The sequence below is a fragment of the Sturnira hondurensis genome, unplaced genomic scaffold (genome assembly GCF_014824575.4).
Source record: "Sturnira hondurensis isolate 20B ecotype Veracruz unplaced genomic scaffold, ASM1482457v3 Scaffold0011880, whole genome shotgun sequence".
Lineage (NCBI taxonomy): Eukaryota > Metazoa > Chordata > Mammalia > Chiroptera > Phyllostomidae > Sturnira > Sturnira hondurensis.
Genome location: NW_028084511.1, coordinates 1,903,895 through 1,961,019, shown reverse-complemented (window position 1 = coordinate 1,961,019; position 57,125 = coordinate 1,903,895). Strand labels below are relative to the sequence as shown.

Genomic DNA, 57,125 nt, shown 5'->3' with positions numbered 1-57,125 from the left:
GAGCAGTGGGTTCTTGTGGGGTCCCCTCAGAGTAGCACCAGACCAATGGCAGGTCCCAGAGAAGCGATGCTAAGGCTCCCGTGAGTATTGAGATTGAAGGCTTTTGGGTTCCATTTGGGCCTTCAGCAAAGCCACTTCACCGGGGGGACCCACGGGACATGAGGACCAGCCAGCCTGTGCCTTGGGCTGATGATTCTCACTTGTAACCTGTCCCAGTGAAATGCCCAGGACAAGGGCCTCCCCTGGCTTCTGCTGGAGGAATCCCTCTCCATGCCGTTTAATGAATCCTTACTGATTATGTCCTCTAAGCAGGACTCTAAAGGGGGTGCTGCTCAACCTTGGGGAGCTTAACCGATGCTGATGTTGTGCCAGCTCCCAGAGATTCTGGGTTCAGTGACCGGGACTGGGATCTTTAAAGATTTTATTTATCTATTTATTTTTAGAGAAAGGGGAAGGGAGGGAGAAAGAGAGAGAGAAGCATTGATGTGCAAGAGATACATAGATCAGTTGCCTCTCACACGCCCCCCAAGGAGGACCCATCCCACAACCCAGGCATGTGTCCGGACTGGGCAACCTTTTGGTTCGCAGGCTGGCACTCGATGCACTGTGACACACCAGCCGGGGTGAGATTGGGATCTTTGAAAGCTCTCCGGGTAACTGTAATGTGCAACCCAGGCTGACCCCTGCTGCACTGAAGTTCGGATAGGAGGACTGTGGCCTCCAGGAGCGAAGGAGGAGCTGACGCAGAGGTGCCTCCAGAAGAGCCAAGGAAGCAACGGAGCAGCGGCTTCCTAAGGCCCAGTCGTGTGCCCGGAGGGCTGTGTCTCGTGGGCAGGGTCGCTGACCTGAAGCTGATTCGGTCTTTGCACGCCCAGTGACGGGAGGGCCCGCCTTGCGTGTTGAGGACGCGGTTTTGTGAAATATACAGTAAAAGACATGGTTGCTTTTCTGCCAGTCATGCTATCTGGGCTCTTTCCTCTGACTTGCCTCGTAAGGCCAGAGAGGGGTGTGGCCGAAACAAAGCCAGTCAGGTCCTGTCCTGGGGGTGTCTGCTGACTCACACTCTTCCAAAGCAGCAAGGACACCTTCCCTTGGTGAGGTCTGCTGTTTCTCCTGTTTTGAAATCCCCCGTGGCAAGGCGCTGACTCACTCCCCCCAGCTCACGGGGAAGAGGGCCCACAAACCCTGAGGGCACCTCCCCTTCTAAAGTTCAAGGACAGGGGTGGAAACTTCCGACTCAACAGCCAGGGCCTGCAATTCTAACTCCAACTCTCCCGAGGTTGGGCGGTGGGGAGAAGCGGGTGTTGTGCAACAGCCATGTGGCACTGGGGCTCGAGTTCTCTGTAGGAAAGGAGATGTGTTCTCGCCCTAGTGCAGGCCTTTCAGGGGACGGCCAGAATGTTTCTGGCGCTTGTGCAGATGCGAATGCCCTGCCGGTGACTCCAACCCTAACCAGCTTTTGTGCCGCCATTCAGGACACATCCATCACCAGACCCTGTTCTAGGCTTCTGCAAGGCAGGTCCAGGCACTGCCTCCTTTTATTTTTTTAAGACTTTGCTTATTTAGAGAAGTTTTAGGTATACTGAGAGGTTTTCTTAGGCTCCACCGAGAAAGAAATGCCAATCAGCCATAAAGTAGGCAATAAAGAGCTTTATTGGGGTTTGCACTGCCGTGTGAGGTTCTCCCAGTCTGCAGGATGAGGCCGGGAGAAGTCGCGCCCGAGCAGGGAATGTAGTGGGGTTTTATTTTCGTTGGCTCCCCGTGGGAGCTGGGGATTGGTGCCCTCTGAACAAAGAAGCAGTACAGCATTGGTGGTCTCTTCCTCGGACTCAGGTTACTGTGAGGATGTCCGTCTTGACAAAGTCCAGCCGGAGCTTCCTCCTATCCCTGCCCACCCTAACATGTACAGCAAAATTGAGAGGGACGTGCAGAGATCTCCCAAACGCCCGCTGCCCCCCCCCCCCGACACACGCACAGCCTTCCCCACTACCAATGTCACCCGTCAGAACAGTACAGTTTCACCAATGATGAACCTGTGCCGACACATCATAATCCCTCCCAGCTCCCAATTTCCCTTCCGGGTCCACTCCTGGAGGTGCACATTCTACAGGGTGGGAGGGAAGGGTGGGGCCAAAGTCAGTTTACAGTTGTGAGTATGGAAAATAATGTAATAATTAATAGATAATAGTGCAAGAGGAAACTGTGTTCCACATACTCCCAACTGTAAACCGACTTTGGCCCCACCCCGAATGGGTTTGGTCAAGTATGTCGTGGTGTGTATCCACCACTGCGGTGTCATGCAGGATCGTTCCACTGTCCTAAAAACCCTCTGTGCTCATCCTGCTCCTCTCTCCAGCCCCTGCCTCCGGCACCCACTGGTCTTTTTAAAGTCTCCTCGGTTTTGCCTTTTTCAGAATGTCATATAGTTAGAATCATACCATATATAATCTCTCCAGATTGGCTTCTTTCCTTTATAATATTCATTCAAGATTCCTCCAGGTCTTTTTTTTTTTTAAGATTTTACTTATTTATTTTTAGAGAGAGAGGAAGGGAGAGAGAAAGAGAGGGAGAGAAGTGTCAGTGGGTGGTTGACTATCATGTGGCCCCAACTGGGGACCTAGCCCACAACCCAGGCCTGTGCCCTCACTGGGAATTGAACCAGCGACCCTTTGGCTCACAGTCCCCATTCAATCCACTGAGCTACACCAGCCAAGGTGAGATTCCTCCAAGTCTTTTAATGGCTTGGGAGATCATTTCTTTTTAGCACTGAATAATATTCCATTAGTCTGGCTGGACCACAGTTTATGCATCCACTCACTTACTAAAGAACACTTTGGCTGTTGCCAAGTTTTAGCAGTTATGAATAGGCTGCTATAAACAACCGCGTGCAGGGTTTCATATGGACACAGGCGTAAGTTTTCAGTTCCTTTGAGTAAATACCAAGGAGTGCAATTGAGGGATTGTCCAGTAAGAGTATCTGAGTTTTGTAAGAAACCCACCACACTGTTTTCCAAGGCAGCGTCACCATTTTGCGTTACCACCAGCAATGAGTGAGAGTCCCTGTCGCTCCACACCCTTGTCAGCATTTGGTGTGGAGCCTGCAGGTCAACCACCACGTCATACTGTCCCTTGTAAGGTACATCACACTCCCGTCCAGATCACGTGCAACTATCGGAAATGATACAATACAGCCCTGGCTGCTGTGGCTCAGTGGATCGAGTGCTGGCCTCAAAGAGGCCCAAAGTTTGCCGGTTCCATTCCCAATCAGGGCACGTGCCTCGGTTGCAGGTTCGGTCCCTGAGAGTCAGATGATCGATGTTTCTCTCCCTCTCTTTCCTCCTCCCTTCCCCTCTCTCTAAAAATAAATAAATAAAAATCTTTAAAAAAGAAGAAGAGTCGGGGTGGGGGGCCAGGAGTTTACAATCAGAATGGACAGCACACGCAAAGGATGGTCCAAGGGGTGCGGTTTGGCTAAAACGTTAAAGGGAGATGAGAATTAGTGGGGGCCAGACCCCACGGCCTGTGTGCCTCGGAGAGTGTGGGTTTTACCTGAAACAGGTGAGAGGGCAATAAGCCTGAGAAGGCATGTGGCCCTGCCACTCCTTGGAGGTTACTCAGCCTCTTCGCTCCTATTTCACCTGTAAAACCAACAGAATACCCCTTAGATTCGTTGAGAGAATTCAGGTAAGACAAAGAGGTACCATTGCCTGGGACACTGATGACAGTCACTCAGCCCCAACCTTACTCCAGTTACTGTCGTCACTGAAGGCTTTCACCCCAGGGGGAGGTGACAGTGCCCGGGGCACGGAGGGAAGGATTTGCAGCTCCAGGGACCGCTGGGCAGATCCTTTCCGGCCTGGCTGTTCAGCGAGTTCCAGGAAAGGCAGGGGCTAAGGGATGGGAACCTCCCAGCTGCTCAGCCTCCCAGGGAGTGTGAAAGAACCGAACCCACACTTTTCCAGAGGCCAGACTCCCAGCATTCTGAGCTCTGCCCCCTTCACCACCCCGTGCCTCGCGGGGCCCCAGCAGCAGGAAGCCAGCAGCAGGAAGCTGGCTGCAGGTCAGCAGGGCCTAGGAACTCGGATCCTCCCCTTAACTCTGCATTGCTCAAGGCGGGATCTTCCTCTGATTCACCTTTGTTTCTGCGTACCCCCCCATCCCCCACCCACTACCATACCTGACTGCTGGGAAGTCTCATGATCTTGAGCAGCTCTCAGCCCTGCAGGGGGTCAGGATTCCTTTCCCAAGACCTGTTGGGTTGGAAGTTCCCAGAATGACACTTGCCCCTCAGCACCCAGGATTACTGTGTTTCTGAGAAGAAGCCCAGAGGCCAGGGCTCTCAGGGACAGCCAGTTCCCAGGGAGCACAGGCTGTTCCCGTCACTTCTGTGGGACAGTCTGTCAGTGGTCCCTCACCCACCTGCCTGGGCCAACAGATGAAACGCTGTAACAAAATAGAAAAAGAAGTCCATCTGTGGGACATACAAATCGGAAGACAAACTGCCCCTTTATCGAAAAATCCCCATTCTTCCACCCTGACCTGGGGGCACAAGGCTGTAACCAGTGAAACCAAGGGTCCTTACCACCTTGATTAACTTTAGTTTTAATCCTACCTCTAGAAAGTCGTCTGTGTGTGTGTGTGTGTGCGCGCGTGCGTGAGTGCGTGTTTGTGTGCATCCCTCAGAGATCTAGCCCCCCCCACCCCCCACCCCCGCCCCATGATCAGCAACTTTCGAGACAGCAGAAGACAATAGCCGGGACTGACTACTAATCACACGGTCCAGACCTCTGGCTGGCTAAACAGAACATCTTGACCTGAGTTACGTTTTCGTCCCTCAGACTTAAGGTGGAACAACCCCCTGGCTATCTTCCCATGAAACCAGACAGAGGGACACTAGAACAGACCATGGGACTGCACTCAAGACACGAAGAAATGACCTTGACCAGTGGGACTTGGTTGGTTGAGCAACATCCCCCAGAGCAAAAGGTCGCCGATTCAATTCCCCGTCAGGGCACAGGCCTGGGTTGCAGGTTCGGTCCCCAGCCAGGGCACGTATAAGAGACAACCGATGGGCCTTTCTCTCACACATCGATGTTTCTCTCCCTCTCTTTCTCCCTCCCTTCCCCACTCTCTAAAAATAAAATAAGTACAATCTTTGAAGGAAAAAAAAGACCTGAAGAAACAAGTCACTACACTAACCTCACCTCCAACCAATGAGCTCACAGCATGACCCCGAATCCCTAACCCACGACATGTCGTGATTTTGCCCTATGTAACCTGTAACCTACACGCCATCAGAAGTCCCAGCCTCCGAGCTGTAGCTCCCGTTCCCGTTCCCATTCCCTCGGGCGGCGCCGTTCACAGTAAAACAGTCAATATTTCTCCAGGGCAATGCTCGGTGTTCAGTGTCTGGCTCTGCCAGCACTGGGTGGACGAACTCCTTCTTCTGCGACAACAGTCCCACCCTGGTTTTCCTTCAGAGCGTGGCCTCTGGTGGACAGTTTCACTCAGCTACCCACCCTGCACCCTTGGGGAGAACCAGAGAAATGGAGCTGGGTCTCCAAGAGTTATCTGCAGCAGAGGGCTGTAAATTCAGCCCTGTGGGCCTGCCCGTAACTGGGGCCAGCCCTCCCTCACCCCCAACAGCTCCCCTTCATTAGAAGAAAACCTGATGCTTACTGGCACTCTCTCCAAGCCAGGGTCTTAGATCCTGATACCACCTCCCACTCCTGCCCCTAAACGAGGCACCAGTGCACCATGGCTAGACCACAGGCTCTTGAGTCAGATAGACATGGGTTCAAGTCTCAGCTCTGCCACTTACTATGTGGCCTGGGGCAAGTTTCATGACCCGAATGCCAAGTGAGCCTTTTGAGGGGAAAAATGAAATAATGGATGTATTGCAGTTAGCACAGAGTGGGGTGCGTGGGAAGCAAATGTCAGTCATTATTATTGTCATTAACTTTTTAGGGTTTTATTTGAAAAATAATCACTTCAGTAAAACTGACCCTTTTCGGTGAACAGTCCTTTGAATTAGCACATGTATAGATTCACGTAACTGTCACCATAATCAGAACACACAGAGTTCCATTATCTCTGAGACTCCCTCATGCTCTCCCATGCCCTTCCCCGCGCATTACCCCTGGCAACCACTAATGCTGCCCTTCCCCTCAGTTTTGTCCTCAGGAACGTCACAGAAATGGAAGCTTAGTTATAACCTTTTAAGACTGGCTTCTTTTACCCAGCGTAATGCCTTTGAGATTCACCCAAGTCATTGTGGGTGTTGATAGTTCCTTCCTTGTCATTGCCCTGGAGTCCACAAGGAGAAACTCCCAAGATGCAATTATCTTCTGGAGTGCAGGCCCCTTGTAGGACAAGCTTCCCTGCTAGGTGAGTGTTCTAGGATCCCATCTGTATCTGTGTACCAGCTGGCGTTGTTGTGAGAGGCTGTGTTCAGCTCCAGTGAATTTTTTTAAGATTCTTTCAAAACATTTGCCCATTTCACGATGGGTGATTTTTGAGCGCACCTGCCCACACCACACTGAGAGTTCCATAGTTTTGGACCAAAAACAGCATGATCCCCGTGCCCTACCCTCCCTATTTACCCAATCTTACCTCAAATGAAACTTTTTTTTTGTTTGCCTGGACGAAAAATGTCCTCAAAGGGAAACATTTTGCTCATGTGGAAGAGGTGAATCCCCCAAAACGGCAGAAGCACTAAAAGGCATCAAAATCAACAGGTTCAAAAACTGTTTTGAGTAGTGGAAAAAATGCCTCAATAGGTGTATTGCATCAGTTGGAGAGTACTTTGGAGGTGACTGAAGTTTGAACATGGAAGAATAAATGCACAACTTTTCATACATAAATTCCAGGGTTCGTTGGGCCCCCCTCACACGGTGAAAGCCGCGTGCTCATCATCCCAACCTCCTGTCCGAGTCAGAGAAGCACAAACCGGCTCTACACGGTCGTGGCCGGGAAGTCACTTTCCCTGGGGAGGCTGGTGGCCCCCACCTTTCACCAGGTGCTGTCACCTCCCCCATAAGCCTTCTGGAACAAAAGGCTCTGCATCCAGCTGTGTGGTTTGCGGGAGAAAAAGCTTACGTCTCCAGGGTGGGAGCAAAGGGAAGACCCCAAAGGACTGGCGGATGGCGTCTGGGGAGCATCCAGCTGAGCCCAGAACCGCTGCACTCCGTGACCTACACCTGCAGCCCGCTGGCCAGGCAGAGTCGGGCAGCCAGGTCTCCCTTTGTCCCCACACGCCAGTCACAGGGCAGAAAGGGCTGGAGCCCGGGGTGGGAAGAATTACTTCGGAAAGTGAGGGGTGACTGAGCAGGAGAGGGGCCTGAATACCATCCTTCTGGCACTTTTCTTTCTCCAGACTGATTTGGAGGCCCGGTCCAGCTGCTGCCTCGACTCTTGTTCAAAGATTATTATCGGTGGGCACGTCCTTTCTCAGCTCTGTTAGAGAACAGGTACCACACTGCTTCCGAGTTGCCTGGGAATGGCTTTTTGCCTCAGTCCCTCTGAGACCTCCCAGACCCTCAGGGGCCACATCATACGGTGGCCGTGACAGGAGGCCCAGTTCTGTTGTCCGCTGAGGGGCTTCTGAGCTTTGGCTCGGGGGAAATACACTTGTTCTGGGTCGGAGGGCGGAGCTAGCTGTGGGGAGGGGCCACGGCCAGCTGGCCTGGGTGTCCTGGCTGGTGCTGAAGTCAAGCTTTCACTTCCTCTGGAAATCCCACACACTTGGCTCTGAGCCTTCTGCAATGTGTGTGTCCCAATTTTCCTGGGGGTTTCGATTCACCAGTTTTCTGAGCCATGGGTCAAGGGTAGTAAGATCACACACAAAGAGCTTTCCGACCCAGGAGAGCAGATGTTACAATCCCGACAAGGTTAGCAGCCACAATCACAAAGCACTGAGACCACGTGAGTGGGCTGGAAAATGTACTCTCGTCGGGACTTGGAAGCAGAAGGATTCGAATGGAGTCATGGGTTCTAATCCCAGCTCTGCCTATAACCCAGAGACCTGGGGCAGGCCCTGGGCTGTGGCCTCCTGAGCTTCAGGCGCCCCAAATTCTGTTGTGTCTACTCTGAGTCATTTCACAGATGCCCAGCTCTGTCCAAGGCCCTGCTACCGACACAGAGGGAAAGATGGGGGTGGTCCCTGCCTGCCGAGGGTATGTGGGGACAAGGCCCAACCACAGAATGGAATAGGGAGATAAGGGGGCCGTGACTGGAGTCAGTAGCACCATCAGAATCAAAGGGTGTGTATGCAGGTGTTTAAGGGGGACTTTCAGAGGACTGGGAAGGGGGCCTCGAAGGCAGAGGGGGCGGCAGAGGCAAAGGCCCCGGGGGAGGGGTGTGGTTTATTTGGGGGCAGGAGAAGACAAAAGGCCAGCCCAGGGAAGATGTGGGGGAAGAATATCCAGTCTGAGGGGACAGCAAATCCAGGAGTCCCAAGGCGCATTGGATCGCCAGACCAGGAGACCCAGGGAGCTCTCTGGGGAGTCTCTGAGGGTCCATTCCCCTTCCATCTGGTTCCCCGCAGAGGCGATCATGGAGGCAGGGAGTCTCACACAACTGCGTGTCACTGTGGCCAAGCAGAGCACTTGGCTGGGGCACCGCCAGGTTTTCGACAGGCGCCCAAAGCTTTCAGGAGACAGCCCCGCGTTCCCTTTTTAGCACCTCCCGGGGCCAGATGCCCTGGTCACTCTGCACAGACTGCTGACCCCCCGCGTGTCCAGGAGGGCGATGAGGAAACTTCCTGTCCGGGTGCAAAAGCTTCAACTTGCTTCTCTTTGGACACAGATCTGTTGACAAGTTACACACCCAAACAGTTGTTCTGGCAACGTAGGCCCAAACCACCTCCTGCAGCTGAGGGCCGAGGGCCTTGATCTCTTCTCCCAGGACTTGTGGAGCCAGACAAGGTACTCATTAACCTGCCAGCAGCTCCCAGCCAAAGCTGTCCCCTGGCGCCCTTACCCAATGGCTCGCTCAGCTGAAGCTGCTTCCTTCTTCCACTGGGCTCTGAGCTGCCGGGTCCCTGGCTGGGCTCACAACAGTTTATTTCAATGTATTGGAAAATGCTGGGGCCTCAGTGGTAGGACAGACAAGCTTAGGGGCTTCGCACCCCAGCGCCAACCGCTCTTTCCTCCAGTGGACACAGGACTCGGAGAGGTGATCCCCGAGGCTTGGTTTTCTCAATGAAAATAGTCATAATAAGCACCTGGGTGTTGGTGAAGGTCAGAACAGTGTGAACGTACTTTATGTCCCTGAACTGTATGCTTTAAAATGGTTAAGACTGTAAGTTTTATGTTATGTATTTTATGCATGTGTTTATGCATTGTACCACAACTAAAATCATAGAAGGGAGACCTCTACATACTAAGACAATGGGATCCTCAAGATACATCGCTAATGGAAATACACAAGGTGGACAAAATGTGCACGAAGTACTGTTTATCTAAGAAAGAAAGGTAAGAATATAGATTTTTTAGTAATTAAAATATAAACAATCAGGGTTTGAACAAAAAGAAGGAATGGGGTAGAGGAAAAGCTGACACTAGATCCCTTTAAACATATCCTGTGTTATAGGTTTGACTCTGACTGGTGCATATTTTGCATAGTTAATAAAACTAAATTAAATTTTTAAAAGCAATTCCTAAACACTGAAAGCAAAACAAAGTAAGTGGTCCTGAATAATGAGTTGGCAGCATAAACACACAGAAAGAAACTGTCCCAAGTAGCTTTAAAACACACTCATCTTTCCTGGCCAGTGTGACTCGGTTGGAGCATCGTCCCGCACTGAAAGGCCGTGCGTGCGTTCTTGGCCCATGCCTCGGTCGGGGTGCGTGAGAAACAGCCCATCGACATTTCTCTCTCCCACTGATGTTTCTCTCTCTCCCTTCCCTTCTCTCTGAAATCAATAAACATGTCCTTGGGTGAAGATAAAAAAATAAAAATGAAAAAAAAAACCACATTAATTTGACTATATCTTTCTAGTGAGGTTTACTTTAAAAAAGAAAACTACAAAAGCAAAACTTTAAGCTGTTCTCAATCATGACTGTTTGGTGGTAGTATTGGGATTGTTACTCTAAGACTGTTGTGTACCCCATGGAGAAAAAAATGTAACTAAATAACTAGGTAGGTGTGCTTGAGAACTGAGCTTGGGGGCAAGGGAGAATGGCCAGTCAGCTATTAGAGCTGTAAGATTAAGCAAAAACCCTAGAATTCTGAATTGGAATTGAAAGGTTCACTAGGAACTCGTATTTCTTCCTTTAAACAGGTCCCAGCTCTGTTCCCTGCAAAGCCCCAGCATGGCTGAACCGCACAGAGGCCGTAAGTGCTTCTAGAACCCAGCTGGTGGCCTCGAAATACCACTTTCCCCAGAGCTCCTTGGAGAAACAGCTAATTGCAAAACAGAGGGAGCAAAAGTACAAAGTGAGCTTGAAACAGCCCATCATTCCAGAAAGCAAAAATTGTACCACAGACGTCAAGGGTAAGGGAGACAGGCTGCCACTGGGCCCACAGGGAGATAAGCTGAAGTCCAAAATCAGATGATAATTGCAGCTCATGGAAACATGTCGTATACATGTAAATCCATGAGTTCGTGATGATTTTAAAAAACCTCATTGGTCACCTTTGGTGGATATTAGAGAACTAACATATTAGGAATACTAGTAAATTAAGAGGAAAGAGCAGGCATTTATTCTGTCTTTTCTTTAAGAACAATACCTCAGGGTAACCAAGCAGCTGATAAGGGAAAGTTTCTCTATAGAAATGGTCCGAGTAATGGCCAAACAGGGAGTGACCGACTTGAATGTTACCATTTTATGAATCCTAATGAATGAACAGATCAACAGCTGCTGACCAGCAGAAGGACAGACAGACATTATGTGCTTCCTGATGAAAGAACATAATGCCACTGGTAATTTTGCCAGAAGATATGCTCCCCCCCCGAAAACACAATCAAGCCTCTAGGTTTACTTCCAACTTACAGGAAATTTGGGGCAGAGGAACATAGTAAACGTCACCACAAAGATGCAGTCAGCAAGGCCCCACCGTGGAGGGGTGGGGAGAAAACGGAGGGAAAATCCGTTCAAAGAGTCTAAAGAGACACTGGCCTTCACACATCTTGTCTAGATCCTGATTCAAACAAACAAATTAGGGTTGTTGTTTTTTTAAAGGCATATGTGGAACAGTAAGGAATTGTGAATATTGACTAAAACGTTGATGTTATTGAGAAATTATTATCTTCTGGGGTACGTTTCAAAAGGGGAAGCATTCCCTCCTAGAAAAATGCACTGAAATGTTAAGAGATGAAGTGATATAATGTCTGGAATCTGCTCTGAAATAATCCAGGGGCAGACAGGGAAGTGAATGGGGTTAGGAAGAAATGAGGGTGACCGGCTGATAATTGCTTCAGCTGGGCAATGTGTACGTGGAAATTCACTAAACCATTCTCTCTATTTTGGTGAGTATTGCAAATTCTCAATGATAAAAGGGATTTTTTAAAAATTAGTGATTTTTTTAACTGAGGAGATGTAAGGCTTACACACCATAAACTACAAAACATTGCTGCAAAAAACTAAAGACAGCACAAATAAATGGAAAGGTATTTGTGTTCACAGACTGGAAGACTTAAACTGTTAAAGTGTTCATACTACCCAAAATAATCTAAAGATTCGATGTAATCCCTCTTCAAATCCCAATGGCATTTTTTCCATTTTTGCAGAAATGGAAAAAAATCCAAAAATTCATATGGCATCTCAAAGGACCTCCTAATAGCCAAAACAATCTCTAGAGAGAAGAGCAAAGCAGAAGGTATCACATGTCCTGACTATGAAGTATATAACAAAGCTATAGTAATCAAAACAGTGTGATACTGGCATAAAACACACATATACAAAAATTAACTCAAAGTGGATTAAAGACATAAACATAAGACCTAAAACATGGGGAAGAAACTTCATCACATGAGCAGCAATTTCCTTGACCAAAAGCACAGTTAACAAAAGCAAAAACAGACAAATGGGACTACATCAAACTTAAAAGCTCTGCCCAGCGAAGGAAATAATCAACAGAATGAAAAGGCAAACTATGAAATGGGGGAAGATATTGGCAAACTATATCAAATAAGGGGTGACTACCCAGAATATATAAAGAACAACAACAAACCCCCCCCCAAGTAACCCAATTTAAAAGGGACTTGAACAGACATTTCTCTAAAGAAGCTAAGTAAATGATCAACAAGCCCCCCAAACCTGGCTGCTGGGCCCCTCACAGGTCCTCGAGTGGACCCCCACACAGCACGCTGAACTCCGAAGGGCACAAGGCCTGGGTGCCTCAGCTCCAAGGTCCTGCTACCAAGCAAACTGTGTTTTTTGGTTACGTCGGGCTGGGCCTCGCCTGGATTGGGGGCTGCAGGAACTCTTCTGCACCCACGTGGATATTTCAGCCTCCGGGCAATGAGAATCTCAAGGACCTTCGTCCACCAGGGCCCATGGCTGATGGTCAAGTACCATCAGCGGTGCTGATTTCCAGAATTGCAGTGGGTGCATCGGGGCCCCAGATCTGGAAAGTTAAATAATCCCACCACTAGACTCGGGGTTCGAATCACACCCGTGTCTCTTACTGGCTGTGCAACCCTGGGCGAGGCCGTCGCTGAACCTCTCTGACCTTCATTTCCTCCTCTGAGCAGGAGAGACTGCTCACAGCAAGGCTCCCTGCCCTACCTCCTCCTCAGAGTCGTGGCCGTTTCAGCCACAGTGAGGTGTCGACCTGCTCTGCGTAAAGTCTCTGGCATGCTCTGTTCACGGGATGATAACAGCTCGGAGAATGCTCTAGTCCCATCTCCAGGAGCCACGGGGCATGTTTTCTAGCAGAGAGAATCAATCTTTCTACACTTCCTCCCTTGCCCCCGTGACTTCCCACGCAGTCCCTTGGCCACAGGATCAGGCAAAGGGAACCCGTCCTTTGAGCAGAGAGCCTGTGACAGCAGCATCACTGTCCCCATGGCCCAGCCAGTCACAGTGTTCTCAGGTCCCTGCTGGGAAACCATCCTCAGACCCCCAGAAGGACTCATTCTCAGTATCTTCCACGTGGGAGAGACAGCTAGTCTTGCCTAAGATGGAAAAAGCAAACCTGTGAGGCAGGGGGTGGGAGAGGCCCATCTCTCAGTACAGGGATGGTAACAGCCGGGCCTCACATGAAATCTGACACACGGTTCTTGGCAGCCCACAGTCCGTGACCCCGGCGCTTTGCTGGGTCCTGAGCTGGGGAAGGGAGAGGCACTGCCAAGAGGAGGAGGGCACAGGCACCACCCCCCTGCAGTGTGGGCAGCAGGTGCCTAACAGGTCACTGCAGCTCGCTGTGGCTTGGCAGCGCTGGAGGGCACGGGAATGGAAATTCTCTGTTCTGCAGGGGGAGCAAGGGAAGCCTCAGGAGGATATGTGAGCTGGGTGTTGAAAGCCTGGTTGCTTTTCAGGCAGAAGAGTCAGGGGAGGGCAGTAGGGCAGAGGGACCAGCTGTGCCTAGTCCCAAGCTGTGTGTGAGGGGACCCGCTGCTGGGCCACAGGGAATGGTTGGAAAGAGAGTCCTGGATGAGTGTAGCCGGCAGAGGGGCAGGGCCTGGGGCCACACAGAAGTTATACTTCCATCCCTAAGGCCTAAAGAGTGTGAGGCGGAGCGACGAGCTTACCTGTGCATTTCACAAGGCTGGGGAGCGCGCAGGCCAGAGACAAGTTACAGCGGGGTGAGGTGCAGGTAGCAGAGCAGGCGGTGGGTAAGGAGGTTGACCGGGACCTCTCCTGGGCTAACAGTGAGGTCTTTGGGGTCCTGGCCCTCTCATGGGACACCCAGGACTCCACTCGGCTGACTGCTGGGCCCCATCGCTGGCCTAGCCAGAAAAACGGACTTGCCCAGACTGCACTCCAGGGACCTTCACTGTGAAGAGTCACTTGGCTGCTCACTGCGGCTGCTTCATTCTGCTGCCCCCAAGGTGGGCCTGCCCCAAGCTGCCCCTTGCTTCTCCCAGCACCACGTCAGGGCTGCTGGCCTCTGGGATTGCTGAGGCCCTTCTTTGTCTAGTCCCCCACCACCCCACCACCCCACCTCCCGACCCACACAGGGAAGCTGGGGTCTCTACCCTCAAACTCTGCGCAGCCCAGTGCTCAAACTCCTCCCTCAAGTTTCCTTTCACCAGCAGACGAGGGGCTGCCCTCACTGACACAGCCTCCTGAGGCTCGCCCTCTTTCTGAGGCTGCTGGCCGTTGCTCCCCACCTGCCGCCCTTGCTGAGCAGGGCCTCTCCTGATGGCGCCAGGGTGGGCATGGCTGAGCCAGGACTGTGTGATATGCCTAAGCCACATGTCTGGGTACTAGGTCACGAGATGCAACCTGAATTATGGTAACAAGGACACCCAAAGTTGAGGGGGGAACACCCATGGTAACATGGGGGAGGACTGGTTCCACATACTGTAAATAAATACAGGAATCAAAGTTCAGCAAGGCCAGGTGGCCTCTTTGAAGTGCCTAGAATGTGGGCAGATACCCAGGAGGTCATTTGGAAGGACCCAGCAGGAGAAGCAAAGGCAAGACCCTTGATCTCCAGGGGCCTACAGAGGTAGACACCAGATATCCCACCGAGCACGGAGGGCAGGAGGATCCCAGAGGACGGCTGGAGGGCTGCGAGCTGTAGAACTGGAAGGGCCCCCAGGCTGCTCTAGGGTCTGGGACCCAGCACAAAATGGAGCTCAAAGTCCCGGGGGAAGGCAGACAAGCAGACAACAGTCAGGGGGCGTGACCTGGCAGAGGTGTGGGGTGCGGGGCTGTCCCTCGGGAACACCCACAGAGGCAGGTGGCGAGGCCCCCCATTCTCTACTACTGTCTGACACCCCAGGTCAAGGCTCTTGACCTTAGCCTGCTGGGAAAGGGGGATCCTGAGCACCTACACTCTGAGCCTACAATGCCCATGGGTTTGCAAAAAATGGCTTAAGGACAAGTTCTCTGAATTGTGGTTGCATCATTCAGAGATGTACCTAAATCTCATTCAGTATTGTTTTCTTTTCCTCAATTTTGAAATCCTAAACTCCTATTTCTGGCACACAACTTCAGAGGAAATCCCAGACATTTAAAACATCAGCTACTTGGTGAAAACATTACTCAATCCATTCTCTCCCCACCCCTCTCTATGCGTTCAGTCCTACGGTTTTTCATCACTGTAACCAGCTTTACACGAACTATTCTGGGCTCTGCTTTTTCATGTAACATCATTTCACACACACGTTCCAGCAACAAATTTCTTTGATGACCATGTCATATTCCATTATGCACCCAGTCCTACATTTCCGCGTGGGTTTCTGCCTTGGACAAGCCCTGGCCTTCTGTGGGGCTCCCACCTCCCTCTCTGTAAAACACGGTGATTTGGAAACACTGAAGTCCTTTCTGGGCCTCGATGTTCTGAATGGCTCTGATTTCACCAGCGGTGGAACCCTAACGTGTAATCCACAGCCACAGTACCCAGAAGGGAGAAACCCAACATCTGCTGAAAACTCCCTCTAAGGCCAGAAGGCACTGAGGGACAGATGGGTAGGAAAATGACACCCACTCCTTCCAACAAAAACACAGTGTGGGGCCGGGCCTGGTGACCTAGGCCCCTTTGTTCCAGGTCCAGCCTGGGCAGCCAGCCACAAGAGGAAATGGGGGGGGGGGTGCTTTCCCTGGCCCTACAGTTAAGTCACAGTCCGCCTAGCCTTCTGCCCCTCCTTGACAAGGCACTTTCGGCGCCCACGCCCAGCCCCTCCAGACCTGTAGAGTGCTGAGTCACAGTGGGACAGCAGTTTCCAGCCCCCAGGCCCCACCGAGCCAGCCAGCGTCTTCCAGACACACGCACAGGCTCTTCTTTTGTCTGTGGCTCCTCCCACCAGAGCTGCTGTCCCAGGAGGCCCGCCAAGCTCCCCGCCTCCTCAAAGTCACGAGGAGCTGGGGCCAGAGGGGAAGTGGGCAGAATTCTGGTAAACAAAGGTCCAAAGACTAGGCCCCTGCTTCAGAAGACTCCAGAAGCACAGGGTTGCTGGTTCTGACACACTGGCTTCCCAGAAGGTGTGGAATGGCCTAAGCAAACACAGAGACAGACACACACACATCAGCATGAGATTTTCCTTTCACTCTTCCCAGATGACTCCCCCAGTGACCTTCTACAGCCCAAGCTGTCCCTCAGTTTTGCCGTGAGGTTCTCAGCAGCCGCTGTGTTTAACCAACTGCCTTTCTGCCACAGACCCACTTCATTTCTGTGGGTCCAACTTCAGGGGGGCTCCGTCTACCTGGACGTCCAGAAACTTGGCAACTCCAGTCCAAAACCTAGCTGGCCCTCCCCAAAGGCCTTCCCCAGAGACCGCATTCCCTCCTGTGCTCCCCATCTCAGTGAATGCCAGCTGCAGCCCAGGCAAGAAAGCTGGGGGCTCTCTTGCCCACCTCCCACCCCTCACCTCCACCGCCCACAATATCCCGTCTGTTCTGACTTCTCCGCCTCTCTCAGATCTGCTCCATGGGAGGTAGGGCTGTTGCCTCCCCACCAGTACCCAGCCCTCCAGCCTGACCTTAATCCAGCCTCCACATTCAATCATGCAAGCATCTGTTCATTCAACAAATACTGGGCACTGAGCAACAAGCACCTTGCAAAGTGCCAGGAGCCCAGGATGAAGACAGAAACAACGCCTGCCCTCCGGCAGCTTACAGTGCTTGCAGTAGCCGGGGCGGCACGGAAAGGCATGACCCACGTGTGTGAACACGTGCTACGGTTATCACCTTTACTATGTGTAGGGCCTACAAACACCGTCAACTCAACTGGCCACTTGAATTTTAACTTTGCACATGGCATCTCTTGCCTTGCAGCTTTTCATTTTTAGATGGCCGAAACTGCCAACTGTGCATTTATGGCTTTTGCCGGCCTCAGAATACTCCCTACCCCCAAATTCTAAGATCATCTTCTGTATATTCTTCCAGTAACTTTACAGGCTTTTTTTAAGGCTTGAATCTGTAATCCATCTGAAATATGTTTTGAAATCCAGTGAGTCATTCTCTCCCACATGACTGTCGATCATTTTGGCATAATTTGTGGAACCCACTCTTTCTTCCCTAATTTGAAATGCCACTTTCGCGTCAACCAAGTCCCACTTGATGTAGGTGGGGCTGTTTCCCTGCACGGCTGTGCTCTCGCCCCTTGCCAGAACCAGCTGCTCACAGCACTTTAGTTGTCTTGTCTTGTTTTTCTCATAATATCAAGGAAGCAAATCTACCCTCAAAGGCTTCTCATTTATTTTACACACTTACTCTTCCCAATGAACTCTGGAGTCATTTTGTCAAGTTTCAAAAAAACCACTTCATTTGATAGAAACCGCCCTGAATGTATAGGTGTATTTTAGGAGAATCGACATCTTTGCAGAACTGGGGTTGGCTGTCCAGAAACACGGTGCCTCCTCACTGATGCAAGCTTTCTTACCTGTCCGGCAGTAAACATTCAGGGTTCTCCTCACATCTCTTGTTAACTTTATTCCTAGGTACTCTCAGCTTTTGGTGCCAATATAAATGAAAGATTTCCTCTCATTACATTTTCTAACTGTAAATGTAGAAAATGTTTATACAGAAACATTGTTTATACAGAAAAGCCCTGCCCTTGACAGTTTAGGTGTACTCACATCCTAGCAGTTTTGGGGTTGATTCAAAGGTATCTGAGAGCAAAACCAAGCCCGCAGTATCTCCCTGGCAAGAAATTCCGTAGTGTCCCCATATTCTCTGGAATAAAATGTAACCCCTTTTTATGGCACACGACCCTCCCAGCATTCTCCAACGTGACTCTGCTGTCCCAGACCACACACTCTTCACGTACCCTGGGCAGACCAGGCATGTCCACCCCTTTGCGTCCACTGTTCGCTGCCTGGAATTCCCTCCTGCATCTCCCTTCTCCATTTCTCCTTTCCTGGACTTTTTCTTCAAACTTAGCCCAAGGGTCACTTTCTTAGGGAAGCCTTTCCTGATCAACTATCCCAGACTGGGTAAGGCAACCATCTGTCCTCCCAGTATCTTTCTGCTGACTCTAATGCAGCTCTCTCCCCAGTAGATTTTTTCTGAAAGTAATACACGTGCATCTTGAAATGAATCAAGCACCGTAAATCCATCAGCAACTTGGTTTAATATTTGAATAAAATCCTCCCCCTTCTTTTTTTTTTGTTTAGGTTTGTAAGTCCAGCTTCCAGTTTCAGATTTGTGAGCATCGTGGAAGGAACCTTGGACATGTCTCCCACCTATGTACAGAAGAACCTGGCTAAGAATAATGAACCTCAAAGCCAGTAGACTGGGGAGATCCAGCCTAGCTCCAGTTCTGTCACTCACAAATTCACAACCAGCTTGGGACACAGCTGTAAGCCACATGCACTGGACCCACATTGGACCTGCCCTTCGGGGTCCCGGGTGCCTGTCGCACCTGAAAAAAGAGGTCATTTCAAAATGGCCACCCAGCATCGGCTCTCAGATCCAAGTCGCTTCTCTTTTTTTCTAACCTCCGATCTCTGTTTTAAACATCACCAGTGGTTTCCTCAGAAACCCAGGCGGCTCACTCACCCCCTTGGCTCCCTCGGGGAAGGCTGCCTTCCCGGTCTTTGTTGCATAAACTGCAGGGCCCCGGAGCCATATTTGTTTTCTGCAAAAGTTGGCGGGCGGATCCCAGATGGCTGTAGGCCCCACGCCTCGGTCTTTTCCAGCCCATCCTGACTCATTCGGCCTCCCAGGGCCCATGTTTCCACTTTCCCAGTCTGCAATATCGGGGTGTGGTAACTGCTGCTCTGCCGCTCTGACGAACGGGTCCTAGGCCCACAAAATTAGAATACCGTTAGGGACCTCAGGGACAGTTTCCCGTAGGTTCCAGGACCCTGGACGCCACTGGGGTCTGGCATCAGAGCTGGATCAGCAACCCCTCCCCACCAAGCACTTAGCATAGAGAGCCACCACCCCACCCGCCGCGGTGATCCCGCGCACACGGGCTCAGGCCTCCCCACCCCCATCGCCCCAACGGGGCGGAGCCCGAGCTCCCCCAAGAAGGGAGGGGGGGTGTAGACGCGGCGGGCGGGAGCTGTGATTGGTCAGGGCAGGTGTGACGCCTACTTCTACTATAAAAGTCGGGTGGCTAGCCCCTGCGCCAGAGTCTTCGCGGAGAGTTGCCGTGGTTTCCTGCTTCAACAGTGCTTGAACGGAACCCGGCGCTCGACCCCCCCATCTCAGCCAGCTGCCCAGATCCATCCTTCTGCCACCTCCTCACAGCTCCCACAGACCCCCAAGGTCCCCGCCACCGCCACCGCTCCAGTACCGCGAAGCCGCCTGTCCTCAGCCGCCATCATGACCACGTCCGTCTCGCAGGTGCGCCAGAACTACCACCAGGATTCGGAGGCCGCCATCAACCGCCAGATCAACCTGGAGCTCTACGCTTCCTACGTCTACCTGTCCATGGTGAGGCCTGGGGAGGTCTCCCCGGGTGGCAGGGCGGGGAGGGGGCGGGTGCAGCCTCTCGGGGATCCGGCGAGGGTTGTGGCTAGCGGTCGGGGTCTTCTGCCCTCCTTCCCCGTGCAACCCGTGTGCACCCGTTTGGGAAAATGCTTCCCAATGCTTGAGAAGGCTGTTCCAAGTATCTCGAGACTTGTCTTGCGCAGAAATTCCGGGCACTTTGCCCTTTCCGACCGTCTCCTGGGAGGGAGGGCTTCCTCATAGGCAAGGGCCGGCTCTGTGCACCATTTTATGGTTAAGGAGAGCGTGTTTCTGGAAATCCTGGGCCTGCATCGCTTAGGAACTGTACAATTCTGCAGTTAGGAAGGTGGATTTCTGCACTTCCACTCCAGCCAAGTCTGATCACGTGCCCCTGAGGACCCCGGTTTTCTCAGCTAAGGGGTGGAAAGGTCCAGCTCCCATCCCCCTGGTTATGGTGGAGCCTGCTGGGTAATGGTGTCAAATAGCAACCTTGGGGGCTGGTGCAAAGTGTCTTTATCTCCCGTGGGCCGCTCACTGCCGAGCAGCTGTCTCCACCCCTCAGCTCTGCTTATCTCTCAGCCTCACTGTAGAAATCTCCCCTTCTGTGGACTCGAAGTTGTCTTAGTCACGCACCCTAGTGCCTGGGTAATTAATTCTCGATCCTTTTTGTGTCTGAGAATGTTGTGTCAGTTTTGGGGTAAAATCCGCCAATTACTGGGAAAGGGATTTTTCCCTATAATTGGTGGGATCAGTTTTCCAAAATCCTTCCGTTATTTTAGGATTGTGCAAATTTTCCGAGAATAGACGTGTTCCAGATGGTTTTGAAAACAGGTCTGGGTTTCTGTGACTGCCATTCATTTCAGGAACTGAACACAGCACATGGGTAAAACTGGAATCAAGTTTTTGCTTTCTACTGGTCGTCTTTATCTACATTAGCTCTGCTCGCAGTTGTGGCCTTGCCTAGTGGGTTCATTTTAGAACTCCTTCCCTCTGCTCGCAAGCTGACCAGTACACCTTTGATGGGTTTATCAGGAAAGTGGGGGAGAAGGCACGAACAGTGCAGGATAAACACTCCAGCACCCTCATCAGTGAGACTGGACATTGGCTTTAAGAACTTTGCAGTATATAGGTCCTGACGGTGTTTCGTACTGGAGGCAGTTCCTGTGGTATATTCTGAAGGTTCCTTTAGTGTAAGCTGCAATTTTAAGTATCGGGTTTTGTTTTTGTATCAGAGAATAGGAACCAGTCCAGGAACACAACCCGCCCCTAATATGTTCCTGTTCCACTTAGTCTTACTACTTTGACCGTGATGATGTGGCTTTGAAGAACTTTGCCAAGTATTTTCTTCACCAATCTCATGAGGAGAGGGAACATGCTGAGAAACTGATGAAGCTGCAGAACCAACGAGGCGGCCGGATCTTCCTCCAGGATATCAAGGTGAGCAGAAGATCCTAGGGTTGGCACGCTACGTGATTTATCAAGCAGTCCTCAGGTGTCAGGTATCACTCGGTGACTAGCAGTTTTCTTTTTTAAATGATGAGACTTTGGCTTGTGTGCTTCTTATGCCCATCATCTAAGCCAAAATAGGCAAATGGTAAAGGGCAAGGGTGTTAAATTTATCAAGGGTGGAAACTTACCAAGGAAAACTTAAATGTCCCTTTTGTTGAGAGGTTACATAGTAGGTGCCTACTGAATTGCCACGGTTTATTTACTTGGTAGAAACTGTAGGTGCATTGACCTGACTTCCTCCTCTTCAGAAACCAGAACGCGATGACTGGGAGAATGGGCTGAATGCAATGGAGTGTGCATTGCACTTGGAAAAAAGTGTGAATCAGTCCCTACTGGACTTGCACAAACTGGCCACTGAGAAAAATGATCCTCATGTAAGTATTTGCAACCAGGGAGTAAACAGAGGAACTCATTTTTCCTTAGTTGGCTGGGCAAGTTTACCAATAACTTTCTTCCCCGTTCTGTTTTTTTTCTAGCTGTGTGACTTCATCGAGACTCACTACCTGGATGAGCAGGTGAAATCCATCAAAGAGCTGGGAGACCACGTGACCAACTTGCGCAAGTTGGGGGCCCCTGGATCTGGCATGGCTGAGTATCTCTTTGACAAGCACACTCTGGGAGACAGTGCAGACAGCTAAGCCTCAGGCTGCCTTCCCACCGCCACGGGAGTGACTTCCTTGGTCACCAAAGCAGTATGTGCATGTTGGAGTCACCTTTACCTTTTCTATAACTTCTACCAATCATCCACTTATGTCTTTCATTTGTACCGTTCCTTCAAATAAAGTAATTTGGTACCCAGCTGTTGTCTTCAAATTCTTGGGGGAGGGACTGGCAGGCCAACTAAAATAAAACGCATAAGAGAATTTGTATTTGTGCAAATCCTTAGTTTATTAATAATCCTTTAAACTAAACTTCTAAGTTTGGAAAAGATACCAAGGCTTTGGTGTGTGGAGTGCAGGCAGGACTGAAAGACTCCTGGTTCTGAATTCCATGTGTCCAGTGGTTCGTTCCAGCTTCCATTTTTTTTTTTTTATGACAAAAGTCCTGAAACTCATGCCTGTTGGTACCCACCGAGCTAACTTTAATCCGGGCTGTCACGGGAACGTACGTCTCAGTGTGGACGGCTCTGTGGCCACGACTGGATCAGTGACCTGCTGGTGTACATGCAGGAAGGACCAGGTCGGCGAAGCGTTCCCCCCTGGGAAATGGCCTAGGAATGGGCTTCCTCCCTGTGGAAAATTCGAGAAAATGCACATGAGTGTGGAGGATAACTTCATTCCAATACCGAATTAGCTTCAGTAGGAGAGCAAAACTTGAGACACTGAAGAGTGAAAAGCAGCAACTAGTGTCTGGAGACTGCAGAGCCACAGACTGGTTTCTGTCTAGGTCTAGAAGCAGGAGAGGTGGCAGCCCTCGGGGTTGAAAACCCCCAGGGTTTTCAGTCCCAGCTGTGTGTTCTGACCACAAGCAGCTGCTGGAGAATCTAGAAACGGGAAGTTAAACATCCCTCCCTCACCATGGTGGGGTGGGGTGGGGTAGATGTACAGTTGGCTGAATAGCAGATGGAATAAAGGAAAACAAGCTGGTGGTTCGTGACAGCTTGGATTGACCCCAAGGAAGCTGGAGGAGCAGGTTTAAGACCTGCTGTGGTCCCCGAAGCTGAAGATACCCCAAAGGACCTGCACGCCCTCACCATTCCCATCTGCCAGTTCCCCAAGGTGCGGCACCCTCTGCAGGAGTCTCAGGGCCACTGAGTGGTCTTGGAAGAGCGTGTATACACACTTCGGGCTAAGCCTGGGAATGAGCAGAATTTGGGGGCTACCTAAAATTCTAGAGCCCCTAGTTCCACCCCGTGATTTTGTGTCGGCCGCACTGAGCTAGATCCAGTGATGACCTCCCCATCGGAGCCTGACCCCGGAGCCCTGCCTCTGGCATCATTCCTGCAGCTTTATCTTCCTTTGCCCAGGTCCCAGGGACTCCCTGGCAATGTCAGGCTCTTGGGTGAAATGAGCAAAAGCCCCCAACACTTCCTTAGGGCCTGTGCCTATGTGGCCAAGTGTATGTCCCAAGCCACTGCTGGGCATAGGCCCAGCATCCTCAGGCAGTGACAGAAACATGGAAAACACGGAAATCATGGAAGGAGGGTAGGCTCAGCAGGGAAAGCCGGGGAGCGTGGGGAGGTGTCCAAGGAGAGGGTGCACTGATCCCAGGGTGGGAGAGGACACACCTATCTTCCAAGGCCCAATAGGGATCATGATGATCTTTGAGCGTGGTGTGTATGCTGCTAGTTGACTGTGTGTGTGGTTCCCTGAGGGGACTTCCAGGGGTTTCTGATGCATCAGTCAGGTTAAACTCGACGGTTTTCCTCTTGTGACACAATTCCAGGTGCTCCATTGAGGCCCCAGCAAACGCCCGGAGCGAGTCAAAGCTCTTCCTGGTCCCGGGAGTCACGGGCTGTAGGCTCTGGCCTTTGACAGTGCTGTCCGCACCGGAGACCCTGCAAAGACCTGAGGGTGCTGGCTGTCCCGGTGGGAATACCATAGGGATGGGGCTGAGAGGTGTCTGTGGGGCACTGTGGTAGCCTGACCTCCCGTACAGGGCAGCGGACGCAAAGGGTTCCTCCCCCTTCAGCCTCCAGGCCTTGCCATCATCCTGGTCCCTGGAGTTCTTTCTGACCCCTCTGAGGTTCTCGGGCTGGCCCTCAGGCAGAAGGACTTCTTTCTTGGGCAACAGTAGTTTGGTCTTTGAGCTTGTCCTGGGGGGCTGGTGGTCATGGGACTGCAGCCCCAGGAAGCGGCCAATGATGCCATTGTGAGCAACTTCCTCCTCCTCCTCCTCCTCCTCCTGATGTGGCTGGAACTTCATCTCTTCCTTATGCAGACTGGAAAGAAGCAGGAGACTGCAGGTTGAGTAGAGGGAACAAAGACTGAGCCAGACCTTATTTCTCCTTCCCTCCTTTCTCTCTTCCTCTGGCCCAAGGTCAATGACACACTGGTCTTCACAATGCCCCAGCTTGCCCCTCTCCTGATCCATCCTGTACCTTCTGATTAATTCCTCCTGGCCTAGCTCACCAAACTGTTGTTCTGTGGCTCCCTCTTGCCTACGTTAACATTCAGACTCCCTAGCAGAGAAGGGCTTCCTCTTCATCATCTTCCCTTTCACCCCCTTACTCGAGGCAATCTGAGTTACTAGTGCCCAGGTAGCAGTGGTTGGATGAAGCCCAGGAGGGACCTGGGCAAGCCAGGAATTTGTGGTTCCAACTAGGGAGCAGCACCCTTAAGGACAGAAGTCTGACTCCCTGGGAGCCCAGGGCTTTAATCTGCAAGACAAAGCCTACCTACCCTGGAGTGTGGCCTGCCTTGCCCTTGTCCAAATTCTTCCCACACTTCAAAGCCCAGCTGCAGGCCCAGCTAAAGGCTACCTCCAAGGTGGCCAATGGTGCCTTCTCTTCTATGTCCTGTTCTTTTCCCAGGCCTCCAGGGCCTGTAGTGCATGTCCACAGTTTGAGCTCCATCACAAAATCATGGGTTCCTCGGAGGCACGGCCTGTTCGATAGTATTTTCTGTTACTTCCCCTCCATCTCCCCAACCTTCAGCTGTTGAAGTACAGACCACGTAGAACTCGAAGGCAACCTCCAGAAATGTTTCTGACCTAAGCAAACCTTCATTTGATCATTTTCCCAAACCTTGTTCATGTAAACTAGGGAACTCTAGCTAATTCTAATTGGAGCTCAATAGGATATACGGTTCTTAAAGGAACAAGGAGATAACAGAGCTTAATGCTTTGGAAGAAAACCTTGATGGTACGGACCCCAACACGCACCCAAGTGCTTCCCACTCTCACTCCAGGGCGGCCCTTCAGCCCACTGTGGCCCAGCAGCTCAAAGGGGATTCTGAGCAAATCAGGGAGATGGGACCCATGTGGGGGAAAGTTTGGCTGCTGTGGGTGGCCCGGGGCCTCTACTCGGTAGCACAAAGTCTACCCAGAAGGTACGTGTGACGACCCAGCCTCCTGCTGAACATGCCTGCCACTCCGCCTCCTTTGCAGGGCGACCCCCTCCCACAACCACCACTCCCACCCAAACACCGTGGCTTATCAGAAAACAGTTCTGGACTGAAGTCAGAAACCAGGCCCTGACATCCCAACTGATCTCGAGTAAGTCCCTTCTCTCTCTGGGCCTCAGTTTCCATCTCTGGAGACAGGGACTTAGACGAAAGGTACCCAAGAGCCCTGAAGCAGTACAAGGTAAGAGTGAAAGACATGCAGGCGAACCAGACATGCCTGGCCCACGTGTGCTAGTGGCTATGTGGCGGTGGGCTGGGCAACTGGAATTAATCATCTGAATACTGGAGATAACAAACCAAGGTGACTGGGAAGGGAAAAAAACAGTTAATATATATAAAAAGTTTAGTAGAGTGCCCTGTGCTTAGTAAGCACACAGTATACACTAAGTAGGTTATTCTAAGTTCCTGGCCCTTGAATTTGGGGTTTTCTCTCCACCCACGTGGTTCCCTGGCACTGCCCACCTGATATTGAAGGTGGAGCCAAAAAAGGAGGGTTGGCGAGACTGGGCAGAAGCGGCGGTGTAGGGAGGGTGTGGTTCTGGATCATTCCAGTACATGTCTTGCTCCATTGGGGGCAGGTCCTGGTGCATCTCATCCACGGCCAACAGGGATACCTGGGTGCCCGAAACAGAGGCAGAAGTCCAACAGAAAGATCAGCCCAAACAGGACCATGAATGTGCCAGGCGACTTGGAGAGGCCCACTTCTGTGTTTCTGGACCTCAGTTTCCCTACTTGCAAAGTGGAGAGACTTACACCTACCTGAAGCCTCAAAAGTTGGGGTGAGAATCCCGTGAGTGAATGGTTGATGGGGGAGGGAGAGAGGAGGCAACTTGCGGTCAGACCTCTACAGAACTGCAGGGCCCCCCTCCCTGGGTCCAGTTTGGGCATCACCCTCCCTAGGTCCTGTCTGGGGAGGGTCCATGGGACTGGCTTCCTCCCACCCCCGTACCTGCAAGCTCCTGTCGACAATCCAGTTGGTCTCAAAGTCATCATCATCCTCCCCAAACGGGTTGATGAGCTGCTCTGCCACCTTGGGGGTAGGTGAGGCTCTGGAAATCCTCGGGGAGAACCCTTGCAACCTTGCTTCTCATCCTTAAACCTCCGCTCCTGGCATTTCCACCCCCTAAGCCTCTCCCAGACGCCCCTCCTGCCTGACCATTGTCTCCAAAGCCACTATGTGAGGCTTCAGCCAGTGCACATGTGAGCACCCAAACACACCGCCTTTCCCTTCGGGACACCGGGCCTCTCTGGCTCCTCTGAGCCAGCCCCCCTCCACCCCCCGAATGCCCAGAGCTATACTCAGCCTAGTCACCACCTTTATCTCCCCTCACTGAATCTTGCCTGCAGTGGCATGATTCTATTCATTAGTTCAGTTATTCATTCATTCATTCTGTGACTCATTCATGTGTCCAAACATTCATTTATTCATTATTTCATAATGAATAAATTACAAATGCAACAGACTTAATGCTGGGGTTGTGCTGCGTTAAAGGGTAGAACAGGCAGGCAGATTCCTGGACACCATCCTCTGAAGTCTCCTGACCAAGCAAGCCCTGCTGTGGGGGCGAGTGCCGTGCACTAAGGTTCAGGGGACATCCTGGGAGCCACCGGGGCACCAAAGGAGAATTTCAAGCAGCAAAATGGTGTGGTCTGGTTTGATCTGTAGATAACTGGGGGAAAGGGAGAGGGAATAGCTCTGTGTGTGTGTGTGTGTGTGTGTGTGTGATAGAGAGAAACATGGAGAGGAGCAAGATGGGAGGGAGGAGACAGAGATACCCCCACCACCAAAAAATAAGTGAAGAGAGGGAGAGTGGGTGGGAGACGGATGGAAAGATAAAGAGGTGGAGAGAACACTGTTATTCAGAATTCCCGTCATAAAGAGCATTGGATGTGATGGGAAGGAATCCTTGGAGAAGCCACTTGCGGTGGGGGACAGGGACGGCCATGCCCCGACCAGGCACAGCTTGAGTAAAGAGAGGCATTACTCATCTGCCTTCTAAAGGGTGGAGGCTGGGGCGAGTTAGCTTCAGGGCTTTTGTTTTACTAAGTAGAAGGAACACATTTGGGACCGCGTGACTGGGGACAGTGAGAAGCCGCCTCACCAGCAGGGCCTGCCCCTCATTCTGTGCAAATAAGCGGGCATCACACTCTTGAGGAGGTCTGCCATCGAATGGGTGGACAGCTGAGCTTCCCTGGTGTCTCTCATGCCTGCTACGGTCCAGACCCTGGGTGAACCGTTGCCCTCAGACGCGGGCCTCACGCAGGTCTCGCTCCCTTCCGGGGCTCAGTTTCTTTGTAAAAAGGTGGGGAGACTAGAGCACCACGGTCAGGACCCTGTGCGCACCTTCCACACTGGGGACCCTCCTCCCCTGGCTGGCCATGACCCCTCTGGCCACACCCACAGCCCAGCCCTGTCTCGGGAGGCTCACCTTCAGCCAGCCAGCATAGAAGAAGAACTGCAGGAACGTGAAGACGGGGACCACGAGGTCCAGCTCATGGCCCGGGTAGGCCTTAGCTGGGTTCAGAAACTGCCGCCCAATCAGGCAAGCCAGGAAGAAGCTGTACACCGCCACGGTCACCACCTGGGCAGGAAAGGAGGTGGTGGGAATGGGCTGGGTGGGGACCTGGGGTCCGGAAGCTCCGGAGGCTGGGGGACAAAACCTTGCTCTCTGACTCACACCCTCTTGTGATTCTGGGCCTCTGTAAGCTCCTCCTTAAAGTGAGAAAATCCCCCGGCCTCCACCAGGCAGGAGCCTGGACTCTTCAAACTGGGCCCTAGAGAGAACCTGCACAGTGCAGACCCAACTCCCAGGGCAAGCCTCTTTCTCAGCCTCTAAGTGAGTCCTTCCATCACAGGCTGCTTCCTGGGACCTCCCAGCCTCAGTTCCCCAAAGGGGCAGCTTCTCCAGCCTTGTCCTCACCTGTGTGTACACCAGCGGGACACTGATCCAGTCGTAGGCATACAGTTGTCCACACTGCGTACGCAAGGTGTTCATCTCCTGGGGGGCAGGAGGGAGGGTTGGGGTTCTGACCAGCACCTGCCTTCCCAGGCTCCTCCCCAGGGACCGGGGTCTGGTGCTCACGGTCCAGCCCTAGATGTGTGGTCACAGGCAGCTCACTTAACCTCTCTGAGCCTCAGCCTCTTCGTCCACCAAAAAGGAACTAGACTCTCAGAGGCTCATTTTCAGGAGGGGGTGGGAGGGGACTGTAGGAGGGGCCACACTGGGTTGTGGAATCCTATTGGAAAAGGTCCTACAATCTCAAGGAAGGTTCTAGGAAGACCCTCAGGAGCTCCACCCTCCTCTTCCTGGGAAGCCGTGTTCCACCTGGGGCACAGCCCTCCGTGCTCCGCAGCAGCCCCACCTGCGTGCTGGGCTCACCGTCAGCAGGCTCTGGAGCAGGACAGGGTCCCGGATTCGACCTCCGATCCAAGCTCTCACCGACAGGTTGGCAAACCATACCCAGGGCACCCAGAACGTGTTGTGTGGCAAGCTCAATTTTTCTAAGTGCTTGTGTTCCGCAGGGGTCATGAAGCCTGCCGGGTAGAGAGAAGAAGCAGTGGGTGGGGAGACCCGCAGGAGGGGGCCCGGGATTCAGGCCCTGCGGAGCCCACAGGGACTTTGGGAGCTCCTTTACCATCCCCCCTTCTTTCAAACAATAATTACTGAGTGCCTACTATGTGCTGTTCTGCGCTAAGAACCTGAGGGGGGGTCTATCTTATTAACCAGGACCCGGTCAGGAAAGGCCAGAGACCGAGGTCACAGATGCACAGGCCCGGAAACACAGAGTACAGGAGAACAGGATGGGGAATGGCGGAGAGAGGTAGCCTCTAGTTCCTCGTCGCTTCCCAAGGCGCCCAACCCCGCTCCGAGACCCCTGCTCTCCCCTTACCTCCCAAGGGTCCTTAGCCCTACCTCAAATCCCTACCCTCCTAGGGTAGCTTCTTGGCCTGGCCTGGCCCTGCCCCGCCTTCAACTCCTACCTCCTAACTCCACCGGGCCAATCCAGGCTCCCAGGTCTCGACCCCTTGTCTCCCACCCAATCCCCAGCCCAGGGGCGCCCGGCTCCTCCCATCTGCAGCTCCGGTCCCACCAACCTGCTTTCACCAGGTGCTGGGGGCTGGGGAAGCGCTTGTAGACGGCCGCGCTGACGCTGCGCAGGATGAGCACGCTGCCCAGGTTGGCGTAGCGCATGAGCGTGCGCCGCAGCAGGCGGCCTTGCTCGTCCTTGCCCTCCACAAAGCCCGACACCAGGTTCATGAGACGGTCGGGCCACGGTAGGTTCTCATACTGGTTCCACCAGCGGGTCACGACCAGCGTCACGTAGAAACCTGGGCAGAAAGGGCACGGGGCGAGGGGCGAGGGGCCAAGGCCCAGGCTGCGGCCAGAGCCTAGCGAGGGCGACGCCTCGGTTTCTTCTTTCTAACGGGAACAGGTCCAGCCTCATTCCTCTGGGAAGGCGCGCCCAGGGAGGCGGCGAGGGCCATCAGAGGCGCCCCGCGTGGAGGCAGAGGGTCTCGAATTACCTCTCCTGTACCCCGCCCCCATCCATCCCAGAAAGCAGGCAGAGGACCCCCTCCCCCTCCATGCCATTCCGCCTGCGCAGAGGCTCCGGGACCGTGATGTCCGCGCTGCCCTCAGGAACCGAGGTCTTGAGTGCTCACAGCAGGAACCCTTCCTAGAGTCCAATGTCCGCCCCTCCGGCTGCAGTCCCCCGTTTCCCTGGACCCCCGAGAGGCACTGACGTGACCACGCACCCTACGCCCGACCACACCCAACCACACCCCCATCCCCGCCAGCTCCTAGCGGTCCTAGCAGCCATGGGGACCCGGACACCCCGAAGAGGGAGCTCACCCAGCACAAAGGAAATGGGGATGAGCTGGATGTAGCTGTTGCAATACAGAGTCAGCTTCTCAAACATCACCTGCTGTTCCTCCGTGAGGGCCATCCTGGGGAAGCGGTGGGGGAGGCGAGAGATGGCCGAGACCGCCTGGGGTCCAGCCTGGCGTGGGGCAGAAGTGTGGCCCCCCCCACAGCCTCCCCGTCCCTTTTACTACCCCCTCCAGCTCGGACTGCTTGAGCCCGGTGCTGCTCCTTCCCTGGTGGCCCTGAACCGCCCAGGACTTGTGTGGCTGAAGGGGGTCCCCGGGGAGGTTTTCCTGAGGTGGAGGAAGGAAGGAGTCCCTTTTAGGTGCCCTGTCCACCACGGGCCCTGCCGGTCCTGCCATTTTCTGGGGCTGCTTTTAAAGGACCCAAAGGGCAGTTGCTGCTGTTCTTTTTAAATAGGTTGAAACAAAGGGTGTTTGGTCTTTAAAAGAAGTACGTTGTGAGGATTGAATAGACAGAGCATGGAGGGTTTGGGGGGCAGCGAAGCCGTTTTTCCCAACCCTGTGATGGTGGATGCAAGTCACACGTGTGTCCAAACCCACAGAATGTGCGAGGCCAAGGCAGAACCCTTGTGTAAACTGTCAGGTGGACTTTGGGTGATAATGACACGTGTGTCCATGTGGGCTCATCTCATGTAACATGTACTGCTCACTGCGCTGCAGGTCGTCCAGAGTGGGGAGGGTCTGTGTGTGTATGGGGGGGGGGCACCAGAGATGTGGGAACTCTGTGCCTTTTGCTCAATTCCGTTGTGAACCTAAAACAGCTCTAAAAAAACTCTAATAAGAAAAAAAACTACATTAGTGCCCTAGTAACAATCCAAGAAAACCAATGTGTTTTGTGATTAGTACTATCACTATGAACTCAAGACTTTTTAAGTATTTGATATTTTCCATCTATTCAGTCATTAATGCCTTTTCTATTTAAAATGCTATCATATATATATCATATTCTGAGATGATATCTGTCCTATATTTAGTGTTTAAATAAACTTTGTTATTGAAAAAAATTGCCCTCCGGACCCACGAGCCTGGGCGGAATTCAGGAACGCAGGCTGGCTGCGTGGGACCAGGTGAGGCCTGGGTTCCAGGACCCGCCCCGGGTTGGAGGTATGGGTGTCCGAGGCGCGCCCTCCCAGTCCGCCGCCCTTTCTCTCCACCCCGGCACTCAGCCCCCCAGGCTGGGCCACAGGCTGAGCTAAGCCTTGTCCATCTCTGGTGCGTGGGCCCCCTGGGTGGCGTGGAGGTCTCCTCATGTCCCGAGCTCCGGCCGCAGCCCTCCCAGGACCCAGCCCCTCTGCCTGCCTGTACCTGTAAATACAGCGGATGGCGTAGTAGCTGAGCAGGAAGATGAGGAACTCCCCGTAGAGCAGCTTGTAGATGCTGCCTCGCCAGCACAGCAGCAGGCGGGAGAAGGAGCCCAAGCGGGCGTTAGCCACTTGGCTTGAGTAGGTGACGGTCATGGTCAGGCACTGACTGGGCTGCTGCAGAGGGCCTGGGTCCTGGTGGACAGAGAGGGACACTGATGGGGGAGGCAGGAGAGAGCGGGAACCTTGGTCAGAGTCTGTCTGGGGCTCATGTGTCCCCTTAGCTAGGATTCTGCCCTGCTCTGGACCTCAGCCCCTCCTCAGGACATGGAGATGGGGGTGAGGTGGTCTGTACGGCCCTGCCAGGTCTGACTGCCTGGGGGAAGTAGGAAGTGAACCCAGAGGCCACCCACAGCCTTGGCAGGGAAGACGTAGGTAGGTCTGTGCCCTTGCATTGCATGACAGGGACAATGACAACAGTGCACACACTGGGGCCAGTCCTCTGCCCCCTCCCCAAGCTCCCTCAAGCCACCCTGGGGAAAGAATTGGTAAGAAGCTTGCTCAGTCTTGTCTGCCATCCTGTTCCCAGAGCTCAGAACAGAGCCAGGCTGGTAGAGATGTTTCCTGAGGGGTGGCCCCAGGGCCTTTGCACCTACTGATCTTCCTACCTGGGAGATGCTCTTCCTTATCTGACTGTATGGCTCATCCCCACTTCAGGTGACCTCTTCAGAAAGAATGTCCCCAACCACCCCTACCCGGAAATAGCATCTCAGTGCTGCCCACACTTTCTGTCTTCTCACCTTGCCCAATTTTTCTACACAGCCCTTAGTCACATTATACTTGAAATTATATTTTGCAGACTCTCTGCTTGTTCACTGCCTATTCCTTCCTTAAAGTGGCAGCTCCTACTGCGCTCTCAAAGGAGGTGCCCAGTAAAAACCTACAGGAGCCATGATTGATGCCCACCCTCCCCCACTTGCTCTGACGCAGCCCTACTGGCTCGCTCTCTCTGTCTAGCGCACACAGAGCTCTTCCCCACCCAGAGCCTTTGCACAGACACACAGACGCCCACAGACCTGCACCTGTGTTGCCTGTGTGTATGCATCACATACACGTGTGCTGGGACAGTCATCCACCCCAGCGGCCCTCAGCGCCCCAGCCCAGCCCGCCTGGGCAACCTCTACTCACAGGCAGAGCTCCAGGCTGGTCGGGTGCTCCTTCCAACGGGTCTGACCACTGGACTGGTGGGACTCTCTGGGGTTCAGTGTCCCTGCTACACTCAGGGGCCGGCACTGCCCCTGTGGGTACTAAGCGGTCACTTGACTCCCTAAACCATCCCCTCCACAAAGGGCCCTGTGTTTCCTCCTCCTAATCTGCCCATGAGCAGCAGCAGCCCAGTCACCGGGACCCTCTAATTCCTTCCTGGCAGGGCGTGGGGCTGACGCTCCCAGCAACACCCCTCCACCAGGGACCCTGCCAATCCTGCCATTCTCTTGGGGCCCTGAAGTCCAGGGATTGAGGGATTCGAATCTCACCTTGAGGTCACCCAGGGAAGGCTGTGGGGGGGAGGGCCAGAGCCGTCCCCAGGGAGCGAGCCTCTGCCCAGGCCCTGTGGGGCTCTGGTGGCTCAGGGGGCCACACTTGGAAGTCCTGGCTCCGCCTCCAGGGGGTGGGCCTCTGCTCCTCACTAGACCTTAGTGTCCCCATCTCTAAAGATGGTATTTCTTTAGAAGGCCATCACCTCAGTAAGACTGACAGAATTCTGCGTACACCAGTGAGGAGCTCTGATTGGCTGCTGGTGACATCAGCTCTTCGGGCTGTGACTGGCCCTCGGGACATAGTGGGTTGGTTGTGAGCTAGGGAAGGAGAAGGCGGGCAGGGGGCTGAGGGCCTGGCCTGGTGCAGGACGACACAGCAGCTCTGGAGATCGTGCTGCTGGCTCCCAGCCAGCCCATGAGAAATGCGAGTGAGTACCCAGGTCCCCCAGGGCGGCTGGTGAATGTCTCAGCAGCTGGCTCCGCACATTTTAACGCATCGATCTGTGCTCCAGGGCCCTCCTGCCTGGAAGTGGCGCATCCGGGACACATGCCTCTTGAATTAAGGGAAAGTTTGAAACAGAGGTGGCACTTGGTCTTCAGTGGCCATAAGAAGGGCTGGGGACAGTTATTAAATGTGTGGCTTTCTCAGCATCCTTCTCCGGAGTGTGACTCTGTGACGAAGAGGATGCTGCATTTCTAAGGAGCACTGTGGGGTCACGTTGCCAGCGGTCTTCTGACCGCATGTCCAGAAGCCCCGAATTACGATTTGATCTCAAACTGTTACAGAGCAGACCCCGGGTTGCAGGGGGATGATACACTATTATGGAATGGACCCGCGCTTGTGCCCCAGGGGTCCCCCACCCGCTACTAGGTTCACCTTTCCCACTGCCAGGGAAAGATATCTCTCAGTGCCAGAGATTAATGAAAAGGGATTACTGATTTAAAGAACTATACAAACTTAAGAGTAATGACTTAATGTCTTCATTGAGAGCCCAAAGTCCTTTAGATTACCCACACATGCACAGTCCTTCCTTCCCCCTCTGCCCAGTCCGGCGTACCGTATCTCAGAAAAGAAATAGAAGTCCATGGTTCTTTTCTGCCCAAGTGGAGTGGTCCCAAAAAGCCCCTGCGTGGTCCCAAAAAGATGCTGCAAGGCCGCCGGGCCTGGGTTTAAATCCCAGCACCAATCTCCCTCTGCCGCACCTTTTCCGACTCCGCCCACAATTGGCCACAGCTGCCAGCATTCCCGAGTGTTTCCAGCTTTACTGGGCTGCCATAGTAAATCCGGGCGGCTGTGGCCCTGTGGTGTGGTGCCAATCACCTCCCAGCTCTTCTCAATGGCCCTGCTCCATGTGTCCCATCCCCTAGCTCAGACTTGTGGGGGTAAGGACATCCTATATATTTTTTTCCCTAATATTTCCTGGACACCAAGTTCTGGACCCCATTACAAATCCTCTGCCTTGGCTGCACCCTGTTACAGAACCTGAAAATAAATTCCCCACCCCCTTCCTCTCTCTCTCTGATCTACTCCTAAGGGTAACAATGCTGAGACTGCAGGTGATTTTAGTGTGTGCCATTTTTGCCTCTGTACTTTAATGCCTAGAAAAATTATAATTATTTCACAATGATCTTGGTTTTTTTTCTTTCTATTCATGACAGACACATGAGGCGGTCTCTCAGAGAGCAGGGACAGCCTTGGAGGAGCATCTGTTGCACCCCTGCCTCCCGCCGCAGTTGGTGGCAACTGGGTTCTTCCATGCGACCCCAAGGAAAGCATCCAAGGACCCATGTACGAAAGATTGTGGGGTGGCAAGATGGTTTATTCTTGCGGAGATGGAAGCTGCCCCTGGGTTGCCAACGTCCCCTCTGCCTCCGTTCCGCCATGGAAACCGTCCAACCGTGTGCTCGGCAAGGCCAAGATAAAAGCCAGCGCCCAGAGTTTCTGCTTCACATGGAAGCCCAGTGCAGCATCCGGCTAGCTGGGGGTGTGTCTCCGGCTGTAGTCCATGTCAGGCTGCCCCCTGGAGCCTGCCCGTGAAGTTGTGCGGCCGTGGGCCATGCGGCCACTAGGGCCACACGGAGAGAACTGGCATGTGCAGTGAGCCAGTCCCGGTCAAGAGCCAGAGAGAGAGCTCAGTCCTTTTGGAGTCTACGCCATCTGCTGCGGGGCCAGTAGCTGATAGGCTCACACGGTCTTGTGCACCTGAGAGAGAGAGAGCACGTGCTCAAACAAGGTGGGGGTATCACCGGGTGGGGGCGAGGGTAGAGAGAGCGCACCTGCTGCTCTGTTCCCCGGAGGTTACAACCAAGAGCTTGGGTTTCAGATGGACCAGGTGCTTTCTCAGAAGAATCCGTCAACTTCCCAAACTTTGGGGGGCTTTCATAGGTCCTAGTTAGACTGACAGGCCCCCTGTGCCCCCACAACTGTTGCTGCCAGAGGGAGGGAGGGAGGGAAGAGTGTTAATGCCCTCGGTGGAGCAGTGCTGTGACCCTCGTGTGGATCTGTAGCTCCCTGGGTGGGCGAGCACACAGGCTCGTGCTCCCCTGTGTGTTAGACTCAGTGCCCAGTTCCCTTTGCTCTCGGCCCTTTATCAGTATCTAGCCAAATGTCGATGGCCACCCCATGATGTGGGAAACACCTTTCCCATCATTCTCCTTAACTGAACCAGGGAAAGGTCACCCAAACCTCAGTCTCCTCATCTGCAAAATGGGACACCACCACCTACCTCAGCAGCTGGGTGAGAAGGCCGGACAAGAAATATTTTGGTCAACTTTTCAAAACCAGTGATTCTCATGCCTGGCCACCTGTCGACTTTTCCTGGAAACCCANCCAAATGCCGATGGCAACCCCGTGATGTGGGAAACACCTTTCCCATCATTCTCCTTAACTGAACCAGGGAAAGGTCACCCAAACCTCAGTCTCCTCATCTGCAAAATGGGACACCACCACCTACCTCAGCAGCTGGGTGAGAAGGCCGGACAAGAAATATTTTGGTCAACTTTTCAAAACCAGTGATTCTCATGCCTGGCCACCTGTCGACTTTTCCTGGAAACCCAGGGTGCACCTGCACACCCCCTGCAGATTCCTTTAGCCTGGACGGGGCCCAGGGGCTGGTGGTTTCTTCCAGTTCCCCAGGCAAATCTAACAGACAGTCTGGGTTAAGAACCGCTGCTGTGAAGGAATAGCTCCCTGCCTTATATTCCATCTTCCCCCACTAACACATAACATTTGACAGAGCTTCCCACTTAGCAGATGATTAATAAATATGTATTTTAATTAAAACTGAAACATGTGCCTGGTACCACACCTGGGGCAGAAATGCGCACTCTCAGTGGAAGGAAGAAATGAAACAAACACCAGCCTTTGCGAGGTCTCTGGGTTTTGCCTCCCCTATGGTGTCCACTAGAGGGAGCCCTTGACTAGCTGGCTCTAGAGCCCTAGAAGCTTGGCCACGCTGGTTAGTTTCCGTGGACCCTGGATCTGGCCCCGGATGGCTCCTTCGTCTCCTTGACCCTGACCAGAAACTGTAGAGCCATGAGAGGGAGCCAGCAGACACTGGGCTGCCCCCTCCCTTTCTCCTGAATTGAGAGTCTCTCCACAATATCCCCAAAGTCCCACTAGTACCCCCCCCCCCCGCCCCGACAGGGAAGCCCCAGGTTCCCTTCCCCTCCCAGAGGCCTCAGGGTACTGCCAAAACACCCTGAGCACTAAACACAAGTCATGGCATCTCCCATTGGGTCTCGGCCATGAAAACATTCCCAGCCAGCCTAGGACAGCTCGGGCACACAGCGAAGCCGCCATGAGCACTGACCAACCCAAGTCATGTTTGGACAAGGGGCCCGAGGATCGACTCCTTCCAGGACCGGGCCAGACACGGCCTCTTCTGCTTTCCGTTCGCAAAGCAGTTTATTCAACAAACCACCTGATGCCCAAACTGGAACCGTGCTAATTCCTACCTCTGAGATTTCATAGTCTATTTATCCAAAGAAGTCCAAAAGGCTAATTCAAACAGACGTGTGCATTCCTATGTTCACCGAAGCATTTTGCAGAGAAGGATGCTGAAATGCAAGGCCTGCCTTGTCCTATGCCACACAGCTGTAAAGGGCCAGGTTGGGACTGGGGCATGGTCATCTGTTTTGGATCCTGTGCCCTTTCCATTACCCGTGCTCCCCTCTGCAATGGAGCTCGGTGTCTGAGGGTGGAGCCTTACATGTTAGGGTAGTGGTTTCTGCCTCCTCGAGGGATGGAGGAGGCCTGGAAGAGACTTGCAACACAGCCTGTGCTCTCGAGTGCCCCAGCAGAGAGCTGTGTCCGGGGCAGGTAGAGCAGAGCTGGGCAAGTGGGTGAAGTTCCAAAGTCAGAATGCTATGACCTTCTCATCTAGGATCACCATGGCAACAGCATCATCACAGAGGGTTGCCACTGGGCCCCTCCAGGGCCTGCCTCAGCTGGGCAGGAAGAAAGGGACCCAGCGTGGCTGGGGGCAGTGGGCAGGGGCCCCTGGGGTGGGCCAGCCAGGCCTGGATGCTGCCTCCAGGTGCTGCATAGGGCACCTGTCAGCCCACACCTGTCTCTTGGGACAAACACAGAATAAACAGGGCAGAAGCCAGGAAAGAAGAGGGGAGAGTTGGCTCAGCCCAAGTCTTGGGCGGGGAGGAAAGGGGTACTGCCAGCCTGGGGCCTGGAAGCAAGGCAGACAACACCTGTGCCGTCGGGCCAGGTAGCCCTCACCTCTGGCGGGCTAGACAAACTCAGTGTTCAAAGAGATGAGCTCATGAGCCTCGGCTCCTGCAGAAAGACACGGGGACCAAAAGAGTCTGCGAGAGGCTGGGACAGGTCTGGGTCCAGCCTCACCAAGCCCAGTCTCCCCGGCGACAATGGAATAGCATGCACTAGGCCACAGCCAGTCCTACGAGAGACGCAAGGCCCAAGGATTCACCACAGCCTGGGGAGAACGCTGATCCCCAAGCTGCCCTGTTGCCATGGACTCTGCCCCGGTGAGGCCAGCCAGGTGAGGCACAGACCCCATCCATGTTCCCTACCCCTGTCCACCCTGCCTGCTGGGAACTAGGGCCTGTGGGCAGATGAGGAGGAAAAGGGGCGTCACAGGTCAGCCTTCTCCTGGAGAAACACACTGGGTATGGGAAGACCTGAGCTGTCACTCATTCAGGACAAGTCAGCGTGGCCTCAGGTTTCCTCATCTGTTGAATGGGCGCGCTAGCGGCTGGCTCGCCGTGAGAGAATGGGGATTTTCCTCATGGCTTCTCCTCCAGCTGCTTGTTTTGCAGACAAAGAAACCCCGGGCCTAGAGAAAGAAGCAGACTTGCCTCAAGTCCCCAGAATTACGTTGTAGCTGGGAGGGGTGAGGAGGTCACTGTCTGAGTCAGAGCAGGGTGGCTCTTGACTGTTCCAGAACGTTCCTGTGGTTTCAGTTCCACATGCTAAACGCAGCTGTGCTCAGCACTCTGGGGGGTCTGTGGGGAGCGGAGAAGAGACAACAGTCTCCCCACCCCGTCCTGAGCCTTCAGTGGGTGCCAGGCAGCGCACTAGACACTGATAAAAACAATCTCATCTCCTCATCAGAGCAAACCACTGGGATACAGGAGTTGTTTCCGCTGGGGGGGGGGGGGCTGTTACTGTACGTTTATGTAAAGGTTTTGTTTAAACATCTGTCCTCAGTTCTTTGGGGAAAACATCCAGGAGTGGAATTCCTGGGTTGGATGGTAATTCTACAGCTAACTTTTTGAAGGACAACCAAACTGTTTTCTGCAGTGGCCTCAGCCGTTTAAACTCCCGCCAGCGTTGTGTGAGGGTCCCCATCTCCCCGCATCCTCAGAAACACTCGCTGTTTTCCTGTTTTTGTTTTAAATACAGGCATCCTAGTGAGTGTGCAGTGGGCTCTCAGTGGGGCTTTGATTTGCATTTTCCTCGTGACAAAGGACATCAAACGTCTCGTGTATCTGTTGGCCTTTTGTGTTTCTTCATTAAGGAAAAGTCCGTCCGAGTCCTTTGCCCATTTTTCAGTTGTTTAGTGTTGAGCTGTAGGAGTTCTTCACGCATTCTGGATCCTAGACCCTTGTGAGGTGTGTGCTGTGGTTTATAAACACTGTCTTCCATCCCGCGCCTTTTCGTATTCCCAAGGACGCCATCTGATGCAAGAGAGTCTTTACATTTTGATGAAGTCCAGTTTACTGGTTGTGTCTTCTGTTGCTTCTGTGTTGGTGTCATTTCTAAGAAACTGTTTCCAAATCCAGGGTCGTGAAGGTTTGCCCTTCCGTTTCCTTCTGAAATTTTGTATAGCTTTAGCTCTTACATCGAGGTCTTTGACTTATTTTGAGTTAATGTTTGTATGGGCTATGAGGCAAAGATCCAGCTTTATTCTTCTGGATGCAGAGGCGCAGTCGTCCCGGCACCGTTTGTTGAAAGGACTGTTCTTCCCTCACTGGATGGCACCGGCGCTCTCGTTGAAAGTCAATTGACAGTAGACGTGTGGATTTATCTCTGGACTGTCAGTTCTGTTCCATTGGTCTATATGTCTGTTCTTACACACTCATTGCTAAATTCAGCTTGCTAATAATTGCATTTAGAAGTTTGGCGCCCAGAATTAGTGAGGTTGGCTTGTATATTTTTATTCTCATACCTCCTTGTTGGGTTTCTCTTTTTCCTTTTTAAAATTAATTTTGATTCTGTCAAAGTAGTAACACGCATATATAACTTAAAAAGTCAATGGCCACGAAAAGGCTTGTAATGAAATGGCAATTTACTGCTCCACTGCTCCCTCCTCTCCAGCCCCCTCTAGCCTCACCTTCTGGGATTCCTGTATCGTCCTTATCTTCTAAGTAACAGGAGTATGCAGACAACTTTTTAATAATCATTTAATGTATTGACTTCTTTTTATTTTTAAATATTTTATTTGTTCGTTTATTCATTTATTTATTTATTTTCAGAGAAGGGAAGGAAGAAAGAGAGGGAGGGAAACATTGACGTGTGGTTGAACTAGTGGGGACCAGGCCTGCAACCCAGGCATGTGCCCTGACTGGGAATTGAACCTGGGACCCTTTGGTTCACAAGCTAGTGCTCACTGAGCCAGCCAGGGCTAATCTATTGACTTCTTATTTGGAGGATGAGGGTTTAGTTATCTGATACTATGGTGGGTTAAGACAACAAGAGCTAAGGAAATATTTGACCTTTATATTTTTATGTCTACTAAATGGCATTCCTGAGCACTGTAGAAACCATATTTTCTACTTTTGGTTTTCTCTAAAATTTCTCATTTTCTTGTCTTGCTTGTTTGTTTCTTTTATCTACCTATCGTTCATGCTTCCCACACCTTCTAATATCTTCAATCATGTTAGTTGATATATCAGTTCCAATGACTTTCCACAGACATAATTTCTAATGACCATCATTCTTCTCCACCTGGGCTGGCTGCTCTCTGGGCTGCTGCTGCTCTCATCCTTGGAATAATCTTTCTCATTGTCCTGCGTTGGGTTCCTGGTTTTCCTGTATCCTCTGTCTTTCTTTCCTATTGTTTACTCTTCTGTTTTGGTTGAACACGCCCTGGGATATTTCATGAGTTCCATCTGTGATGGATCAGATGGTACAGGAAGTAATGGTGGCTGAGGTGCACGGTCATGACTACTCTCCACGCACCAGCCTCTCCATCGCCTCTCTTCCAATTCGGACTACTTCCCGTCTTTGCCTGCGCAGGATCCCAAGATCTGCCTTCACTATCATCCTGAAGATTCTCCTTCCTTTTAGTTCTGTAGTGGCTTTCCTGTCTCCTAACCTGTGCGGGGGGCAGGGAGTTTTGGTTTACTCCTCGTTTCATTGGAGTGCCTCCTGCAGTAGTTTCTGAGAAAGAGTATAATGAAAGTTACGTTTTCTGAGTCCTGCTTATAGACTGGAATGAGAGTCTGACTGACGCAGAGTTCTAGGCTGAAAATAATCTTCTTCAGAATTCTGAAGGCATTGTCTTCTTGATTCTGTTGCCCCGCCCATGACTTCCAAATTTATTCTGCTTCCATATCCTTAGATGTTAAGGGTGTTAAAGCTTGTAAGATCGTCTCTTTGTCCCCAGTTTTCTAAAATTGTACACCAATGTATCTTACTGAGCATTTTCATTGGCTCTGCTAGGCACAGGTGGGCCTTTTCAGTTTGACAAACCATTTCCTTCGGTTGGAGGAAATGGTCTCAAATTATGTTGATGCTTTATTCCCTCTACTCTCTTCTGATCTCTCTTTCTGAAATCCTTGTTTTTCAGATATTAAACCTCCCAAATGTGTCCTCTAATTTTCTAACCCTTTAGTTTTCGTTTCTTTATTTTTGTTTATCTTGAGACCTACTTCCTCAATTTTGTCTTCCAACCTCTCTTCACAGTTCTTATTTCTGCCATCATCTTTTCCAAAAAACATTCATTCCCAAGAGTTCTTTTTGTTCTCTGAATAGTTACTGGTTTGAAAAGCATGTTCTTGTTTTGTGAATGTAATACTTTCTCTCCTCTCTCTCTCTGAGCATATTGATGATAGCGTTTTTTTCTGAGCCTCTGTTTCTTGCAAGTTGTTTTTTTCTGCTTCTTAGGTTTGATTTAAATCATTTCAGAGGATCTCCTTCATTGTCTGCTCATTGCTAAGAACGGGAGCTTAAAACTGATGGGAAACTTTAAGCATGTTGACTTTGAACTTCACACTATGGTGCTCTTTGGGGGCATTTCTTGGGCAAATCTAGTCTTCAGGTCTTTAGTTCTGTCCTCTTGGGGTGGCCAGAGTGCCCCAGGGAGAGCTCCTGCCTGAAGGGGCAAGGCCTGGTTGCCAAGCGAGGGCAGAGGGTTGGGGGTCTCTGTTTCCAACTTGTATGCAATCACTTCATCCTCTCGGTCAGATACTGGCCCAAAGCCTCTCTGTTTTACTATCTTTAGAGGATAAATCTCTCATCTTCTGCTACACTTGGAAAGAGGGAGGTGCTCAGCGGCATGAAGTGGGGAAGGAAAGACAGGCATCTCATGGCTTCTCAAGCAGCTTTGACCTAGAGCTCAGTGGTCGGGCCTTCATGGCTGACCCTGGGCGTCTCTGTTGCAGTCAGGTCCTGGCACTCGGTCCCCTTGACCTGTTCATCACTGAGAGAGAGTTGTTGACACCTCACACCATACTCACAGATTTGTTCAGTTTTCCCCATGGCTCTATTGGTTTTTGCTTTAAATGCTTTTAAGCTATATTATTAGGCACATACTCATTTCAAATTGTTACATCTTTCTGGTGAATTTAACGTTTATTTTGCTAAACATTGTCGTCATTTTAGTATTACTGCATGGTGGCCACCTCTGCCCTTAATAATGACTTTTGTCTTAAAGTTCAATTATTAATGTAAATATACTATCTTCCTTCTATTCTGTCTTTTTAAAAAGGATTTTATTTGTTTATTTTTAAAGAGAGGGGAAGGGGGAAAGAAAGAGAGGGAGAGAAACACCCATGTGTTAGAGATATATCTATAGGCTGCCTCTCACATGCCCCCAACTGAGGACCTGGCCTATAACTCAGACATGTGCCCTGATTGGGAATCGAACTGACGACCTTCCAGTTCACAGGCCAGCGTTCAGTCTGCTGAGCCACACCAGCCAAGGCCATCTGAACCATTTTTAAGGGGACAGCTTACACCACTGTGCAACCCAGTCATCATCCATCTCCCGAGCTTTTTTCCTCTTCCCAAACTCTGTATCTACTAGACAAATATTGCCACCCTTCCATGCTTTAGTTCTACTCTTGGAGTTTACAGACCTTAGAAATCTATGTTCTGGGCCTCTTTTTAAACTTCTTTTTTGTGTTTTCCATCTCTGTGTATGACTCTCTGTGCTGCTTTCTGATGAATTCCTTACCGTATCTTCCAGGACTCTAATGCTCTCTTTAGCTGTGTCTGGTCTCTTTAACCCATTGTTGTGTGTGTGTGTGTGTGTGTGTGTGTGTGTGTGTGTGTGTGTGTGTCTATATGTCTATATCAATCACTTGGTCATTTATAAGTCTTCTTGGTTCTCCTTGATAATCTCTTATTTATCCTAAATTCATGCGTGACCTTTCTATGTCATATAAGGACCTGAATGTCTGGAGTCCCGTAGCCTGTTAATCTGTTGTGCATCATTTCTGCTGACTCCTCCTTGCAGTGGCTAGCCTCCTCCTGTGCTGGTGGTACCTGTTTGGGAGCTCACTGATTCGTATTAGCCAGTGGGAAGCCTTCATACTTCAAGTTGGGCACTTCCCTGTCGAGGGTATTTGCATCCGCTTCTGCCAAGAGCCAGGGGGTGCCACCAACACTTCAGCCCTCCTTGAGGGTCCCGGTTCAGCGTAGTTGCCCAAGATTCAACTCACCCTCCTCCTCCTGGCCAACCTCCCAGCTTCATTCTCCCTTCCCTCTGTGGGCTAGAAAGGGAGTTTTGGAGATCTGGTTAGACAAACAGGGCTTAGGAGAACCATGGCCTCTCTTTCCAGGACGCCCTTTTCCTGTACTAGGAAAGTTCCCCACCGCTCCAAGTCCCCCACCTCACTGAAGGCAGAAACTCTTCAGTCCTTTCCACACACACACAGGCGACATCTGTGTCATTTGGGGGTGGGTAAATCCGATCGTGTTAGACTCCTGCCAAACCCCTTCCATGACTCCCCGTGGTCCTCCAACATAAAGTTCAAACTCCTAGCATTCAAGGTCGCACGTGAACCAACCCCTGGTGCCCTTGCCAGACTCGTTTCTGTCAACAGTCCCCCTTTCCTACTCCCACACTCTGCTCTCGGGAACACTTCCTAGATTTCAAATCTAGGTTCAGCGCTCCTTGAGGTACTTCCCATCTCTACACCCGCTGCAAGCGTTGTGACTAGATGTCCGAATGCCTCCTACTTACCCCTCTCCCAAACTGTACGCATCATGAGTATAGGAACTGTCTTGTCCACCATTATCTCCTCAGCACCTGGGACAGGTTTTCATTAAATATTTGTTAAATGAGTGAATGAATTAATGGACACATTAACTTAGCGCCCAGTCTTTTTCATCTTGGCTTTTGTGAATTCTTTACATATTAAAGGTCTTCACACTTTGCCATTTGCTGGGAATATCTTCCCCAGACTATTCGCCTTTTAATTTGTGTTAATTTTTGGAGAATGGAGGAATGTAGAGAAGTTTTAAATTCTAAAGTAAACAGATCTATTGATTTTTCTTTTGAGGACTCTTCAAATGCTTCTAAGCTTAGGAAGTCTGTTGCTCTCTGGAAATTAGTAAGTGTTCCTTGTATTTTCTATGCACACTGCTGTCAATTTTATCTCCCCAAAGCAGGGCTCTGATCACATCACTCTTTTGCTCAGGGTCTCCTTGGAGCCTTCAGAATAAAGTCCAAGCTCTTTAAATGGACCTCTGAGGCTTTTCGTGATTCATCTTGGGCCTGCCCGTCCAGTCTTTTCTTTACTGTCCCCAAATCGGCTTAGGCTCCTCCGCCAAGGGAAGGGGTGACTCCTCTGTGTCCATGCCCACCTCTGCCCCAGCTCCAAGCCCTTGTTACCGATGGTCCTTCTGCATAGAATGCCACCTTCCACCTCTATTTTTTCATGTCTATATAATTAAATCGTGCTGTTTCTTCAAGCCCTGCCTTTTCCAGAGAGCCTCACCTTACCCTTCCTCCCAAGAAAGTAAACGTCAGAGGGATAAGAACATGAGTTTTGGAGTCAGACAAACCTGGATTAAATTCCCAATTCCCTCAGTTGTTCATTGTTGCCAAATTATTTAAGCTTTCCCAGTCTCGGTTTCCTCGCCTTTCATATGAGAACAGAGGGTGGTGCAAGACCACACCCGGGGGTCGCGAGGGGGACTAAGTCTGACCTCAAATACAAGTGTCCCGGTGTGTCCCAGCCCCACTCCACAGCCTGCCATCTGGAAGAGAGGCCCCAGGTTTGGGCAGGGGAGGGGATGTCTACCCTCCCCCTCTGGACACATCTGCCCCTGAAGGTTTGGCTGGTTCTGGAATTCCATCAGTGCCTGAGCGCTCCTGCTTGGGAGCTGGGAGTGCACACACAGGTTCCACCCCAGGAACCCAGCCCGGGCCCTCAGGCACCTTCCTGGGGCTCCCATATCCATCTGGGCCAAAGGAATCTCCTCTTTCCTTCATGAGCTCTAGTGGTTTTGTCACCGGGAAATTTTTAAGTCCCCAAAGGGGCCCCCTGGCATTCCCTGGCCCTCACCAGCAGCACCCCCAAACATGACGAGTAAAGTACAGCAAGGGTAACCCTCCAATTTTAAGGTGAGTCCACTGAGGCTCAAACTCTCCTCCATGCAGCGGGGCACAGACTTGAGCTTCTTAGTCCCTACTCACGGGACTCGGGAAGGCCTGGGCAGCTGTGCTGGAGAATCTGGGGGAGCTCTGGCCCCAGAGTAGGGGGTAGTGTGTGAACCCTGGCTTTCAGGGCCTCCACCAGTGGGTTGAGGCTGGCAGGGAGCTCAGCACCTGTGTGTTCTCAACCCGGAATACCACCCTGGAGTAGTGGTCATTTGGGGAAGAGCAAGGGCAATGTGTTTTCCCTGGCTGGGTGCCTGTGTGTCTGGGACCGGGACTGGGAGTGAGAGTAGAGATAGCCTGGGCAGTGAGAAGAGCAAGCTCAAGATCAGGAACCTGGGTTCAGGCCCAGCTGCACACCCAGCTGGGGAGAGTGCCTGCCCCCTCTGGGCCCTAATGTAAAATGGGGGTGGTGGTAGATAGAACCGTCTTTATCATGGAGCTTAACATTCTGAAAGCGCTGTCCTGGGCCGGGCTGCCCCCAGAGCCCGACTTCACCAGGTTGGCCCTATCAACTATTTAGACACCATTCGGCTGCCTCCACCCTCTGCCTTGTCCTTGCTCCAGGGGTCTGGGCCTCACGCCAGCTCCCCACCACCCTGGGACTGGGTGGGCAGTGTCTCGGTCAGTCCTGGGAGGAGAGCCTCCAGGCCCACATCTGACTTCTCGAGCCTCTTCCCCTCTCCCTGAAGCCAGCATCCTCTCCTCCCCTCCTGAAATCTGAGCTCAGAGATCCTGGGGGAACTCTCTCCTTGCAAAACATTCCATCCAGTTGTCCAAACACTCCGCACAGCTGGCAGAGGGAGGTTGGGGTGGCCAGAGCCAGGCTTTTGGGAGCTCTTAGGGCTGTTGGACTTGGCGAAGTCCTTGTGGGAGGGCCAGCCCTGGATGCCCAGAGGGGGTTCACAGGGCCCAGAGGGTGAAGGAAGAGCCCCCAACAATGCCCTGGCACTCGTGGGCTGGCCCAAGGCCCTGGAGGGGAAGGGTTTGCTGGGCCAGGCAAGCATCAGACCCCTGCCTGCTGGCCAGGAGGCGGCTGAGCAGCCCAGGGCAGGCAGCCTCTCCAGCCTCCTCTCGTGACTAGACTCACGGGGGGCGGGCCCGGCGTGGGGGAGGGAGGGGATGACGTGGAGATAGCAACCCCAGGCGGTGGCTTTGTGACTTCGACTTCGGGCAGCAATTTTTACTGGCAGCCGGTCTCCGACCTGGCTGCCTCTCGCCTGCGACTCACGCATGACCTGGGGCAAGTCTCTGAGGCTCGTTTTCTTCACCTGCCACGGGAGGGGGTCAGGCCACTTCCGGTTCTGATTCTTCTAAGAAGTCACAGCCGAGAACGGGACCCTCACAGCTCCCCGCTCGGCCCTAGCTGTGCCTCAATGTCCAGAAAGTAGCAGTTTTCTACACAGTTCCCAAAGTTACTCTGACTCAGTTTCCAGCCCCCCCCCCATGGCTGGGGCTCGGCGGTGGGGGAAGGACTATGTGCCCAATACTTTACCACCCGCTAGACTGAGCCACTTCCCCCCCTGCCATACTGGGGTGATGGGGAGAACCCCCTTTTCACACATCCTGTTTTCTATTAATTGTTTCCAGGTGGGCCTAGAGGTTGCCCTGCAGAGGAAGGTGGGGGCACCGAAGAATTTAACAAGGGGAATCAGTGAGGAGCAAAAACAGGAAGGGGGTGGGAGCAGGCCATGGAAAATTCATCGCCAGGAAAGGGAGGCCAGCATCTGGTTTGCATTAGGCTGAGAGAGCTTGGAAGCCCAAAGCCTGAGTGGAAGATATTGTTATCCGCAGGCGGGTGGGCGGGCAGGGTGTGACTGCTGGTCAGGAACTGGCAGCTTCTCCCCAGCGGGAACTCTGGTGCTGACAGGAAAGAAGAGGGAAGGCAGGGGCGAAGGGGACAGGAAAGGCTCGTTCCCGTCTCTGTTGTGGCAGACACGTCACGAACGTTACCTTCTTAGCTGTTCACAGTGTCACGGAGGAGAATTGTTCCCATCTTAGGGTTGCAGGAACTGAGTCCCAGAGACGTCAAGTGACTTGCCCAAGGTCACACAGCCAGAGAACGGCAGGGCTGGGATTAGAATTCTGGCCAAATGAGACAGGGGAAGGCATTCAACCCCTCCCGGGTGGATTGAGTGCCAGGCGAGGGGACACTGAGGATTTGGTGACGAGTGGGTGACTCAGTGCCTCCGGGGTGTCCAACTGCACCATGGGGCCCTTGTCATAACACAAGGCAGACCATGTGTCTGAGGGCTGGAGCCTGCTGCCTGCAGAGGAAGAAAGCAAACCACAAGGGAAGGCTTCCAGGTGGAGGGGCGTAGGAGCAAAAGAGAAATCTATCAGCGGGGAGGGGTGGGGTGAAGGCTTCAGAAAGGGATTAATGAGAGGAAGGAGAGGTTGTAGGGCATATCTGGGCAATAGCAGCCAGCCTGGTGAGCCATGGAGGGTGAAATTCCATTTCATAGTTGGGGAAACTGAAGCACAAAGAGGCTACCGGGTCCAGGGGCTCATAGTCTGGAAGAGGGGGAGATGCATCAGTGTAGGAGAGAAACATCCATCTGTTGCCCCTCACACACCCCCAACTCGGGACCTGGCCCATAGCCCTGACTGGGATTCGAACTGGCAACCCTATGGTTTGCAGGCTGGCACTCAGTCCACCGAGTCACATCAGCCAGAGCCAGGCCTGTGTTCTTAGCTACTTCACTGAGTTGTCCTTTTTTGCTGGTGTTTAAAGGTTTGAAGGGGATATCGAGGCAGGGGATTGGGGTAGGGGAGGCAGGTGACCTTACCCAAGCCTACACAGCCAGCTACAGCCAGCGCTGGGCAGGCTCCTTCCAACGCGCTAACCTGGGTGAGTGGGGAACAGGCGGCCTCATCTGTGGGTCCAGCTGAAGCCCGGGGCCTCGGGCACATAGAGGAGGTGTCCGCCTCCCTTTGAGACCTAGGAAGGAGGGCCCCAGAATTTTCTGCCTGTTGAGCCACGGGAGTTAATAATTATGGGTTTAAGGAGATAGACTCCTGTCTGGGAGGCTCCTCCCTCACAGGCGGCTGCTTCTTGGAGATAGCAAAGGTTAGTGTGAGCCTGGGGGTGGGGAGAAGGCTCTGCCACCTGCCTGTCTCCAGAGGGACGCTTGGTGCGGCCCTGTAGGCATGAACCCCGCTGAGGAAGGCACCAGGTGCCCTGCCCTAGGAAAATGCCCTGTGTACCTGGCGATGAGCTCAGGGACTGTTCGCTACGCCCCATCAGGTCTGTGCCCTGCACTTGAGGGCGACCTGGGGGAGGAGCCCTGGGACACAGACAGGTGAGCTGGTGGCCTGGAAGGGAGGGGAGGTCTTGCTCTGTAGGGGGTCTGGGGGAGGGGTTGAGCAGCCAAGACTGGGCAGGGGACCCGCCTGGAACTAGGAGTTTCACGAGCCTCCTACCAGGTCAGTGCCAGGGGGTGGCCCTGATGGTCTTGTCCCACTTGGTGGTTACACAGACATAGAGACCGAGGCTCAGAGAGGTGGAGACACTGATCCTGGGTCACACAGTGGATGGAGAACAGAGTCAGGGCCTGGGTCTTGCAGGCCCAGGAGCCACCTGGGTGGTGGCTCTGCTCCGGGTCTCCCTCCAGCAGAGGGACTGTGGCCAAAGCTGGGGATGGCGAGGGCCAGGGAAACTGGTTGAGGGCAGGGGAAATTTGGACAGGCCAGTGGCTTGGGGGCAGAAGACACACCTTGTTTTATTTCTCCCTCTCCACCTGCGGGCCAGGTGGCCAGTAGTCACCTGACTGCATGCAGCTGCAGCCTCCAGTGAGTCCTGTTTTCTGGAATGTCCTTTCAGAAAACGGGTATGAGGGGTCTCAGCCTCACCACCCCTGGCTGTGTGACATCAGGCAGATTCCTTACCCTCTCTGAACCCATCCTCTTCAGCTGAGGAGCAGAACTTATGGGGCTGTGAGAGAAGCTAGTGAAGTCTGGGGGTCCAAGGTAACTGGATACATAGACGATGGAATATTTTTGGCTGGTAATTGGGGTGTTGATGCTCCCGGGATGGTGACCCTGCACTTGCCCATGGAGGCCTCACTCAAGGGCCTCCACAGCCCGCCTATCCTCCCACACTGAGGATTCTTCCTCTGGAGCCACGGCCCCAGGCTGGCCCACCCTCCACCCCTCATCTCCCACCAGTCTTGGACTAGGTCTTATCTCCTGCCTGGTCCTGTCCTGAGCTCCTCTGGAGTCATCTTCTCCCCCTTCCCCTGAATAGTGAACACAGCAAGGGCCAGGAAGGCAGCAGATGCTCAAGAGTTGTTTTGCTGAAGGGTTCAAGTCAGCGATCATGAGGACGTCTGCTTTCCACCAGGCCCTGGTCTGGGCTGGGCTGGGCTGGGCTGGGTGGGGACACAGAGCTCCAGGAGGGAGCTGGTCCCTGTCCACAGTCGTGGAAACAACTTCCCTGCAGAGTGAAGGGCATAGGAGGCCTGGGCGGAAAGATACTGGAAAGCGGGAAGGGATGCCCCAGGTTGCTCCCCGGACAGGTGCCTGCCGAGGGAAGCGGGACCAGGCATGACATCCAGCCTGCTTTCCACTCGCCATGTCCTGAGCCTTGGCGGGGGCTGCGCCCACCTAGGAAAGGGATACTTTTTTTATTTTGAGCAAAGATACCATCCACTGAGCAAGGTGGGTGTGCCTTGGGCAAGTGGGGGTCCTAGAAGTGGAGGTCCTTGAGAGTATGCCCCTCTCCCCACTGTACTGGACCCCCGGGAGGACAGAGGCTGTGTCTCGAAGTTTTCTTTGGGTCGACAGCCCTTGTGTTGTCCACAGTTTGTACTCAGAAAGGGTGGTTGGATGATTGAATGAAAGAAACACGTACGTGTCCCCAGATGAAGACCTGGCAGACTCAAGCCTGGGACCCTGGCTCTGTGGGCCTAGAAAATGAGTGTCCAGAGCGTGGCTGCACCCTCCCAGTCCTCCTGTAGGTACGGCAGGTGGGAGGCAGAGTTGCCCTCAGGAGAGAAGGGGGGTTAGTTTTCACCAGTCCTGTGTTGCAGTCGAGGTCAATGCCACGGTCAGAGTTTAGGATAGGTGACAGGCACGGAGAGACTGAGGCACACGGAGGGCAATGGTTTGAGATGCCCAGAGAAGGTTTTGCAGATGTGGCACCAGGCAGGTGTGTGGGTGTGGTGGGTGCCTCCCTCCAGGGAGAAGACAGTGGCAAAGGCAAGGCTGGACATGGAGTGTTCACAGGCACAGAGCCTGGGGCTGGAGAGGGTCAAACGCGGGTTCTGCCTGGGATAAGCACCCAGAGAGTAAGACAGAATATGTGTTTTGGGGTCTGCCCCCCTTCCCACCAGGCAAAATGTCGCACAGGGACTGACACAGAACAGAGAGCTCAGGAGGGAATGATGATGGCCAGAAGGCCTGCGGAGGGGGTAGGAAGGTGTCTGCTGACCCAGAGTGACAATTGATAAGGATCAGGGCAGAAAGCCCAGTAACCAATGTAGGTTCTTGAGCCGAGTGGCCCGGAGAGGGTGCTGCGGCGAGCCCGGGAGGCGGTGACGGAAGAGAGGGAGCAGCGGGAAGCGTCTGAGTGCTGCGGGCCAAGGACGATGGGGATCGGACTCCTCCCGCAGTCGGACGGTCCGGGGCGGGCAGCCGAGTGGGGTTGGGCCCGGAGCCCGCTCCAGCTCTGCGTCCTGCGGGCGGAGGGGCGGGGCCGGGCATGTGTCCTCCGGCCACCCCCTTGGCCACGTGACCCCCGAGGGCAGGGTCGGGGCTCAGCTGGGGTCCCCGGTGCGAGCTGCGGCTGGACGGACGGACAGACAGACTGCCGCCAGGACTGACAGGCGGCGGGGCTGGCCGGCTGGCCAGGGGTGGAGTCGGCGGCGGCGGGGACGCGGCAGGGACGGTGCTAGGAGGAGATCTCTGAGGCGGCGGGGACAAGCGCCCGGGCGCCCCAAAGCTCTGGGATGTGGAGCGGGTAGGTCCAGGCGCGCTTGCGGCTCGGAGCGGGGTCGGGCTGCCGCTGCCTCCGGGCTGAGCGGGTGAGGGGTCCTTGCCGAGTCTACGCACAGGACTGGGTGTTCGGCTCCCCAGTCCTGTCTGCGGCGGAGGAGCCCGTGGTGGCGCGAGGACCAGAGAGCCGACTCAAACAGAGATGGAAGGACACTCCACGGGGAGAGGTCAGCGGTGGCGGGGGGTGTGTGTGGGGGGGGGGTCTTTGGCCGTTGGGAGTGTGAAAGGGGGGTGGCAGGTCCTCCCTGTGTGACAGCGCCAACTCCTCCTAGCTCATTTGGAGAGCAAGTGAGATGGAGGAGGGGTGCAAGTCGGTGAGCCTGGGGTACATGCCCAGAGGGGCGCCCCCTGCAGAAGAACCCTCGGAAAGCAGTGCAGTCGGGGGAAAGGGGGCTGGGTCTCTGCCAGAGCTGCCTGAAAGTTGCTGAGCCTCCATCTGGGGCTCCTGGAGGGGTGGGGCTCAGACGTTTCGGGTGGGAGCCCCCTCCCAGGGCCCATGTGTGCTCATTGGCTTTCCGGTGGTCCCTGGCCCTGGCTGACCCCTGCCCCATATGTGCAGGAAGGCTGTGGTCTTCTCCTGGAACTGGGTCAACACTTCCTCTTTCCCGAGGCAGGGAAAGGCCAGGTCCTGGGCGGCCAGAGTGGAGGTGTGCTGTGTTCCTGTAAAGAACGGGGCCAGCCGGGTGGTCCCAGCACAGGGCTCCCAGACAGAGCTGGGGAGTGACCGCAGCCCCCCCTGGGGAGGCTGGGGCCCTGGAGAGTTTTCTGATATGGGCCAGATCCACTGTGCTCTATGGCACTGGGCAGAGCCTGAGCTGAGCTGGGGTGAGGGGGAATAACAGGCTTGATCCCCAGATGCAGGGGTGCTGAGAGGAAGCGCTCCTGGTAGGGGTGGGGTGTAGAGAGGCCAGAGGCTCTTAAAGGGAGAGCACTGAAGCAGAGCAGGTCTTCTTCGGGGTTTAGGGACAGTGTGGCTGAGGTGGGCTGGTGGTACCTGGAGAGGTGAGGGCAGTACTCGTGACCTCTTGTGTTGGCTGTGACCAAGGCAAAGCACAGCCACTGAGTTGCTGTGTGATCTTGAGAGTATGGCCTCCCTCTCTGGGCCTCTAGGTGAAATGAGCAGGTTGTGGGGCCAGGAGTGACCCAGGCCCAGAGAATGTCCTTTCCTGGAGGCATCCATGCCAGGGCTAGACAGACAAGCCTGGGTTCTAGCAGATGCACTCTCTCTGTCTGTCTCTCTTTTTGTAAGGTTTTATTTATTTAATTTTAGAGAGAGGGGAAGGGAGGGAGAGAAACACTGGTGCACGGGGGAGACATTGATCGGTTGCATCTCGTACACTCCCTGACCTGGGACGGAACCCACGACCCAGGCACGTGCCCAGACTTGGAATCAAACAGGCAACCCCTCACTTTGCAGAGCAACGCCCAACCCACAGAGCCACATCAGTTAGGGCTGGACACTTCCTTTGAGGACAGAATCAAAGAGACGACTGAAGGTTCTGGAGAAGGTCCCCGGTCCAGCCTCCCTGCCCTATTCCCAGGAACCTTCTGGATGGACCAGGCTGCCACGCTGACCCCCACATGATCCTCAACAGTCTCACTACTTTTATGAACATTTGGGTCCCTGGGGGCCTAGCCAGGTGCAGAGGATGAAGTAGGTGCTTCCTAAATGCAGACGCAAAGCATGAGGGGCCGAATAAGGAGCTGAGCACCTGGGGAGTGAGAGTCAGAGTTTTAGGGTTACCCTGGCCCTATCTTTTTTTGTACATATGCACAATTTATTTTATTTTATTTTTAAGATTTTATTTATTTGTCTGTAGAGGGGAAGGAAAGGAGAGAGGGAGAGAAACATCAATGTGTGGTTGCCTCTTGTGCATCCCCTGCCGGGAACTGGCCTGCAACCCAGGCATGTGCCCTGACTGGGAATCGAACCGCAGTCGTGTGGTTCGCAGGCCTGAGCTCAATCCACTGAGCTACACCAGCCAGGGCTGGTCCTACCTTTTTATGGACCCTCCGCATGGCTATTGGAGCCAGGGATAGACAGATCAGGGGCTGGGCTGCCAGGACCCCCTGGGGACCTGGTGTCCTAAGAGCTTTCCCAGTGCCAGCAGCAGCTGGAGGGACCCTATCAGCATCACTCACACCCTTATAACTCTGACAAGCTGCTGTGCCTTTGTCCCCCTGTAGCTCTGGGGCAGCTGCGCCCTTGGGGTCCTTCGTCCTGGACCAGGAGGAATCTGGGAGGAGCGGTCGATGTATCTGTATGTATGAGGGGTCACCTTACCTGTGAGATGAACTGAGACATCTCTCTTGGGTGTCTGCTGTCACCGGCCAAGGCATGGTGCTAGCTCTCGCCTCTGGCCCTGGGCCCAGAGCCGCTGCTCTGGTCGTGGTGGGATGTGGCAGGAACTCAGATGGGTCCGCTTTCCTGCACGTGGGCCGTACCTCTGGACCCGGAGGCAGCTCCCCCAAATGGGGCCACACCCTCTGCTATAGTGCCCCGTGTCCGTACTTTTGGGCACTAAGTCTGCCCTAAGGGGATGGGCATGAGGGCTGCGTCTTGAGTACTTCTGCAGCTGACACTGTGCTGGGCACTTGGAACTTGGTCGGCAGAGGTCAGAGATTGAGTTCTGGGCTAGCTTTTTTTTTTCTTTGCCATGAGGTAGTCACCTGACATGGGTGTAACCCCTTAGTCTCAACTTTCCCATCTGATGGATGGGACTCATCATACCTGTCCTAGGGAGGGCCAGGCTCTGAGGGACTGCCCAGAAATGAGAGGGGATCACCCCAAATTCCCAGGGATAGGGGCTGTGTCTTCGCAGGCAGGCGAGGTGCAGGAGAGCTCAGGGGCTGCAGGCAGGTGTGTGGTTCGGGGCAAGTCACTTACCTGCTCTGGGCCTGGCTACTCTAAGGAGTGTGAGTCCGTGGCAGTTGTCTATAAGGCCTAAGTCACAGGAGACTATACCTCTGAGACAGTTCTTTTTTTAAAAAATTTTTTATAAGAGTTTATTTGAGCCAAACTGATCACTCTGCGGGGAAGCTGGGAAGCAAGATCTTAAATGGCCTGGGGCTCCAGGGTCAAGAGCAGGGGAAAGAGGGTTGTGCTACCCTTACTGCTGCCTCTTCCTGGAAGCCCTCCATGAATTGCCACCTCCCCCTTCCTGTCTGCTGTTCCATCATCAGCCCACCTGTATGCGAGACTCACCCTCGTTAGAGTCTCCCTCGTTAGAGTCCCACTTGTCCCAGACTCCCTTGCCTCAGCACAGCGGAAACAGGGAACAAAGTGAATTAGAATGTGGCATGAGGGGGCTGGGGACACTGCTGCTAGGCTCTCTGGGGCTGTGCAGATTGGGTGGAGCGGGGCTGGTGCTCACTGTGTGTGTGTTGGTCTCAGGGTGTCAGATTCTTCTAGTTCTGAGCAGGTGGGTGTGAGCCTGGTGCTGGGGGCCCTGCCTGGACCAGCGGAGGGTGGAGCCCCTGCCCTCTGGGGCCTTGTTCCGGCTCTCAGTGGAGACCCAGGGCTGGATTTTCTCGTCAGCGCTGCGCTGCCCTGGCAGGCCTGGCCCACCTGCTTCGGGAGTTCTGACCTCCCTCCTTAGCTGTTCCCGACCCTCCCCCCGCTCCTGGTCCATGTTCTCCTCCAAGGCGCTGCTGCGGCTCCCGCCTCCCGTGCACACACCTGCTCCCCAGTTCCTGGAGTTGCGGGTCTACTCTCTCCCACCCCTGGAGTCCTGGTCTTTGCTCCATGTGTCACACAGTTGCCCCTTCTTCTGGAACCCTCCCCTCATCTGACTCAGGCTGCGGCTGCTCCCTCTGGCCTACTGCCTCCCTCAGCCACCCCCTTACCCTTCCCTGAAAGACCCCCTCCCAGTTCCTCATTCCTGTCATTACCACCATTCCCCTCCTTCACCTTTTCCTTGGTTTTCGACATCCATTCATTATTGCAACTCATTTTTTCTGGCCCCCTATCCAGCCCCTGGTTGTCCCACGAGCTTCCTCTCAGAGGTCTCTGTGCCTGTGGGTCCCCTGCTAGCTCAGAGCCTGCCTGGCCTGCACAGCTGCCCTGAGTGGAACTCACCACCACCACTGCCACTTAGGCACGATCCCCAACTTCCTCACACCCGGTCTGCATTCTGCCTCACTTCTCCGAAAGCACCATCATCCCCTTTCCTCCCCTCCGGGCTCCTCTGGGTGACAGGTCACATGACTCACTGCTGCCAGCACTCTGGGTTCACTTCCCACCCTGCCGCCTCCTTGCTGTGTGTTCCTGCCAAGGTGCCTTCCCTCTCTGAACCTCAGCGCCTCGAATTTCAAACCAGGATGAGGAGAGCACCTCCTGGCTGCGGCGTAATGTGGGTCACACACAGTGACACTTGCAGATTCAGGTGTCAAGGGCTGGGCACACAGCTGCTGCAGTCCTCACAGGCCATCGGTGCGGGGTGGGCTGGCGTGGGTATGTAGCAGGGGCTGGTGCGTTTGGGGCGGAAGACTTGGCCCCTCAGTAAGCTGAGCCTGGGCTTGGGGGTCGCCCGATCCAGCACTTGAAACCTTTCCTGGGATCTCCGTGTCCCCTGGGCAGGGGTCGCTTGACCACCAGCCTCAGTGTCCCCAGGGTTTCCTGAGCGTAGGAGCGAGAGTCGGAAGCCCGCCCCTGCACTGCAGCTCTGCCCCAGAGCTGGGCCCTGGTGGTGGGGCGGCGGGCGGGGGGGGGGGGTATGCTNGCGGGGGGGGGGGGGGGGGGGGGGGGGGGGGGGGTCTGCTGATGGATCAGCCAGACTGGATGAGGGCCTGGAGGCCCCGGACCAAGGGAGAGTGGCCAGAGCACCCTCCCTGCCCTCCTTTTGCCCCAGTTTCGGAACTCCCCTTCTCACAACACCTCCACCTGTTCAATGAGCCCTTTGTGTGTGCCCTTTGGCTCAGGGGGTCTTCGGCTCAAAGAGGTGATCTGGACACCGGTGGGTAGGGAAGGAGAGGTTGAGGGGCAGGAAGTCCTCGTGGCAGGAGGGCCTGGCCAGGACTGGAAAGGAGCACCCAGGCCCTTCTGAACTCGGGACTGGCCTGTGGACCAAGGGGTTGCTGGGTGACTGGGGACTGTGGAGCCCAGGGCCTTCGATCTCGGTGGCCCTCTTTTGTGGATGGAAACGAAAGCCCCGCTGGCCCTGCTGGGCAGGCATAGATGGGGAGTGGGGTTCGGGGGGCTGCCTCCCCCACTCCCATATGTTTCCAGGGGAAGTGACCCCTCTGGGCCTTTCCTGTACGAACTGCCCCGCGTCCTAGGAAACGGTCCCCACCTACCTTCGACCTTGACTCTCACTATCTGAGCCTGCCCCTGAGCAGACCCCTTCCCAGTGGCCCACGGCAGCATTGTATCCTGGCTGCTGCGTTCTGTGTCCACAGGGGATGGGGACTGAGGAGGTTGGGGCAGAGGGCGTGCGCCTGGACTTGAGGGAGAGACTAGCAAAGGACTTAAGTGGTAGTCCGAGCTCACCTGGGAGAGAAGTGCGTTCTCCCTTCCCCAGGGGTTCAGACCCCGGTTTTCGGGCCTGTGGTCCAGGAGGCCGAAGTGCTTGGAGGAAGAGTGTTCTGGCTTGCGCTGGGCCGAGAGGCAAGGGGCTCGGGTCCCACCTTAGTCTAAAGTTTCTGAATCTGCGAGCTGGCCTCGGAGCCCGGAAATGGGAGGCAGAGGGTCCTTGGATTAGAGCTTCCCTCCCAGGACACGGGAGGCCTTCCTTCCTCTCCTGGGCCCGTACCTCTGGCCCAGGCAGTGGGCAGCTGGAGAGCATAGGGTGGTCCTGCTGTCCCCACGTCTTCTGCCATTGGAATCTGCACGTGGGGCCTTCCCACTCGGGTGGGGAAGGGACCACAGACGCTCCCCCTGAGGCCTCGCAGGGTCTCTGTCTCTTCCGGCTGCAGAGTAGGGTCCCCTGCCCCCACCAGCTGTGAGCTGAAGTGGGAGCCTGTTGGGAAAATGATGGGGGACTGCCTGGCCACGCCCCCCGCCTGTGCCCTTGGGACCAG

At 53.6% G+C, this 57,125-nt stretch overlaps 3 protein-coding genes and 1 long non-coding RNA gene across 13 annotated transcripts in view; 2 read left to right on the top strand and 2 right to left on the bottom strand.

Annotated features, from left to right (window-relative positions):
* Positions 1 to 18,228: 18,228 nt before the first annotated feature.
* Positions 18,229 to 19,103, bottom strand: LOC118996923 (uncharacterized). The gene is made up of 2 exons (XR_005068573.1): positions 18,615 to 19,103; positions 18,229 to 18,477 (listed from the first exon to the last, which is right to left on the bottom strand). It is a non-coding gene; the product is annotated as an uncharacterized LOC118996923 (long non-coding RNA).
* Positions 19,104 to 19,106: 3 nt separating this feature from the next.
* On the top strand, positions 19,107 to 21,818 carry FTH1 (ferritin heavy chain 1; the record flags this gene model as incomplete). The annotated part of the gene is made up of 4 exons (XM_037060603.1): positions 19,107 to 19,496; positions 20,802 to 20,948; positions 21,269 to 21,394; positions 21,497 to 21,818. Coding segments are annotated over 4 exons (825 nt in total), but the record flags the coding sequence as incomplete, so codon positions are not given.
* Positions 21,819 to 21,883: 65 nt separating this feature from the next.
* Positions 21,884 to 32,593, bottom strand: BEST1 (bestrophin 1). 6 transcript variants are annotated; one of them, XM_037060576.1, is made up of 11 exons: positions 32,462 to 32,592; positions 31,278 to 31,488; positions 29,938 to 30,032; positions 29,181 to 29,414; positions 28,465 to 28,619; positions 28,006 to 28,083; positions 27,514 to 27,666; positions 26,034 to 26,114; positions 25,547 to 25,698; positions 23,248 to 23,919; positions 21,884 to 22,249 (listed from the first exon to the last, which is right to left on the bottom strand). In XM_037060576.1, exons 2-11 carry the CDS (start codon positions 31,427 to 31,429, stop codon positions 22,231 to 22,233), a joined length of 1,791 nt encoding a protein of 596 aa, XP_036916471.1. In that variant the 5' UTR covers positions 31,430 to 31,488; positions 32,462 to 32,592; the 3' UTR covers positions 21,884 to 22,230. The 6 variants fall into 6 exon arrangements, with proteins under 6 accessions (XP_036916471.1, XP_036916470.1, XP_036916472.1 ...); XM_037060575.1 differs by having other exon boundaries at positions 31,278 to 31,468; XM_037060577.1 differs by having other exon boundaries at positions 23,248 to 23,901; positions 31,278 to 31,468; positions 32,462 to 32,591.
* Positions 32,594 to 48,179: 15,586 nt separating this feature from the next.
* The window catches only part of RAB3IL1 (RAB3A interacting protein like 1), a 21,557-nt gene continuing 12,611 nt past the window's right edge, over positions 48,180 to 57,125 (top strand). For 2 of the 5 annotated variants that reach the window (XM_037060586.1, XM_037060585.1), the window contains exon 1: positions 48,180 to 48,415. In XM_037060586.1, the coding sequence (XP_036916481.1) occupies positions 48,264 to 48,415 (152 nt within the window). In that variant the 5' untranslated portion in view covers positions 48,180 to 48,263. Of the gene's footprint in view, positions 48,416 to 50,858; positions 51,073 to 57,125 lie in introns of those variants that run through there. The other 3 variants (XM_037060582.1, XM_037060581.1, XM_037060584.1) reach the window with 2 other exon arrangements.

Excerpts from the sequence above, each read along its gene's own strand:
- BEST1 (XM_037060576.1), bottom strand. The coding sequence starts at position 31,429 with ATGACCGTCACCTACTCAAGCCAAGTGGCTAACGCCCGCTTGGGCTCC. Across the intron at positions 28,084-28,464 it reads TGCTCCAGAGCCTGCTGACG|GAGATGAACACCTTGCGTAC; the intron begins GTGAGCCCAGCA and ends CCTGCCCCCCAG. Across the intron at positions 26,115-27,513 it reads TCTATGCTGGCTGGCTGAAG|GTGGCAGAGCAGCTCATCAA; the intron begins GTGAGCCTCCCG and ends CCTACCCCCAAG.